Here is a 72,089-nt window from a genome sequence, read left to right on the forward strand (position 1 = left end):
TTAAACACAACATGACATCAAATGTACATAAAAAAATTACTCAGAGCACTAAAAAACACTAAAAGTCTTGTGGAGACCGAATCCGTTGCACTTAGGATTCAAAATTTATCTAGCAGCTCGGCGCCTACTATGTCTATGCACACTAGTAAGCACGTGTTTGAATACCGTTTAGTTTATGTTTTAAGCTCACTGTACGAAGGGTGACCGTGTACGAAGGGTGACCACTTCCCCCTAAGCCCTGATTTTTCAATCATCAGTTAGACTATCAGAAGAATAAATGTCAATATAAAAATAAAACTTTTATTCCTAGGAATAAGCTTTAACTGAGGTTTATCTGACTATTGAAAAATTGAACCTTAGAAAAATGCTACAAATATTCTGAAAAATAGGTGTTTTTGAAAAAAATCATATTTCGAAATCGAGGACCTTACAAAAAAATCTGTGTTAGTAAAATTTAAGAATTATTGTAAGTTTGTGTTTTTTTGAATGCTTTGAAAAATTCTTTAAAACAAACACTAAGAAAAATCCTAAAAAATTGGTGTTTTTGAAAAAATAATATTTCGAAATCTAGAACCTTAGAAAAAATTCCATATCCATACCATGTCTTTTTTTTTTTAAATAGGCGTTTTTAAAAAAATCATATTTCGAAATTTAGGACCTTAGAAAAAAATCACTAAAAGACACTAAAAAAATGCTACAAAAATAGGTGTTTTTGATAAAATCATATATAAAAATCTACTACATTAGAAAAAAATCCATACGAGACGCCTTTTTTATTTTATTAAATTCCGTTTAGTGCAAATTTAAGAATTATTGTAATTTTGAGGTTTTTTGAATGCCTTGAAAAATTCATAAAAAAACACTAAAAAATGCTAAAAAACAGATGTTTTTGAAAAAATCATATCGTTTCCACCACCTTTTTTCGAAAATGACTTTTGAATGCTATTTTTTAGAAAATATGTCAGCGGAGCAACCAAGAAAATTTGAAGTCATTCCGAAAACTCAAAATAGACTTAAATTCAAATTTTGCACACTATGTTACTCGCCAACTACTCTGTTGTCTCTCTACGCTTTCGTTTCTCCTGTAAAATTTTGAGTTTGTGAGTTACGAGGTTTCCTTATGAGGCCGACAATATTTCGAAATCTATAGTTTTTACTTGCTCTATAGGGCAAGTATTGGTTTCGTGTAGAAAAAAAATTTGAGGTTCTAATCAAAACCAACATTACGATCATGGAGAAGATCAAAAAAGTGGTTTTCGTCATGCCGTCCGTCGGTCTGTGCGTGTGTGCGTCTGTGCGTCCATCTGTACATCGAGCTGGGGCCTAAACAGATGGATGGATTTGCTTGAAACTTGGTACAGATGATTTTTACGTTATTCCCTAGACCCGTCTTTTTTTATTTTTTTAATATCTCCTTTTTAACGCATATCTCCCATATACCGTTTTCAAGGTATTGCAATTTTCTCGAAAACGGCTCTAACGATTTTGATTAAATTTGGTATACGTAATAGACTTATTGATTCTAACCAAACTGCGTTTTTAATTTTTCTCAAAAAATGCGGAGAACGGAAATATGGCGTTGCCGTTTTTCAAAAATTGACATATTTTTTAAGTTCATATATTTCATCAAAGCATTAGTTATTTTATTTAAAATTTACAGAGATTATTTAGTATAAAATGTTAAAAAAAAAAATATTTTTAAAAACATTTTTGAAAAAAAAAATTTTTAATTTAATTTTTAAACTTTTGATTTTTTTTTTTTTGTTTTATTTTTTTTCTACAAAATCTTAAATTTCCAATAGATATTTAAAATAAAGATACTGTGAACTACAAGAGCAAGTACGTGCGATCCAGTCGTGCATTTTATTTATTAGATTTTTGTGGGTATAAGCTAAATTTTCGAAAAAAAACTTCAACTACCCTTAATAACCACTCTACGACTTACCGTTTAGAAAATAGCTTCTTTTTTCAATGTCGTTTTACCCCAATTTACCCAACTTAATGATCGAATTTTAAAGAATTCTTTTTTTTTTGTCTTTTATAGTATAATCTTTACGTTCATTTATAAATCTATCATCGCTTTTTTGTTTCATCGAGTTTCAAATCAGAACGATGCTAAAAAGGTTTTCATTTAAAAAATAATTAAAAAGACCGAACAAAGTTCTTTTATCGTAGGTAAGGACTTTTGTGTGTTCTTCCTGGAAATCATTTTTCATTAATTTTTTTATCAGAATAGTACAGCATCCATTCCATATATTATGTACGTTCTTGCAACACACATAAGTCCTTTTTTCATATTTCTTCAGATTACCTCTAAACAATGTTTTAAAAATTGACGATAAAAACTTTTCATTTTGTTTTCGAAAGGACAATACAATACAACAATCTCTCTGTTTGTTTTTCTAAGAAACAAGACAAAATCATCTAAACAATGAAGTGAGCTTTAAGAATTTTAAAGATTCTTATAACCCAAAAGGACTAGCTACTGGATGTTGAGCTTTTATTGGAAAGAATAAGAAAAAAAAAAACAGAAGAGGGAAACATTTTCATCAAAGGACTGGCATTTTTTTTTCTTTTTTTTTTTTGTCCTTTTCATAAAAGATTTTTATTTGGTTTTATGTTTATCTTTTTTTTTTTTCTTGTCATCATCTTTATCATTAAAACAGAAGAATAGATAGTAATTTTGTCCTGTTTTTTTTTTTTTTTTTTTCATTTTTGGATAATTTAATTTTTTTTTTTTTTTCATCTTGGGGGCTCTGATAAATGTTTGTTCTATGTCTGGCGGGATTCTTTTAAGTGGGTCCTATGGATATCAGTCAGTGTAACGTGTGTTATTTTATTAAGTTGCTTCAATAATTGAATTTTGATGTTAGATTTTAAAACGTTTTTGTGTTTTTTTTTTTTTTTATATCTAAAGAATCTTCCCACTTCAAGAAAAAAAAAAAACACACGCAGGTTGGTTTATCTGCGATGGGCAAAAACAGGCAACAATTGCCTAGAGCCACAGAGAGAGCGAGAGTCTTTTAAAAAAGAGTCCTTGTTCGATTTAAGGGGGTTTCTTTCTATTCTTTTATCTAAAGCAAAATAAAATAAAAAAAATTCGTCTCAGCCAGGAGGGATTTTCATGAAAACCCGCACCATTAAATTGTTTTGGTTTTCGAAAGCGTGGGCCATAATACCAAATAGAGTGACTATATCCTGAATCTTTTTATAAGGACATAAAAGTCAATGTTTTTTTGTTTGTTTACAAAACACACCCCCGTAATATATTTTTCTTTTATTTACTTTAAAATTGATTTTTAAATGAGATTCTTTGATTTCTTTCCAGAAGTTTTCAATCGCCATAAGTTAGTAGAGAAGTTAATTGAATACAAATATCTATTTGACATTGTTTTTTAATGAGTTTCAAATTATTTATAAACAAAAAACAACTGTTCTTAAGGCGATAATATAGAATAAGTAATAATACAAAATACTTTTTCGATTCACTGAAATCTAGAAATAAATTCTAGAATCATTCTAATACAAACTTTGTCATTTGAATTGATTTATTATTTTTTCCAATCGTTGACAACTTTGAAGATTATATCCCCATTCCCATATCGAAAAATTAACCACAAATTTCTGGAGAGATATTTGTTTTTTGTTTATTAAGAGAGCCTGTAACGATTGATGGCACATAAAAATACGATGATGTGGCTGTCAATTAAAATAAAATATTTTGTCTACAAAGAAAATAGGTAAAACAATTTTTCTAAGTAAAAACAAATAATGAAGGCGTTTGCAAGGCATATAGATTTAATTGACAAGTATATGACACAATCAGTGTTACCAATCATATTGGATAGAATGATGGCTAGTTGCAATAAAATGATGTCTATCATCCATTTAACTATGAAGAAATTAACGATAGATAATGTAGGTTGGGCAGAGAAATAGGGACGAATTGTGGGAGTAAAGGTGTATTCATATTATATGGAGCCTGGGCCCAGTGAGTTCACTAATGAAATTGGTATCATATATAAAAAAGAGGTTGTCTGTAAAGCCGGTTTACGGACGATGATTTTACGTGATAACGTCGTAAGAAAACAGGTTGTGTGCTTTTGAAATGAGCCATTTGAAGCAATTATTTATTTCAAACAATTATAATTTACAAGAAAAAGCTAAAAAAAATACCCTTTTTCTTTTCTCACAAAAAAAATTATACCATCAAAAAGCCAAATATTTCTTCTAAATAATAAAACCGTTTTTAAATTTTTACAATGACCAAAAAGTATGAAAATAATTTATTGAAAACAATCATTTCTTATGAAAAAAGTGAAAAAATCACTTCACCCAAAAACTCATTTTTTTGATACAACAACCTATAATAAATTTTATACCATGTGAAAGCTTATTGTTTCACCTTTCAAATGACGTATCAATCTCATTTCAAAGTTGCCTACAAGAGCAGTTAGAATTTTTTAAAGTCAACCATGTGGAATTTCCGGACTGAGATTACGGTACTTCCCACACTGATGGCTGTTCATGGCGCAACAAATCTCCACTGGTGGTTTGAAGTTTCTTGATTTAACGTTGTGTGGCTTGTAGTTAGTCTAGCGTTATGTGTGATATACCAAATGAAAGGTAATTGTAACAGGATGCTCATAAATGTTTAATCAAATTTCTATCTGCTCTTTGTAAAAAGTTATAACCTGTTGAATTCTAAAATTTTATTTTATCGTTATCTCAAAATTGTGTTTACGAAGATGAAAACCTGTTTTTTAAAAATTTATTTTTCTCCGTATTCAGTCAAAACTCTTTTTACGATTCCAATTCCTACAATGCGCATGTAGGTATGCGCATTGATCCTACATATCCTTTATAATTTGAGATTTTTTGAACGCTCCAAAAAAAAAGCTAAAAATCAAAAACTACCCAAAAATACCCCTAAAAAAGTAGGTATTTTTCAAAAATTCATATTTCGAAACGCAAAGTGTTGGAAAAAAACCGTATCAGACTCCTGATTTTTTTTCCTTCATCTTTCACATGGCACCTTTAGAATTGTCAAAAAAAAAAAAATTTCCCCTACCCATAAATCAACATTTTGTCATACCCACAACACCTGATCAACGTTCAAACAAAACGTTATAGCGGAGTTCCAAAATTTTTTAAAATTTTTTTCTTAAATGCAGTTATCCTTAAATCAGTCTCCTCTATCTATGGCAAAAAGAATCAACTCTCTACGACCACGCGTTTAGATTTTAGCACAAATTTCATCTATCTGTTTTACCACTGTTTACCCTATTAAATGGCGGAATTTTTAAAAATCCTTCATTTAGATTAAGCTTTAGGTTATTATCTTTCAAGTAAGCTATAGAAGATTTTTGTATCTCTAATAGTTTATTTTTAATTTTGAATTTAAATTTTTTGCCGCACTGCGAAAGTGCGAGAGTGTAACGTTAGAAAATGGCGTCACTTTTTTGTGGTGGCTGCCATGGTTCATCGATTTATAAGACGTTATCACGTCAAAATTCTTCCTTTTTTTGTAGGCATGGTAGAAATATTATTGAAGCTTGATATAAAAGGTGAAATAATTATGATATAAAATTTATCATAGGTTATCTTTTAAAAAATGTATTTAAATGGCGTTAGTAGAGAAAAGAGATTGATTGTTTTGCTTTTTTTATGAAAACTAATTGGGTTAAAAAAATTCTAGCTCTTTTTGTAAATGTTGTATAAACATGGTCGATATAAATATTTTGAGCTGAAACAATAAGCTTTCAGATGCTATAAAATTTATTGTAGGTAGGTTGTCATATAAAAAAAGTGATGGAATAACAAAAAGTTTTTTAAATGATTTTTAAGGTTTCACTTCAACCACGTGTGAATTGCAAACATGACTTTTTTTTTCAAAATCCTTGAACTGCAACTGATAGTCTTTGAAGAACATTCACAGTAATCACACAATTTGCATGACTTAAACTAAGTTCAAAATTTGACATATGTACCTACACTGAAAATAATAAATTTCGTAAAATTACGAAAATCGTTTCATACACTACATTTTCGTTGGCCCAACGAAACTTTCGTTGGCTCAACGAAACTTTCGTTGGCTCAACGAAAATATGTAATTTTTCGTAATATGAAAACCTGCATCAATTAATGAAAACGTTTCATACACTTTTTCTCCCTTTTTAGTGCCAAAAAATCCAATTCAATGAAAAGATTCATCAATTAACGAAAAATTTCATACTCATTTTAAAGAATAAAAATAAGAATTTTTTCCTTACTTTATTAAAGTTTTAATTAAGTAACGAAAAAATTCATTAACTTATGAAATTCAACATTAACTAACGAAAATCTTCATAAGCTTATGAAAATTCTTCATATACTAATGAAATATTACATTGGCTTATGAAAAAATACATCAGTTAACGAAAAAATTCGTTGCCTTACAAAAAAAAACGTAGACTTGGGTGCATTTCTGTTTTAATGATTAAAAATTGAATCTTGCTTTATATAGTTCACATTAGGTTTTTGTTTAAAAATCTATGTAAGTTGAACTGAATATAAAAAATATTTGCGTATTGGACAAGGTGTCTCACGATAAGTCGGACTCATCAGTTGACTTAAGTGAGCTCCACCGGGTCGAAACGCCAATTTTTGGTATGGACTATATTAAATTAATAATTTAACAAGTCCAATAAAAAAATACAATTAATACAACGAAAAGTTTCGTTAGCTAACAAATATTTTTTCGTAATTTAATTAAAATGTTCATTAAATTTACGAAAAAATTCGTTAGCTGACGATAGTTCTTTCATAAATTAATCAAAAAATACATTGACTAACGAAAAACATCACTGTGGTTTATTAAATTTTACGTTAATCGATGAAAAATTTCGTAAAGAGATGTAAAAATTCATTAACTCTCGATCAAAAATTTTTATGAAAAATTTCATTAAAATACTACAGTTTTCGTTGATTGATGAAGTTCTTCATTAACGTATGAAAGCCATTTCGTTGAGCCAATTAAATTTTTCATTGGCTGAAAATTAATTAAATTTTCGTTGGCTCAACGAATTTTTTCGTTGTATTTACGTAAAGATTTGGTTCAGTGTATATCATTCTTTTGCTACTTGAAAAAGTAAACAAACAAACCTTTTCTAAAATGACACCTTCCATTTTTGTTTAATTTTCTATTCTTGACTAAGCAAACAGACAAATAAAATCTTTGTTCTCCACGTTTGTATACCTACGTTAGAAATTTATTCATGAAAATAATTCTGTCAGGTTTATCCATGGAAATAATTTAGAAAATGCAATTTCCTCACAATTTCAATGAGAAAATGCATTCAAATGGAAATTTTCTCGTGTGCACAAGTTAAATCTTTCAAAATCCTACAAGAAGTGTAGGTATGCTTGTACAACACTCACATACAAATTGCTTAGATTTTTCATATCCTATAACAACAAACTTTTCTAATGAAAACAAAGAAGAATGAAAATCCTTTTGACTCAGTCTATCAGGATCATCAGGATATTTCCAACCCGTATAGTATAAGAAAAATAAAATCTAAGCGTTCTTTTTAAATTGTGTTCGAACAAAAGAAAATTCCCTAACTTGTGTTGAGAGATATTACTATAAGGGTGCTTAGTAATCAATTCTTTACTGGATGTATAATTAATGATTTTTTTAATTGAATTTTTAATTACACGTTGATTTAAGACAAAAATCAAAGTTTTTGAATATTTTAAAATGTCCGCAAGATGACCTCTGATTGTATTCTTGATAAGATCTTTTGATAAGTTCTTCAAAACTTTTTCCAACAACCTATGTCAAGAATGTCTATGCCTAGAGAGTTTTCAAAATTTAAATTTTAAAATGTGAAGGTTCCTCTGACAGAGGCTTTTGTTTTATTCCCTGGATATTTATGACATTTATCAAGGATTTTAAAATTTTTATTTGATAAGCAATACAAAAGTTCAAGTTAAAAGTTCACCTGTTTTTCTGAAATTTAATTTCACTGATACCCAAATGACAATCAACGTAATCCATATGAAATTCAACCATCAAACATACTACACTTCCATAGGTTTCAATTCTTTGAAAACTTCGCAGTTGCATTCAATCGAAAAAGTATTGAAATGAAAATATTTTCCCGACATAAATAATTTATTCAGAAATCATAGAGAGTGGTATTTTTCTTTTCAGTTTTTCAGTTTTTTTTTTTTTAATAAACTGTCAATCAAATTGACCTCGACTTGCCACGCCACCACCCGTCAACCTTCAACCTTCAACCTTTTGGTAAACATTGATGTTGGCTTGAAAGTTTTCATTTCTAGAAATGTTAAACAAAAATTAAACAAACATGCACATTTTTGTTTGTCAGTTATATTTTCAAAAGAAATCGAACAGTATGGTTTCTGTCTATGGTTATTCAAATAAATACCAAAAATACAAAAATTTTATTGAATTTATGAGTTAAAAAAATTGTTTCCATCACCCAAAAAAAAAAATATAATGTAAATGCATAACTGAATGATATTTTTGAACAGAGTATGATAGCATAGCGAGTTCATTCTTTTATAATATTTTTGAACTTCATTGCTTTTGAAAGAAATAAAAAATGAAAACCCCCAACAGATTCATTCTTTCACTTGTTCGGCAAAGTTATGAGAGTTGATGCAATTTATTTAAGAACTATATAAAGTGCATGGTAACTATTTCGTATGAAATAAAAAGAGTTTGAAAAAGTTTAAGGTTGGTACCTACTCAACAAACTAAACTTTATTTTAGTTTTTTTTTTTTGTGGTTACCAATTTGTAATGTATTTCCCAAATTTTTAAAAGAAACTTATATTGTAAAAATTGTCCTTAAGTCTCTAATATTTTTGCATCAAAATCATTGCGATAGAAGGTAAATAGTTTAGGACGTGTTAAAAAAAATAAACTCTCGATATTAGGCGATACAGAAAATGCATACTTAGCTATTTGTCTATTTAATAACTGAATTGATTTGGTAAAAAGTTTTTTTTTCCTCAAAGGTAAAACAACTAGAATAGTAGAAATTTTTTAGAACTATGGCTTGTAAGCTTTTAAATTTGGACAAATATAAAAAAAATTAAAAGGGGAATAGAATTGTTTGCCACTTCCATTCAGAGGTTATTATAAAATTCAAAATAAACTCAAAACAATTATAAACAAAAATTGCATTTTTGAAAAAAAAAAACCTTGAAATTGTTACAAACAATTTGTATGGCTATACAAAAAAAGAGGTTGTCTGTAAAGCCGGTTTACGGACGATGATTTTACGTGATAAAGTCGTAAGAAAACAGGCTGTGTGCTTTTAAAATGAGCCATTTGAAGCGTTTATTTATTTCAAACAATCATAATTTAGGTGCAAGAAAAAACTAAAAAAGAATTACCTTTTTTCTTTTCTCATTATATTAATTTTTGAAGTTATACTTCTTATGGGAGGGTGGGTATGAAAATTTACTTTTTGACAAGAATGTCAAAGGGATTATGACGCGATCACCCTGGGTAGCAGGGCTGTCGTTTTACCTTTGGAGTAGGCAGTACTTTAGTATTTTAAAATGCAGTACGCCGCAGTACGGCAAACATAAAACACACAACACGTTGCAAGTAACATGTTTCATGTGGCAAGTTGCATGTGGCAAGTTGTATGTGGCAAGTTGCATGTGGCAAGTTGCGTGTGGCAAGTTGTATGTGGCAAGTTGCCTGTGGCAAGTTGCCTGTGGCAAGTTGCATGTGGCAAGTTGCATGTGGCAAGTTACATGTGGCAAGTTGCATGTGGCAAGTTGCATGTGGTAATTTACATGTGGCAAGTTGCCAGGGTTGCAAAAAGCTCACATTTCAGCTCAGCTCACAGCTCAGCTCAAATTTGAGCTAGGTACCATAGCTTAGCTCATTTGAGCTGAGCTGAAAGTGAGTGCCCCAACTTCCAACGCCTATATCTCGGAATTTTGAAGAAAATGAAAAAAAAATTTTTGATGCCAAAAGGTAGCGGGGACTCTAACCTACATTTGGGTACAACTCTCATCCCTGTAGGTCCACGCGTTCTCAAACCGGGAGAACTTAAAAGTAAAAAAAAAAATAGGCACGATTCTGAAAAAATAGGCATGATGTGGCGGTTTAACATGGAAGGCGATTTTTTAAAAATCTGACAATGTGCAAAGCGTAGGCCCATGACACAAGCTATCATTTGGCATCACTCCCAAAAATTGCTCTCAAGCGGTTTAGCTTCCAGGAGCGTTCAAAGATTCGGGGATTTTTCGAAAAAAAATTTTACCCCAACTTTCAAACGCGATTTTCTCGGAATTTTGAAAAAAATCGAAAAACCGGATTTTACCACTATCGGGTAGCTGAGAATATAACCTTTCATATGGCACCACTCCCCTGTCTCTAGATCAAAGCGTTCCAACGCCTATATCGCGGAATTTTGAAGAAAATGAAAATAAAATTTTTGATGCCAAAACGTAGCGGGGACTCAAACCTACATTTGGGTACAACTCCCATCCCTGTAGGTCCACGCGTTCTCAAACCGGGAGAACTTAAAAGTAAAAAAAAAATAGGCACGATTCTGAAAAAATAGGCATGATGTGGCGGTTTAACATGGAAGGCGATTTTTTAAAAATCTGAAAGTGTGCAAAGCGTATGCCCATGACAAAAGCTATCATTTGGCATCACTCCCGAAAATTGCTCTCAAGCGGTTTAGCTTCCAGGAGCGTTCAAAGATTCGGGGATATTTCGAAAAAAAATTTTACCCCAACTTTCAAACGCGATTTTCTCGGAATTTTGAAAAAAATCGAAAAACCGGATTATACCAGTATCGGGTAGCTGAGAATATAACCTTTCATATGGCACCACTCCCCTGTCTCTAGATCAAAGCGTTCCAACGCCTATATCGCGGAATTTTGAAGAAAATGAAAATAAAATTTTTGATGCCAAAATGTAGCGGGGACTCAAACCTACATTTGGGTATAACTCCCATCCCTGTAGGTCCACGCGTTCTCAAACCGGGAGAACTTAAAAGTAAAAAAAAAATAGGCACGATTCTGAAAAAATAGGCATGATGTGGCGGTTTAACATGGAAGGCGATTTTTTAAAAATCTGACAATGTGCAAAGCGTAGGCCCATGACACAAGCTATCATTTGGCATCACTCCCAAAAATTGCTCTCAAGCGGTTTAGCTTCCAGGAGCGTTCAAAGATTCGGGGATTTTTCGAAAAAAAATTTTACCCCAACTTTCAAACGCGATTTTCTCGGAATTTTGAAAAAAATCGAAAAACCGGATTTTACCACTATCGGGTAGCTGAGAATATAACCTTTCATATGGCACCACTCCCCTGTCTCTAGATCAAAGCGTTCCAACGCCTATATCGCGGAATTTTGAAGAAAATGAAAATAAAATTTTTGATGCCAAAACGTAGCGGGGACTCAAACCTACATTTGGGTACAACTCCCATCCCTGTAGGTCCACGCGTTCTCAAACCGGGAGAACTTAAAAGTAAAAAAAAAAATAGGCACGATTCTGAAAAAATAGGCATGATGTGGCGGTTTAACATGGAAGGCGATTTTTTAAAAATCTGAAAGTGTGCAAAGCGTATGCCCATGACAAAAGCTATCATTTGGCATCACTCCCGAAAATTGCTCTCAAGCGGTTTAGCTTCCAGGAGCGTTCAAAGATTCGGGGATTTTTCGAAAAAAAATTTTACCCCAACTTTCAAACGCGATTTTCTCGGAATTTTGAAAAAAATCGAAAAACCGGATTTTACCACTATCGGGTAGCTGAGAATATAACCTTTCATATGGCACCACTCCCCTGTCTCTAGATCAAAGCGTTCCAACGCCTATATCGCGGAATTTTGAAGAAAATGAAAATAAAATTTTTGATGCCAAAATGTAGCGGGGACTCAAACCTACATTTGGGTATAACTCCCATCCCTGTAGGTCCACGCGTTCTCAAACCGGGAGAACTTAAAAGTAAAAAAAAAATAGGCACGATTCTGAAAAAATAGGCATGATGTGGCGGTTTAACATGGAAGGCGATTTTTTAAAAATCTGACAATGTGCAAAGCGTAGGCCCATGACACAAGCTATCATTTAGCATCACTCCTAAAAATTGCTCTGAAGCAGTTTAGCTTCCAGGAGCGTTCAAAGATTCGGGGATTTTTCGAAAAAAAATTTTACCCCAACTTTCAAACGCGATTTTCTCGGAATTTTGAAAAAAATCGAAAAACCGGATTGTACCGGAATTTTTTTTATGATAAAAAAAGAAATATTTTACTAAAAAAATAGAAATATATTTACCATTAAAAAAACCAAGAGAAAAGATCACGAAAAATTATCTGTCTTATTTATAAAAATATCCATGTGTTAAAATAATTCCATTAATAACTAGAACCAAACATCTTAAGCTATGGTGTTTTATAAAAGTTTAAAATATCTTCATATTTCATTGTACTTTCCAAATAAAAATCAATGTATCCTCTCACCCATCACAGCTCAGCTCAGCTCACTTTACCTTAGCTCACCCAACAGCTCAGCTCAGCTCACCGACAGCTCAGCTCACCCAACGGCTCAGCTCAACCATCAGCTCAGCTCAAATGAGCTGAGCTATGGTACAAAAGTACAAAAGTGAGCTAGCTCAAAATTTGAGCTGAGCTGTGAGCTGAGCTCAGCTAACTTTTGAGCTTTGTGGCAACCCTGCAAGTTCCATATTGCTACTACTAGTGCTGAAGCACACACAATTCTCATAAAATTACCATATCGCACATTTTATGAGCAATTCATTTACTTTCGTTAACCATATACCGTACGTTCTGAACCGCACAACATGAGTAAATTTCAAAGAATAAATTGAAAACTACATGGACGCAAGGAGGATGAAAGAATTAATTTATTGTTCACTTGATAAAAATGTAAAAAAACGAATTGTGGATTAATTAATTTAATAATAGAAGTTAAAAATATCAAATGAAATTCATTTACATATACCGAATGAGAAGTATAACTTCAGTCGCGTGTACATGTGTACACACACTCTTTTTTTTATTTTAAAAGCTTACAAAAAAAAATATATACCATTAAAAAGCAAAATATTTCTTCTAAATAATAAAACCAATCATTTCTTATGAAAAAAGTGAAAAAAACATTTCCAAAACATTTTGAACTCGATCAATTTTCATCAAAAAAAGCTATTGAATCAATTTTTTTAGACAACTTATAAAAAATTTTATATCATGTAAAAGCTTATAATTTCACCTTTCATATGGCGTTTCAATCTTATTTCTGCGATGCCTAGAAAAAAAGTTTGAATTTTTTAAAGATTACCGTACTTCCCACACTGGTGGCTGTTCATGATCGACAGATCTCCACAGGTGTTTTGAGGCATTTCGCAAAATTTTTAATTTAACATTGTGTAGCTTGTAGTGAATAAACAGTTATGTGCGATATACCAAATGAAAGGTAACATCATCAGAATGCTCAATAAAGTCAAATCAAATTTGTATTTGCTTTAGATTAAAAGAACCTGTTGAATAATAAAACTTTATTTTACCGTTATCTCAAAATTGTGACTAAAAAATTGATTGAAAATGATATAGTCCTGTCTTTTATTATCTATGTATCTACAATATAAATTACATTTATTTATCTGTTGGGACAAAACAACTTGTTTTTCCCGTCAAAAACCGGTCAAAAACCATTTCGAAATAGTAATTTTTTGCACATGTATGCGCACAGTCATAGACTACATCTTGAGATTTTTTTAACGCTATGAAAAACTGCGAAAGTGCGAGAGTGGAACGTTAGAAAATGGCGTCACTTTTTTGTTGTGGCTGCCATGGTTCATCGATTTATAAGACGTTATCACGTCAAAAAACTCATTCTTGAGTATTTAAAAAAACAATTTGAAAAAATCGACAACAACCTTTAACAACTTCCAAGTACCAAGACTTAAAAAATAAAGGAGCTAACATCTCCCTCTCAAAAAATCAATTATTTCGAAAAGATTAAGTTATGAGAATTCTATGAATACATTTCAGTTATAATAATTGACAAAAAAATACAGAAAAACACTGCATTTTTATAAAATTTATGAAAGCTTCAACTGAAAACAAATAATATTTTTCTCAAGAACACTGTTCAATTCATCGGACTTATTTTGAAATTAAAACTCGAATCAATAGTGTACACATTCTCCATTTAACTGTTTTAACCAAGAATTTTCATGACCAGAAATAATTTATCTAGAAATTCCACTTATGTTTGAAATTTTTTTGTGAATTGGAACTCATAACCATAACCATATTCTTAGCTTTGTTTTTGCAAGCTAGTCTGTTGTAGTTGTGACGAAACTTGTTAGATCCTTTGTATCGAGTCGGAATTCCTCAAAAAAATTTACCCTGTAAAAATCTGAAAAAAAAAAATATGTACCTAATTTATTCCTAGCAGTTTTACCATCCTTAAACTGCATATAATTGAGGGTTTCAACTGAAAGATAATTTTTTTCTTTTTTAACCTTCTTCTATTTCTTCATAAAAGCTATAGGTATTACCTATCGTTTATGAAATTCTGAGATATCCTTTGATTCTAAATAACTTTTCATTCAAAAATTCCAGGAATTTCTTATTTACCTTACCACTGAGTCTCCTCAGTAATGGTAAAGACTAAGAAGCCATATTTTTAATGGTAAATTCTAATAGTTCTACAGAAAAGTCAAAAACATTAATAGTGATGAAATAAATAAAATAAAATTATCTAGAAAATTGAACGAAACTTACATAAAAATAATTTTTGGATAGAAATATGAGAATTTATTTTTAGTTAAATTTCCCAAACAGAAACCACAACAAGCTAATTTTCATTTTTATTTTATCTCTCTTTCTTTGCAGTCCAATACCAGCAAATTTTTAAACCAAAACAATGTTAACCCAAATCGTCCATAGAACAAGTAAACTTTTATTAGAACAACCATAATAAACCATGAATTTCTAAAAAATTCCCAAGAAAACCCAAAAAAAAAATGAAATTCAAAATGTTTTAAAGCAAAATCGTGCAACTCATATAATAATGTTTCCAAGCGAACCCAAAGTGCATCGCAAATTTTCAATAACAACAACAACAAATTATTTCCATATTCAAAGAGCGCGCGAATTTGTGTAATATATTTTCCACCATCATAAGCAACTTTTACCAAATGATTCCCAACATGGATTCCCGAATGGATGAACTCTCTGAAGATGAGCCATTTGGTACATCGAATGATTCATTGGTATTCGATTCTATACCGGATGTGGATGCCGAAGTGATGACTACAGGGAATGCATCTTTTATGCAATTGCCACCTGATGACTGTATGCAGATGTACAATAATGTGTCTTATATGAATGTTTCCTGTGATACTTTGCTTGCATATAGCATACCGTTATATGGCTATTGTATGCCATTTCTGGTTATGATCACAATAACTTCGAATACATCAATTGTTTTGGTGCTGAGTAAACGTAGCATGGCAACGCCAACAAACTTTGTCCTTATGGGTAAGTTAACTTTTCAATTTTTTGAATGAATTTTTTTGTGTGATTTTTCAGAAAAAAAAAAAACTAGGGAAAAAAAGTTGAAATGGAAAAGTTAGAAATATTACTGATAACAAGTTTAAAGTTTTTATTTCAAAATTTAAAATAATAGTCTAAGTTTAAAAAAGGTTTTTATTGTTCAACAAAACACTATAGCTTGAGGAAAAAAAAAAAACAAGAAAATAACCCATCACCAGCAGAGTACAATATTTCGCGAATTTAAATTGTTTTGACATTTTAATTAACAACCATAAAAGAAAAGCACTATTGTTAGCAGAAACAGTCATGTTATTTTTGTTATTTAAAATAGATAAGATATCATAGAGACGAATGTTTTGCGTCTCTTGAATACCATCGTTATTTTGCACGTTTCTCCCTATATCTCTTTTTTGTTTGTTTGCAGTCAGATTCATTCCTTTCCTAGAAAAAAATTCAATTATAATTTTATCGTTTTTCAAGGAATTCTCAGTACCTATGTATAATCCTGAGCCTATTTAAAAAAAAAACATTTGTAGAAAAAAGGTTATTAGCACGAAGAATTATTGTATAAATATTGGAAAAGATCGATTAAATTACAACAGATATGGGCGTAGGTGGGGTGAAAGATGAGTCAAGGTCAAATGTCAAAAGTTTCGAATTACGTAATAACTTTCAAACAGTGGCAGTATAAATAGACAAATATGTATGCAGAACTTTTACAGTTCTCTACACAAAATGCTTCGACAATTTTCTTTCTCTGGATAATCTCAATGAAGGAATCTTGTTTTCAAAAAAACAAAACGGGTTAGGGTCAAAATTCTGCCGGGGTCAAAATTCTTTTGTCAAAATTCTGCTTTCAAAATTCTGCTTTACAAAATTCTACTTTCAAAATTCTGCTTTTCATAATTCTGTTTTTCAAAATTCTGCAAAAAATTAAAAAAGGGTTTGGAAAATGTTAAAAAACGCGCGCTTTTTAACATTTTCCAAATTAATTTTATTTTAATTTAATAATTTTAATTTTTTGCAGAATTCTGTAAAATCATCTTCTTGAAAAATTATCTGCTTATTTGATTACTTACCTTAGTAATTTGTCATTCTTTGAATGCAAATTAATTTTTGTTTTATAAATGAATGAATTTGAAAATATTAAGAAAAGGTTTTTAATACTAAACATTTCCGAAAAAAATTCAAAATTTTTTAATTTATCAAATAAAGATGAATATTCAAAAATTTGAATAAGAAAAGGAATATTTTGTATCAAACAACATCGGTTCCAATAAGTTATAAAATTTAATTGAAAGAAAGTCAGTCTATGCATTTTAAAAAATATTTGCGATACTTAAACAAAAAAATTTAGGAAAGTACCAATGAATTACATTAATGAGGTGTACCTATTTTTCTTTAGTCAGCGCATATGCTCTAAAAAAAAATACAGAATTGGCAGAATTTTTTTGTTTAAGTACAATACTGGCAGAATTTTGAAAAGCAGAATTTTAAAAAGCAGAATTTTGAAAAGCAGAATAAAAAAAATGCAGAATTTTGAAAAACAGTATTTTCGTTAAAAAAGCAGAATTTTGAAGTCAGAATTTTGACCCGATCCCAAAAAAAACCTTATGTAATTGTTGAAAATATCGTTTTTTTGCATAACTGTAGGTCATAAACAGAATAGAAAAAATGCAGAATTTTGAAAAACAGAATTTTCGTTAAAAAAGCAGAATTTTGAAAAGCAGAATTTTGAAGCCAGAATTTTGACCCGATCCCAAAAAAAAACCTTATTTAATTGTTGAAAATATGGTTTTTTTGCATAACGGTAGGTCATAAACCATGTTGAAAATATCGTTTTTTTGCATAACTGTAGGTCATAAACCATCAATGATACTGAATATATTTTGATGCAAAGCTTTTACATTGGGGAAGTGGGGGCAATACCACCCCCTTAGTGTTTGATTGTCTTAAAAACCAATATAAAACAACTTTTACTTAAAATAAAGTCATTAATCATTAAGTTAATTGTTTAATGTAGGAACTCTCATTATTTATAAAAAAAAATAAAAATATTGAACAAAAGATAATAGTAGAAGAACCCGCCTAGGACGACCTACCCTCATCGTTAAACCAGTTCAGAGTTATATTTTCTTAAAGTTAGTGTCTAAAGGGTTGCCACGCTTTAAAGTTAATTTTTTGAGTTCTTTGAGTGTTTATGGTGTAAAAAAATATCATGGGAAAGGAAACTAAATTTGAATATTCAGGATTTTTAGAAATTTAACATTTTAGGAGGGTAAACTGAGGTGAATCTAGAAAAAGGTCAAAAAGCTATTTCCTTAACAAAAAGTGGTGGAAAAAAAGATTGATACTTTAATCGATAGATATTGTTAATATATATAAGTCACACATACAAACAAGAAATGTAAAAAATTTGCAACTCAAGATATTCAAGTTTTAAAGTCAAACCCGTGAAATTCGATGTTTAAAAAATAATTCATCTAAAATCTTCACGAAAGGTATTTGAAATAATGTTTATGTTATTAGAAAGCAAAAAAAAAAAAATAATTTGACACGTTTCTGCCAAATTTTTGATTTAGATTCGTTTTTGGCTACTGTGTATTTTAGAAGAATTACAGATTTTTTACATTTCAATACTCTGTTTATTTGTCTGGTGACCTAAAATGTTTTGTAGGGCATATTGAATATATTAAAACTGCATACTTTATTTTTCAAAATACCTCCAAAATCTGGATTTAGGGACAAAAAACGTTTTTTTAGACCAAAAAACGGTATTTTACAACTTCAAACAATGCAAATACTCTAGCTTCGTCAATTTTCAACAGATTTTCAAAACAAAATAAGTCATTTGATTAAAATTTAATATTGTTTCAAAAAATTATGTCGAAAAAAAACACTATTTTTAAAATTCTTGAGCTTATGAAGTTTAGGTTTCTAATTTAAACCATATTTATTATATATTGTTGGAAAGGTTGAAATATCTTCTTTTAAAAACAGGTTTGAATTTTACAATCGATTGAAAATTAAAGAAGCATGAGTATTTGCAATGTTTGAAGGTCTGAAAAAACCGTTTTTTTGTAAATCCAGATTTTGGAGATATTTTGAAAAATAAAGCATGCATTTTTAATAACCAACAAATAATAATTTTTTTAAAGAACTAAATAAAGTATAATACATTCTTCTTTATTTCGTGCCCTTTCTTTTTTAAAATAATTTGATCTTCTTCGGGTATAGGTCTGATGTAAATATAAGTTTTAACAGACAAAGAACTAACGAAGAAAAAAATAACAAAAATAATAAAAAATTATTAAAATTATTTTTATTTTAAGTGGAGTGATTGAATATAATTCAATATAAGTTCAAGTGACCTCAACTCCAAAAATTAATAAAGCGTTTCGCCCAGGGCATACATTTTCTAAGTGTCTGAATTTAAACAAATTCCCTTAGAGTATTATAATTCACAGTATATTCATGCTGTGAGTTTTATATAGTGTCGGTAAACATCGACCAAAATAAGGCGTCTTAGTAAGGGTACGACAGATCTAACTGATGAGCCCACTGTCGTACCTGGGCGAAACGCTTTATTAATTTTTGGAGTTGAGGTCACTTGAACTTATATTGAATTAAAGACAAAGAACTAGTTAAAACATATATTCAAATCAGACCTACAGCAGACGAAGATCAAATTATTTTAAATAAAATAATCAAATAATACAAAAAGAAACGTAAACCTCGGAATGAACTAATAAACTTTGGGTTCTTTTTTATTGTTTGGTCATTCAATAATATCTACCGGCACCCAAAAAAAAATAAAACCTCGAATTTTGTTTCTACATGAAACCAATATTTTTTGTCCTATGGAACAAGTAAAAATGTGGTATGTACCTTCTGAGACCGACATGTATTTCGACCCGCTGAGTCCGAATTTAAAGTCCGTTTGTCCAGGTCTCCAGTTTTCTGATGTGACTGCAGTTTTTTCCAATTTGTTGTCTTTTTTGGTTTTTTTTTTTTTTGCATTTTTCTCAAAACTGGAGGGTGACTGGGCCAAACGGGTTTGAAATTCAGCAGATTGAAATATATGTTGGTAACACTTTTTTTCAGTGCTGGTGCAATTTACCTCAAAAGTCTAGAAAAATCTACTGTCCAAAAATCGGGATTTTCAAGACTCATCCTGATGTTAGATGTTCAAAAAAGTATAAACAAAATATTAAGGAGTTATTAAAGCAAGTATGTAACATATGATGACATGACAATGCGATATAGTACATTTAATACTCCCAAAAAAGACAGACAGACAGAATTGTGAGTTAGATGACTTGTTCTTGTCCTTGCTCCAATTTTAACAGAATTTAATAAAAGAGTAAATCATTTTTCAACGCCACCTTCTTAAGCTTATAGTTTTAATCCATGATATTTTTTTTATTATTTTTTTTTTTTTTTCTTTTTGTGCAGACAGAAAAAATAAATCATTTTGACGTTGAGATCTTAAACCCAACCAAAGTTGGATATGAAGTGAACCAACTTGAAAGTATATAGTTATCTTAAATGACTTTTGCTGGGTATGTGTACGTAAGAATGAATCATCATTCCCACTCCACATTTGTTTTTCTTGCCATTTCCTGTTTGGAAAAGCGACCATATTGTCTGAGGTTTTCATTTCAGAAGAAAGATTAACTTTTAACGTCCTGCATGCTTGCTCAAATAAAGTTTTTAAACCCACTATCATATAAGAAATATAGGTTTGTTGAAATAAGACTGAATGTGAGAGAGTAATGGTTTTTTTTTTTTTTTAATAAAAAAAAACAAGACAAAAATCTTAAACGGATTAAATCTCTTTTTTTTTTTGTGAATATCAAGATCAAAATGAAATAAGTTACAACAAAAGTCTCAACTTCCTACGTTTGAAAAAAAATAACTTTAAACTGAAAAATTAACAGAAGTCTTGTGTAAGCCTAAAGCCAAAAGGATACCAGAACATAAAACAAATGTCTAACACAACTTCATGCTTAATTATAAAATAAATTGATTTAAGTCAATATTGAAGCAAAAATAGAATCATTTTTCAGGATCAAAATGTCAATAAAGAAATAGAAAAACGAAAATACCTTATTTTAACAATTTTACATTCAAAAAATCAAAATAATGAAATATCTGATTTCAAATTATTATTGAAAATGTCTGGCATAAAGTTCATGTGTTCAATGTTCATGCCTCTAGAAACAATTTACTCTTTTGTATGGAAAATGCTTTTAAGGCATTTGCATTTGCATAGCTTTGTGCAGGAATATTTCTCTATAAAGGGACACAGAACCGGATATTTAATGCTGTAATACACTTATCTTGTTGATTTCCCCAGGCGACAAAATAGTATTTCTGGATTTCCTTTTTTGAAATGCAGAGATTTTTTGTTCGTTTGGTGTTTTTTTTTTCTTTTTTTGTAATGGGAATTGTTTATGTCAACTTTACCTTATGGAAAACATATAATAAAAGCTGTAGGGGATGAATATTGTAAGTTATGGTTTTACGATGCACACAAGATTTTATGGTAATGGCAGGACTTTTAAAATTTGAATAATATCGACCAACTATTTTAAATATTGAAGAACATAGGAAAAGCATTAAGGGGTAATATTCAAAATAATTGAAAATGAAATAAGTTATGCATTCCTATAGTATCTTTATTGAATGGATTATTCATACCTGGCCAATTAACTATATGGAATTGCAAAAAAAAAAAAAAACTAGATTCATATTTAATGTCGAGATTTAACAATTTAGCAATGCTTGACAGTGCAACATAACCAAAAAATTCTATTAATTAAAAATTAATTGTCTGAAACTGCACTGAATTCATATTCTCTGACAACAATATATTGACAACACTATCAAAAGAAATAAACGACAAAACTTTCTTTTTTTTTTTGGGTAATCTCTTTACTTCTAATAATGTGATAAATAATCAGGATACAACAGTAAGGAAACATTTTGTTTAAAAATCTTGTAGTTATAAAAAGTTTTTTCTCGATATTTTTAAGCTCATGAGTCAATTTATTTCGATCTTTTCAAAAAGGTGTTAAAACATAAAATGCACGACGATAAAAGCCAGCTCTTATATGAAAATGTTCTTATGAAAAAAAATTAGGGAAAATTATAATTTGATTTTACCATTGAATAATTATTCAATGATTTTACTAAAGCATATTTTTCTGATAATGTAAGAAATATATATAAAATCTGTTTTTATGAGTAAAAAAACACGATTTTTAATGGTTTTGATCACAAAGTACATATGCCAACTTATTTCTTATATGAAAAGAACAAATAGAAAAAATAAATTTGAAAATCGTTAGAGCCGTTTTTTTATAATTTTTTACATACATAGATATAAAAATTTTGTAATATTTTTCAAAAAAAAAATTGGTATGTTATTTTAAAGAAATGTTTTTTTTTACACTTAAAAACGAAATTTTGAAATATTTCACAAACACGTTTTCAAAAAATAAATTTTAAATATTTTTTGAAAATCCAAAAATGTGTTTTTTGAGATTTTTTCGTTGAGTTCTGGTTAGTCGTGTACGAGATATTCAAAATCAAAAAAAAGAGGTTGTATTGCAAGTACCGTTTATAATTCTTCAAAAAAATATTTTTTGTTTCAAATGTTGAACCTTATTTGAAAAATCACACACAAAAATTTTAATCCTAATTGTAATATCCGTTCCTGTATACCTGCCATAGAATCGTTTTCTTGATTTCTGATTTTCTCGTAAGCGATTTAACCGATTTCAACTAAAACAACTAAAATTTTTGTACGAAAGCGTTTTAGTGATCATAAATTAATATTACGAAAATTTTTCAAAAATATGAATTTTAGATTTTTTAAAAAATATTAATTATTTCTTTTATTTTTTATTTTTTTGAAAAATCAATGTTTTGAAATCAAGTTTCCGAATTTTATTGAAACTTTGTTTTTATGTGTTAATTTTTTTTTTGAAAAATTTGGAAAATTTTTACTTACCTACACAAAATTATAAAAAAAAAAAAAAACAATCCAAAAAATACTTTGTCATACAAGAAATCTAATGGCATACTTTATTTGGAAATCAAGACCTTTTTAAAAGGTGTTCTCGCAGGTACTTTAAAAAACAACTTTTAATACCTCTTCAAACTTCTATTAAAAATTAATAGTAAAACTAAACTAAAATTTATACTTCTTATTTTATTTTTATTTTTTCAGTTTACCAAATTTGTTTGCATATAAAATGTCTTAAAAATTTCAACCCAGTTGTGAATTTTTTTTTTTTTGTATAAAACGAATACAGTTTCCTTAAACTAGTATTTTTTTTTATTTTCTTTCAATTTTTTTTCAATTATTTTCTACTTCTATTTTCCATTGTGTTTTTTCACAATTTCTACCAATTACCTTGTCCTTAGATTGATTCCCAAAATTTATTTTTAATTACATTTACAAAATCGTATTTCTTATAAACCCTTTTGATAGTATTAAATACTCTTCCAGACTGAACGACTATACTCTTCTTGTTTCCCTCACAAAAGCTTATATAATTTCAATCAACAATTTCGTGGATTTTATATCCCATTATCGTTGGTTTCTTTGGCAGATTAATTCGCATGAACTTTTTTTTAAACCGCATGAACTTTTATTGACTTTGGAGTTGGAGTATTCCAAGAAATATTTTAAAAGCAATCATCGCTTGTTACCACACTGCATTTCTTCAATTTAAAAGGAATGTTCTTGAAAATAAAGAAAAAAAAACAAGGAATCTTCATTTAGCATCTTTACGTTCAAAAATTAAAAGGTTAAAATAATAGTTAAGACCAAATACTGCAAAGTATTTTTTAAAAGGAAGTAAATATTGTCTTTTGCCGAAAAGTTTGTAAAATTTAAACACAGCGTAAAGTCAACTATCTACATAATATTTAAAACTAACTTAGTCGTTCGCTAAAAAAGTTTTTAAACTTCCGAGAGACTTTTTTGATTTTCCAGACCTACCAACAAAAAAATTCGACTAACAATTTCAAAAATTTTGGATTGTTTCAGAATAATCGCTTTTCTCTTTGGCAATGTGGAAAAGTCCTCAAAATTCTACTTATAAAAGCTTCATAGCCACTTCATAAAAAAGTGTTTTCAACCTAGTTCAGCTGCTTCAACATTCAAATAACTTATACTTCAGTTTAATTAATAATAATCATCAACAAAACATACTGTATTAAACCATATGTTTTATTTCTATTTTTCAGCAATGGCTCTTTGCGATATGTTAACAGCAATATTTCCAGCACCTGGACTCTCATACATGTACACATTTGGGAATCATTACAAGCCACTATCTCCGGTCTCGACATGTTATGCGTACTTCATATTTAACGAGGTAAGTGTTATTGCTTCGAGTGGCACTTCTTAAAATTACTTCACATTTCTATACATAAATGCGACCTCCATTTTCTATAAAAAAATATTATCTATATAAAAAAAACCTTGTCAAGTACCGTCAATTCACCTGTCAACAAGCAATGTCCTAGTTAAAAAAAAAAAAGAAAAACACTCTTCTACCAACAACCATCATGAGTTCCGAGTATAAATTTTAACCATACTCACACTCACACTCCTCTGACTCGTCCTGAGCTGCTGGTAATACGAACATAAGCATACTTCATTCCAGGATGTTGTTCTCCAGTGCGCTTGCTATGAATATAAAATTATACTTTAAGCTGCTTTGAGAGCTGTGTTTCTTAGTGTTTTTTATTATTATTATGTGCTTCTTTCATGCAGCTACCCAGGTCGCTTCTGCTTCAATGTGCGGTATCTTCTTTCACCTAATTCACTTTCAAAAACATTTCAAGTATACTTTGGTCGTTTTTTTTCAGTTTCCAGTTTGTCCCTTAAAAGGTTTACGAGTATTTGTTGTAGTCCTTCTTCGAAAAATGTCTTTTTCTCATTTCTAAGAATTTTGGTAAATGGCTAATTTTTTGTTTGAGGGCACATTCTATTATAAACATTACAAAGAAATTGAGTTTTTCTTGTTGAAAATATCCTTTTTAACTGAGATGGCCATCAATATAAATACCACTCTACTTACTTGTTTATACTAGCTGTGAGGTTTCCTCATTTCCAAGACAGTCTTATCGAAAATTTGATCCTTTTTTTGGGGTACATCATAGCAGAGACTCCCTGTTGTTTTTGTGTGTGAATGCACAAGTTAAAGGACAATAAATTGAGAGACGCAGAGCCATTGCCATATCACCATCATCACCCAGACAATCTAATATGACAAAAATGATAAAGGACCATCTTTCATCAACGAAATGGTGATTAAAGGAAATTGATTGCACAGCAATATCATTTTCGCCCTTATAATTTGCCAAACAAAAAATAAATTCCACCTTAATGTTGTTCATCATGACAACGATTCAAGTTTTAGACTTTGTGGAAACACGACCATTTTGTGGAATTAATATTCCTTATTTTGCTTATGGTATCACGTTGGGCTTTTTGAGAGAGAGAGAGAGAGAGAGGGTTGTATTTACAATTTTAAGAGAAGAGCATTGTAAAGTGCAAACAAAGTAAATTACTTATTTTTGCAAATCAAAACAAATGGTAATAATTTCCAAGGAGAACAGAGTTTGAAAAAGTTTAAATTGAAATTGGTGTAGGAACTTTATTTCAAGTGAATAATAAAACTTTTAAATTTCTGTTTTGTATATATGATAGGTATGTTGTACCGAAAGTGCTGGTTGTATTTTGTGAGTAAGTAGGAACACTTGAGCTTACCAAGCTCAATAACAAATAAGGCCAAATATAGACCAAAATGTACAAGTCGCTTATTGTGATTCAATAAATTACGATGATACTTCTGTCTTAATTTTATTCCTTTAATAATTTTAGATTAATCAGAAAGGTTCCTATCTTTTTGTCAATTCATTCGATATTACTTCATTGAAATGTTACATTAACCTAGCATTTTGTATAGGAAAAGATTTTTTTGTTTTGATGTGTAGAGGAGGTTAATGTGAGTATACAATCTAGTTTTCGGGGTTGAAAACCCCCCATTTGGCCGCCATCTTGGAAAAAGTTGTTTAAACTGTTTTTTACTAATATCTTGCGAACCGTTAGTCCCACAAAAAAATTTTTAATATCGTTTTTGTAGATAATTTATTTCTCTACGATTTTGATTAAGTTACTATTTTCTGTAAAATTGAAAATAAGAAAGCTATACTTGAAAATAGATAAACAAAATAAATTCGGATTTTAAATGTAACCGAAGCAGACCGAATCGATTTTCTTAAGCCACATCCGTTATGCCTACTTAATCTTAAGTAGGTAATTGTGACCTTACAAGACAGATTTATAGTACCTAAAAACTAAACATATTATTAGTGAAAAAAAAACACAAAACAAGAATAAAAACTGTAGTAATTGTGTCGCAAATGAAAATTAAAAAAAAAAAAAAAAAAAAAACAATTTATTCAAAATTTGCGTTTAATTCATAAAATATTTTCAAAAAATCTTCAAAATCAGTGAACCTATTTATTTTTTTTTTATATTTAAAAGCAAAATAGTACGCCAATTTATAATTTATATGAACACCGTAAACCAAAATTTCATTGGTTTTTTATTGATTTGATTGAAAAAAAACACTTTTTTTTTAATTCAAAAATAATATTTTGTCTTCGAAAAAAAATCTGTTTCTCAAATCTTGTCAAAACAAGTATATATGTCAAAACCAAGCTCCTCACAAAATTTAAGCCTTTTACGATGAGTAGTTTCTGAGATATAGGGCTTCAAAAATCGCAAAAACCGTAACTGACTGACTCACTCACTCACTGACAGATCATCAAAATTATGGAGAACTTCCCGTTAACGTAGAAACTTGGAATTTTACACGGTGATAGGGCTTGTGGTGTATGTGGTGTATACAAAGGAAAAAATTTGAGATTTTTAATTCAGGGGGCGTGGCATCCGCCCATTTCCGCTGAATTATCATCAAATATTATAGAGCACTTCTGATTATCGTATAATCTTGAAATTTGGTAGAATGGTAGAGATGGTAGTTTATACAAAGGAAAAAATTAAAAATTTGAGAATTTCAGCCAGGGGGCGTGGCAACCGCCCATTTCCGCTGAATTTTCATTAAATATAATAAAGCACTTCTGATTATCGTAGAATCTTGAAATTTGGTAGAATGGTAGAGATGGTAGTTTATACAAAGGAAAAAATTTAAAGTTGGAGAATTTCAGCCAGGGGGCGTGGCAACCGCCCATTTTCACTGAATTTTCATCAAATATAGAGATTTTCAATTCTACAGCCATACCTTGCAAAAAGTAGTGAAATCACAACAAAAACATTACTGTTAAAAAAGGAGCCAAGTTCTCCTCTGTTGAAATTATGCTGGCACAAAAAGTACTGAGATGTAAAAGTGTACCAAGTTCTAAAGTTTGGGTTCAAATTCGTATCAATAAAATTTTGATTGTTTACTTGGCAATTTTTGAAATAACTTTAAAAATCGGTAATTAAAAGAAAAATTGTCAAGAGAACAATCAAAACTTTATTGATACGAATTTGAACCCAAACTTTAGAACTTGCTACACTTTTACATCTCAGTACTTTTTGTGCCAGCATAATTTCAACATAGGAGAACTTGGCTCCTTTTTTAACAGTAATGTTTTTGAAATTGTAGAAATGAGTCAGAAATTTTGTTTCTAACAAAGAAGAGAAGTTTCTGATAGGTATGTACTTTTAACAGCTCTTGAAGGTTGTGTAACGCACATCAATATTGTTGATCAGGGTTGTAAAATTAGAGACTATGGCGTCATTGTTGCTTATTCGAACACTCCGACAGACCATTTTCAACAATATTTGAAATTTCATTGTCATTCTCGAATTTATCTTAGTCATACAAAAAAAAATTTCGGATCTGTCATGTCGTTTAAGAGGCGGAAGAAGGATTATAATGGGTATTCCTAAAAGTAATGACCAAAGATAAAATTGTTGAAAGGCTCCCCTCTACCATCTAAATAATTTTAATTTTGTTACTATTTTTAACCCATAATATCACAAATTTTACTATAGTGAACTATTATTTTCAAAGTTTTTTCTCTATATTTGTTTTATCCACACAAAAAACGATTCTCGGTAATCTTATTGTAAGCTAAGTTCTGATTTCCGAACAAATATTCCTTCTTTTAAAAACCCTCAGGTGTCAAATTAATTTCAATCTTTCAAGCTTAAAACCTACCAACATTTACTTTCATTATAAACCTAAAGCCCACAAAAAGTTTGTAAGAAACCATTCCTATTCCAAATATAGCTATGTTAAAATCCTTATGATGAATAATGTTCCATTTCATTGTAACATTTTGTTTTTTTGTCTAAAGTCTATGATAATTCTTACTTATGTGGTACTTATGTTTTCCAACTTTTTCAATTTCTTCATTCGTAGACCTGAATTACATTTTGTCAACTAAAATTATCAAACAAATTTATCTAACGAGTCACAAGGACCAAATCAAATAAATGCTTTTTCTGAAACAAAAATAACATTAAATTTTGAAAATATATTAATTGATTAAATTTAACAGTTTGGGAATTTTTGAAAGAATGATAAACTAAAATCCATTTTTCCAACATATCGATTGATAACGTGTAGGTACCACTTCTTTTCAAAATATTGAATTTATTTAAAAGTTCAATTACTTGGCAAAATCTATTCTAAACACAAAAGAGTATGGATAAAGCTCCTTTATAACTACAGTCTGTATGTTGACAGCGAGCTACGAGCTTGCCATCATCTTTCATGGTTATGATTATCTTCCTGCTAGCTACTACAACTACCAAGAAGAAAAGAAAACTAACTGTCGACAACAACGCGACGATAAAACTTTGTCACAAAATCCAAATATACATTTATACAGCAAGTAACATAGTAGTCTATACCCTCCAGTTTACATCCCAATAAAAAGATTGCTCAAGGATGTTAGCTCCGTAGCCTTGGAGTTTACATCGTGTCGTTTTGTGTTGTGTGTGAGTGTTGTGGGATTTTCCTGGTTTGTCTTTTGTGCCTTTTGCGTTGCCTGACGATTTTCTTATCGCAATTTGTTTTGCTTGTTTTTTTTTTTTTTTTGTGTTTTGGATTAAAGTCGTATTTTAACAACAACATACAAAATGTCCAAAGGGATCAACAAAGGATATTATATTGCTAAACATAATGGTGGCAATATTAAGTTAATCTCAGACTCTTTACTTAAACCAGATGCTAAATTGACCTCATAGTTAATCCAGATGTTTTGTTTTGTGTTGTGTTGCTCAACGCTCAGCTCATGTATTGAATAAGAAATGTTCTTTAATAAATAACTATGTAATTGAAATTTTTTAAGGACTGGGGAGGAGAACACTATAAAAAGGAGGCTTTAGGACCGAAGGATATGATATTTTTCACAACAATGATTTTAATATGAAATGTTTCTGTAAATAGTTGGGATTTATATAAAAATGGTTGAATTGGGGGTACTTTTCCTTCCAAACCAATGAAACGGTGATTTATTGGTTTAAGGCTTAGCACAGACTTATGCTGCGAGCAGGGAGTCGAGAAAATCTTTAAATTATTATGGGCGTGCTAGGAATTGAATTGAATTGAAAAAAAAAAAAAAAAAAATTAATTTTCAAAGTTTATTTTTTATATAAAAAAAATGTTACGCATACACCACAGTGACCCGATTGGGAATATTTAAAAAAAATTTTAGTTTTTTTTTAATGAAAATCATGTTTAAGATTAAATAAATGTATGTACGTTCAAGTATGATTTTTGTATTTTAATTTAATTTTGTGTCCCATTGTTCAATTTTCAGAAAAAGAAGGATTAAGTTCTTTTACTTGGTTGAATGTTCCATTTTTATTTTGATAAATAATTCTCAAATTGTTTCATTTTTCTTTTTAAAACTTTAAGTACAGATTAAAGACTTTTAAGAAATACATAAACCTTGATTAATTAATTTTTCGACTTACCTTCAAGCAACAATATCAAAATGAAAAGCATGCGATTAATTTGTTTTATTTTCTTTTTTTTTTTTACTTTAACTCTTGTAGCTGGTGTTTTATTTTCTCAATTAAGATAAAATATTTCTTTCTATTTCTGTTTTATGTAGAATATATAATCCGAAAAGAAAGTCGAATGACTTACAAAAGATTTAAAAAAGTTTTTACCTTATATTCCTTCTTTTTATCAATTTGAAAAGAGTAGTGTGCTGTTGTGTTTCTTTTGTTCGAACAAGATGGAAACAAAATAGAAAAGTTTATTCAATTGATTTTATTTTTTAAGATTTCTGTTCGTATCAGATTAAAATTATCACATAATCCTGAAATAAACTTTTTCTTGTTCACTTTTATTTTAGAATTTTATTGAAGGAGAATAAGGTAGTTCTAGAATTCTTATCATTTTTTTTTCAAGTTTGTTCGAAATTTTTAACTTTTTCGATGTAAACAAGAATTTAATTAAATTTTTAGTAGCAATTTATATGAAAAATAGATTAAGATCTTGAATTTACTCAGAACAAAATAGAGAAACAATATTTTTGTAAAACAAATCAATAATTCGTTTTAAAGCTAATCGGTGCTCTTACTTGAGCAGAGAAAAATATACCTGCAGTAGTCGTGAGGTAAAAAATGATGGCATAAATACATATATAGGATTCCTCTAAAAAGTTTTTTTCTTCAATTTTTCCTTTTAAAATATCGTGTGAGTGCCATTGTATAAACAAACAAAAATCAACTAATTCAAGTTAAACATACTTTTAAAAAATCATTGCCAAGTCTTGTTAATAATAATAACACTGGTCAACATAATTTAATTTTTGTTTGCCACAAGAACCAAAATATACTTTTCTAGTACTTTTTGCGGTGCTGAATCCGAATCTAAAGTTAGAAAAATTTCTTTGGTCTCCGTTTTTGAAATATTACTGTTATAAAATATTAAAAAACGTCATTTTTGCTGTTTTCGAGGTTCTGTTTTTATGTGGGGTATTCATTATAAACAAATTTGTAAAGTTGATTATAAGAACAGATACCTATTCTTCTTTCAAAAACTGTTTAAATTTTCCCGATATCTCATTTATTGCTTGAGATATCTTAAGTTTCAGTTAATAAGCCAAATAGAAACTAAACTTAATCTAAAGATTAAGTCACTGGTGACAGAATTTTTGCCACAAAAAACCAAAATATACTTTTCTGGCGGCTTTTGGGGTACTGAACTCGAATCCGCAATTAAAAAAAATCTATTAGTATCGGTTTTTGAAATATAACCGTTATAAATAAAACCTTTTTTTTTGCATTTTATAACGGTAATATTTCAAGAACGAAGACTACTAGAATTTTTCTGATTGCGGATTCGAGTTCAGCAACCCAACAAAAACCTTCAGAAAAGTATATTTTGGTTCTTTTGGCAAAAAAAAGTTTAATTTGGTTGGCCAGTGTTGTTTCTGATTCAAAGACCGCTGGTTAAATTTTAAATATCTTGGGCAGTAAAAGAGACATCGGAAAGATTTATACATTTTTCGAAAGAATAAAACCAGTTCTTATAGGCACCGTTACGATATTATTCATAATGAATTACCCCACATAAAAACATAACCTCGAATACAGCCAAAATGACGTTTTTTGACATTTTCTAACGGTAATAGGTATTTCATAAATGGAGGCCAATAACAATTTTTTGACTTTAGATTCGAGATCAAAACATCAAATACTACTAGAAAAGTAAATTTTGGTTTTTTGTGGCAAAAACCTTGTTGACCAGTGTAATCAGTAATTTTAGATGCATACAAGTAGACAGAAGAATGGATAAAATGTAAGACTAACTGTTAAGTTTATGGCATTATATGTTTTTGATAAAAATTGTGTCTTCGACTTACTTTGAGTATAAATAAAAAACCTGATATTTAGTACAAAAAGATTGAAAGTAAAAAAGAAGCTATCGGTCAATAATGTCCAAAAATGATTATGTTCTGTCAGTTCTTACCAAATTTATTATTTTTATAATTCAAATCATAGGTCTTAATATTTATACTGCTTTTGGATTTGAATATATTTAATTTGGATTGGGTGAAATTTTCAAATTCGGATTATTTTTCGGAGTATTCCGAAAATATTGAAAAACTGAAGATTCTCTCAAAAATGCATTGGGGAAGTTTAGTGAAATCTAGTTTTTACAATAAGTTTACATACATAAAAAGTATACAAGCCCGAGAAATAAAAAGTTCACTTCGTAAATGTTATTTAAAAAAAAAATTGCCAACAATATGTGTTAAAGTTTAGAAAAAATTTTAAAAAATACAAATAAATATGAAAATACCCATCTTTACCAATTTCGTACGTAAAAATAAAAACTTCATTAAAAAGTTTTAAATACATAAATACGTTTCATACTTTTTTAAAGTTTATTTAAATGCGTTCAAACACAAAATTAAAATTTATATAAATGCACTTAACTCGACGTAATCCTCAACAATCAGCAGTTTAAGTGAAACTTTAAATCCCATGGACCCTTAAACAATGTGCCAAAAACTATGCAATAGTTTTTATTCACACTAAATATGCATCCAGTTTAATTTAAAGTTCTTAAGTGCTCTAATGTGTATTTTCAAATTTCAATTTAATATTCTATAAGCTATTTCAAAAATATAATATGAAGCTTTTCCTTTGTTTTGTTTTTCTTTTTTTTATATAGCAATTGCACAGACTTTAGTCTTAACTTGTCAAAAACAGATAACCATGACGAAAATTAGGTTAACCAGGAAACCCAGTGTTGAACAAAAACTTCTCTCTCATGCACATGAAATGTTTTCAACAGAAATTTCATATTCAAGTATCTGTGTACCTATAACTGCAAGTTCATATTTGAATATTATGTTGAAAAGATGCAAAATTGTAACAAGGAAAATTTTAATTGGATTATTTTAATTTAAAAAAAAAAAAGAAAAAAATTTCTTCAAGGAACAAAACAAAAACTATGCACATGTGTCAGTTAAATTAAAATCGTTCGTTACAACTTTATGCTAAACCATGAAGGTAAATGCATTCAAAATGTCATTTCTAATTACCTGTAGCAAAGTTTCTTTGGTTGTTGTAAGATTCGCAAAAATTGAAATTCATGATTTTATTATATTTTCAAAGTTAATTTACTGAATTTTACTTGGAGACGCAGACGTCTTCAAAGGAAATACTAATTAAATGATTCTAGGGAAACGTTGTCAGGCTTAAAAATATTATGTAAAAGTTTTATTTTGATGTATAATTTGAGTAGAATAAGTTGTTCAGCTTAATATTGAAGTGTTGGATTTTTAATAAGTTGCTGTGATTAAGGAGATGGAAGGAGACACTTAGTACTTAGATTTAAACTTTCTGAGTAAACTCTACCTCCCTTCTTTTTGAACCATAAGTAATGTTTGGTACTGCTGTAACAAATTATACCGTCGGTGTAATATGCCATGTATCACGATTCAATCAGCTAAATTGGCGCCCAACGTAGAAAAACATTGGGTTGAATAATATGTCTGTTTGTGATCTTTTTGGACAAAAATATGATATATTTGTCAAATTACCTCGGCATTAGAGCATAAGGGTTACTAACTTTTCAATGAAGTTATTGCAATACACTTACTTACAAAAAATATCAGACAAATGATGTGAAAAATTTCTACAAAAAAAGTTCCACAGGAAAATGTCTGAAAACGTTGATTTTTTTTGGAAGTTTGTCACATTGACCCAGCTTAAATGTTCGACGATAAATTTAACAGTATAACGAAAAGTCCTAATAGTCCTTGTGACCTTCATCATTCTTGTTCTTTTCTACCTTTAATGTAATCTATGAATCTATGAATCAAACACACCTGACCCTATAAGCTCCTTAAAATCGACAATTTTTGTCTTTGTTTTCATCACAAAAAATGTTTACATTTCGTTGAATAACACACAAAAGGGCGAATTCAACGTAGGTACAGAAAGTATAATGATTGATGAAAGAATATTTCTTCTATTTCGCTGTTTTTCTTTTTAATCTAGGTGAACAAAGAACTCGCAATAAAAGCCATTCGTAAAAAAATAACCAAAAAATAGAAAAAAAAAACAATTCCAAATGACGCAAACAATAAAAGACAACCATAAAACACAACAAATCAAAAGAAATCATCTCAAGTCTGGTGAATAGGCTTTGAAGTATCCAATGAAAGTATAACGCACAGAAAAGCCCATTGAACCGGAAAGATTTGGTTCTACCAACAAAAAAAAAAGAAAAACAAAATAATTTACTCATTCGACTCATTATTTATCCGTCGAAAGAAAAATAAAGAAAATTCTCTCGTTAAATCACCGTCGTCGCTCGTCGTCAACACGTTAGAGTTGAAGATAAATCTTCACCTTCAAATGCAATTCCAACTCTCTGACCTGGAAATCCATCCTCTCCTATATCGTCAATGTGTTGGTCGTCATCATCATCATCATGACAATCATCAACCTCGTCACCTTACCTAAAGACGTCCCTTTTACACAACAAACTATACAATCGTACCTAACCTATAAACGACAGCAATGTAATCAGATTCCATACATAGCATTCCTTGTTGTTGCCTCTTCGACAACCGACAGGACGACGAGGACAACCGACTTTGATGACATAAGAATACCTTTTTTTTCTCTCTCTTTTGACTGTCACCTCAAGAGCATGGGTTAATAGGTAGGTTGCTACCAACCTTTTGAGAAAATGTACATCCTTTTTTTTTGGTTGTTGTTGTTAGGGATTAAAGCACCTGAAACAAAAGCTTAAGGATAAGGTTTAATACTGAGGGATTTACATTTAGGTATATCTACAAAACTGATAACCCTATCCTTTTGCTGATTGTTTTATCTCTGATTAATGAAGATTCCTTCTTAGTTTTATCTCAGTCCCTTCAACATTGTCGCCTATATAACTTTAGTTTAATAAAAGGGTTTTCTGGATAGTTTTCCTTATTTAAATTATTTGACTTCTTCGCTTCGAGAATCCTTGTAAATCAATTCCGATATGGAAAATTTGACTTCTAGGTTTGTATATAGGGGAAGTGAGGGCAAGACCGCCTATGGGGGCAAGACGGTTTTAGTACTATGTTGTATGAAAAAATATAAAATTGGCAGGACTTTTAATATAAAATAAATGGCTTCTGGTAAGATCGATTATGTCTGTAAGTATGAGCAAGTTTTGTTAAAATCCCGAAAAGTTATAGTAAATTTTGTGAATTTTCATCAAATCGTCATGTTTTGTGTAAAAATAAATTTGTACTTTTTAAATGAAATATTTAAAAATCTTAACTTTTTCTTTTTTTGTAATAAAAGTTGGGAACCGATGAAAATATAGCATACGTTTGTGATTATTGCAAAAAGATTCCAAATTTTAAGATAGAAACGGTTTTATTATCAACAGAAGTTAATAGGGTGGTTTTTTTTAGATGTTTTTTTCAAAACGTATTATCTTTTGTTCAGTATTTTTAAATTTTTTTTAATGATGAGATTTCCTACAAAAAACATTAAAGTTAATGAATAAACACGTTATTTTAATTAAAAGATGTTTTTTATTGGTTTTTAAGACGGTTAAACACTAAAGGGGCGATCTTGCCCCCACTTCCCCTATAAATGGATAGCAAAATAAGGGAACCATGACTTTTCAACAAGCCCTTTTAGTCACCTTAACACTTTATTCTATACTTACCTTGTTTCCAAAGTAACTTTAAAATTAAAGGCTAGTCTTTAGGTGTAAAGTAAAGTCTGAAAATGTATACCAAGAAATAGTTAAAAGCAGAAGAAAATAAAAAGAAAAACTATTCATCATTTGCTGATTTGGGCACAACAAATCTTTTATGATAGCAAAAGAATTAATTGGTATTCTTTTTTTCAAGGAACCAGCAAAACCAATTGATGTCTTATTGGAAAAGGAAAAATTAAGGGATGCTTCTGCCCTACCTACAATCAACTTATTAACTTATTTTATATATTCTGAAAAAGACCAATTACAATTTCCAGATCTATGCGTCCAACCTTAAAAAAATATTGGAAGAAATTCTGCTGCAATGGCTGAAAGCTTTGAGGTCCCTAAGTGCAAGTTTGTGAATTTTTTCAACTGATAATATATCCTCTTGCCCATCCAACAATTTTGCTTCTTTAAAGTCTTACAGATGCATCTGTGTGGCTTTATAGAAGCAAAATTGTAGGGTAGTCCATTTTGTAAAGAATTTAAATTGGCTATTTAAAAGTTATATCGCGGTTTTTAAGGTGGGTCATTTGCATATTATGACCAATAGCCCAGTCGGAATGTACAAAAATTAAAAGTTGAAATTAAAAAAAATTTAATCGTGAATTTTTTTTCTCATAGAACTGAAGCGAAGTTGAATGGAAGATGAAAACAAGGTTTTCAGGAAATTGAGTTTGAGACAAAGCCGCCATCTTGGAATTAAGAAAAAACCTACCGATTTCAAGATAGTGCCTTTTGTTTATAAAATTTCAAGAATTTGCTAAAACTTAAATCACAGGCAGATTTCTCAACCCCATTTGGCTTAAAAAACCTTTAAATGCACAATGGAAGTCTACTTTTATTGCCATTGATTAACCTTACCTGCTTTATCAATGTTACTAAGACACCGGTGTTCTTATAATTTCATTTCTTCTGATGCAAAAATTCAACAGAAAATTCTAGCATTTAATATCCAATTTTACTATTAACGGTTTCTAAACGAAAAACAATAAATCTCATTCAATTTGTCAATTTGTTTTTCAAGAAGTAGTGAAACAAATTCACGATACTTAATTAATTAATACCCGAACTGGAAAATTTCTACTAGTTAACAACATCTTTTTTCAATGTAAAAGCTTTTCCGATGAAGCTACTATTGAATTCAATTCCTGAAAATCAGCACAACCAAACTTTTCATAAAATCATAAAAGCCTTAAAATTCCTGCTTACTTGTCTTTTAAATTTAATTCATTAACTCGGAACTTGCATTTTCAATTGACTAACTTACCTTGTTAAGTTCATATTTTCTCAATACAAAGTCTTTTTTTTTTGTTTTGAATTCAGTTCGAGATTAATGCAAAAACCAAGTAAAAAGTTCTACACTTCTAGGTACCTACAAGTTTAATATTGGAAATTTTCAAACTCTAATTAACTGAACTTGTTCCTACATCATTGAGATGCAATTTTATTTATCTCTTTTCGTTATATGCCCTTGATTTGGTTTTACAATTTTGCATGGAGACATGCATTGAAGCAAGCCTTGGAAAATGTAATTTGCCATTTCCCAAGGAAAATGCAACAAGTTGTTTCATCATCATATAGCATCCATCCAAGGGTTTTTTTTTTTGCCAAAGGAAGAAAATACATTATGCTCCGATCCATCATCATCATCATCAACCTCACATTCACAGATGATGCTCTAGATGTGATGTACATTTTGTATTTCACTCCTTTCCATCTGTGTACTAGAACTTAATAATCACACACATCACAGCTTTAGAGCTCCAGTACACACACACACACACAAACATGCACAAGCACATACGTGTTTTATTATTCCTTAGAAATGCAGGGTTTGCCGAATGGATTAGATACTTTATTACTGTAGTTTGATTACTCTGGAAAATTGAATGCAATTAATTGTTTTTGGGTTGAAAGTGTGATTAAGCTTAAGCAACAGTGATTTTAATGGATTAGGGGAAGGAGAACCCTTTTCACTCGAAATTTGTCTCAAGACCTTCATTTGCATTGAACTTTTTTCCCCAAATAGAGATTATTTTAATCAAAATTTTAATTTTCAATTACAAGTAAGCTCCCTGTGGGAATTAAATTACAAGTCTGCAACTTATAAAGGATAAAGAGGTACCCGCACTTGTCTTCGTGGCACGTGAAGAGGTTCAAGTTCTTGTGAAAAAGTAGCTGCGTGAAACTTGTTTTAAGTGCAATTTAAAACTAAAAAAAAAACTATTAAGGATTCTTACAGTTTTACCACTGCACTTTGAAGAATTCGGAGAAAAACTTAACTTGAGTTGAAAACTTCGTTTAAGTGAAAGTCTTTATTGTGTAAATATGCTACCTTTTAAGTGCTTTAGGGTACGTAACAGAACATTTTAATGGAAAAATATAAGTTCAAAGAGATGCATTAACTAAAATTTGTCAAAAGAAATTTTCCAAGGGAAAATTAATAAATTTGTGCGGAAGTATCGAAAAAGATGAATTTTCATAGATGGGTAGGTACCTACTTATTCTTGCCATTATGCAACATTTGTGCACACGTATTGATGACATAAAAAAATCCTTGCTTTGAGAAAAACGCAGTTATGTTAGAACTATATACAGCATTACGTATGTTAAATTTAATCAAAATCGTAAGAACCGTTTTCGAGAAAGTTGCAATAACTCGAACATTTTCTATCTGAGCTTTACGTTCTAAGCGAGATATTAAAAAACAAAAAAAACCTTGGAAATAACGAAAAAAACATCCATACCAAATTTCAAGAAAATCCGTCTACCCATTTAGGCTGTAGCTACTTGTACAGATGGACGCACGGACGCACCGACCGACGCACGAAACCAACACTTGCCCCATAGAGCAAGTAAAAATAATAAACCAACAATGACTTTTTTAATTGATTTTTTTTCACAGAAAATGTAGCGCATACACCACAGTGACCCTTTACCTAAGTAAAATAGTAAAAATAGTAAAATCACAAAATCTTCGGTATTTATTGTCTAATTCGGTACTTAGTTGCATATTTCCGATTTCAAAAATTTAAAGGTTCACCAGCATCATTAGAAATGTATTATTTCTGATTTTTCAAAATTTGGTTCCTTAAGATTTGGTTTGGCCATTTGAAGCTCCTCTAATAGTCTATTGAATAGACCCTTTTGGATGGAACAAATTCGTTCAAGAGTTTTTATTGGCGATTAAGATTCCTTGGCATACAAGAATACTCCAGCCAAAAGTGCTACTAAATCCATTGGTGCATTTCTGAGAAAACGGCAACACTGGTCGGTTTTCAGTTTTTTTGATTTAACTCGAAAACCAAGCCTGACTTTGAAATGGTTCAAAGACCTTTTTCATAGCAAATTAAATTTTCTGTCAAGTTAAGATGGTTAAAAAATTTTAAAAATTATTTTTGTCTAAAATTCGAACCTAAAATCAAAGAAAAAAAAGTTAAAAAATTGACAATTTTATTTTTTTTTACTAAATCAAGGGGCATTTTGTGTATGTAGCCGGGACGTCCAAACTTTGTACTAATGAAATAAAGAAGAGGTAAAATCCTTTGATAATATGCAATTTTTAATTTTTTTTGTCAAGAAACAACTTAAATGTACCTATTCAAAAATTAGCACTTTTTCTAAATTTTTGACTTTTTTAGTTAAAAGCAAGTTTTTAAAACTCGATAAAATCGTATTAATTGGTAACTTTTAGACTTTTAAAGTAAACATAGGTACTTCGAGGGATTGATTTAATATAAACTAAATATGACAAACAAAAAAATTTATTTGCATCCTTATGGCCTTTTGTGCAATTTTGTGTATGTGCATTTTTATAAATTCGGGTCGAATGGATGGACGGAGAGCCATTAGCTTTGGTCTATTGCATAGAAGAACATTTAATACCAACTCTTTTACTGTTTTCAATGGCCTGAAAAACAATTCTTGCAAAATCCGCGACCAACGAAAAGTTTCTCTTGAAAAACGAAAAAAATACTCTAATGAGTTTGAAACAAAATAGCTCAGGGAAATTAGTAAATCAAATTGCACTTTTCGCGGGACAAATTTTTTTCATGGAACGTATTTAGGTGAATGTCCTTATCGTAAAAGTGAATTTTTTGGGATGATAAGATATCGGGAACAGCCGCCATCTTGGAAAAGAGGTCGGTGCCGTTTTTATTTTATAACTCCATTTTTACTCATTTAAACCAAAAATGTCCCAGGGTAGACTTATTATCAATTAAATTATCTAAAAAATGATATACAAATGAATTCCGTGAGTTAGTTAAATTCAATTTTATAGTCGGTCAAAGTCCGGGTTCTTCTCGCAAGGTTAAGACAATATGACATTTTTTCAAATATCTGAAGAACTTTTGATTTGTTTGGGATTTTCTTAAAGAATGAATTATAGTACTTTTAATTATCTATGAAATGAGCCCTTTATCGTTACTGTAACCAACATAATGTATAAGCCATCTAACGTCGAAGTTCACATTCTACTATCCAAAAGTGAGAAAATAACAAGTTTTCTTCTATTAGACCGAGCAAATTTTTGAAGTGGAGGTATAACCAAAATATAAGTAAACAGTTTTTTAACTATATTCGTCTAAATATTGAATTCAAAGTTTGAAATCTTTAATGTTAACCTTTATATGGTTTTCGAGGTTTTAAATGAAGTGAATTTTCCAATTAATGTGAATAAGCTCAAGTGACACTATTTAAAATTCTAAATATAAGAACTGATGCCCTGTCATTTTTCCTAAACATGAACACCTCAATCTCAGCATTACGATAAGTATAACTCAAGATATGAGGTGTGTAAGCCGTTATGTTTTCGAGACTATTGTGTTTAATTTTTGATTGTTTATTTGAACTATTGAAATCCCAAATATGTTCAGTTAAAAAATCGTATATCATGACTTCGACGTTTGGTTGCCTCTACAATGTGATGGTTACAAAAACAATAAAGGGTTCATTTCATAGATAATTAAAAGTGCTATAATTCATTCTTTAAGAAAATCCCAAACAAATCAAAAGTTCTTCAGATATTTGAAAAAATGTCATATTGTCTTAACCTTGCGAGAAGAACCCGGACTTTGACCGACTATAAAATTGAATTTAACTAACTCACGGAATTCATTTGTATATCATTTTTTAGATAATTTAATTGATAATAAGTCTACCCTGGGACATTTTTGGTTTAAATGAGTAAAAATGGAGTTATAAAATAAAAACGGCACCGACCTCTTTTCCAAGATGGCGGCTGTTCCCGATATCTTATCATCCCAAAAAATTCACTTTTACGATAAGGACATTCACCTAAATACGTTCCATGAAAAAAATTTGTCCCGCGAAAAGTGCAATTTGATTTACTAATTTCCCTGAGCTATTTTGTTTCAAACTCATTAGAGTATTTTTTTCGTTTTTCAAGAGAAACTTTTCGTTGGTCGCGGATTTTGCAAGAATTGTTTTTCAGGCCATTGAAAACAGTAAAAGAGTTGGTATTAAATGTTCTTCTATGCAATAGACCAAAGCTAATGGCTCTCCGTCCATCCATTCGACCCGAATTTATAAAAATGCACATACACAAAATTGCACAAAAGGCCATAAGGATGCAAATAAATTTTTTTGTTTGTCATATTTAGTTTATATTAAATCAATCCCTCGAAGTATGTTTACTTTAAAAGTCTAAAAGTTACCAATTAATACGATTTTATCGAGTTTTAAAAACTTGCTTTTAACTAAAAAAGTCAAAAATTTAGAAAAAGTGCTAATTTTTGAATAGGTACATTTAAGTTGTTTCTTGACAAAAAAAATTAAAAATTGCATATTATCAAAGGATTTTACCTCTTCTTTATTTCATTAGTACAAAGTTTGGACGTCCCGGCTACATACACAAAATGCCCCTTGATTTAGTAAAAAAAAATAAAATTGTCAATTTTTTAACTTTTTTTTCTTTGATTTTAGGTTCGAATTTTAGACAAAAATAATTTTTAAAATTTTTTAACCATCTTAACTTAACAGAAAATTTAATTTGCTATGAAAAAGGTCTTTGAACCATTTCAAAGTCAGGCTTGGTTTTCGAGTTAAATCAAAAAAACTGAAAACCGACCAGTGTTGCCGTTTTCTCAGAAATGCACCAATGGATTTAGTAGCACTTTTGGGTGGAGTATTCTTGTATGCCAAGGAATCATAATCGCCAATAAAAAGTCTTGAACGAATTTGTTCTATTTTTGCTCTGGAGCTCGGGTCTATTCAATAGACTATAAAGCATTTTAAAAAAATCCAGAATATGAACCACAGACAATAATTCCCTTTCAATTTGGCTGTTTCTTTTCTTTATTAATTTTACGTGCATTAGTAAACACAAGAGATAAAGTGCATAAATAAAATGAAAACGAAACAAATAAATCTTTTATGAAAATAAAAAAAAAAAATATTTAAAAAAATAAATAATCTCTTAAAATTTTGTATGGCTCCTTGCCTTTGATTTTAAAGATTTTAAAGCATTTAAAACCTATTATTTAAAACCTATTTTTAAGGACTTAAAAAAAAATTGGTTCATGATTTTCATATTTTGGTCTGCTAACTTCAGTCTTATTTTAGCGTAATTTTGAATTAAAAGAAAATATTAAGGCTATAAAAACCAAGTTTGTTGAATTAAAAAACATTTAAAAAGCTATATTTATAAAGCTACAGGAGGTCAGCCAAACCTATTGTTTTTAATCATTTCAAATTTTGTCCGCTAACTTCAGACTAATTTCGGCGGAAACCTCTAAGTCAAAATTCGCAACAAATTAGCATTACCTTTACAACAAATGAAATTAATTTTTATTGATTCCGCCACAAAGTGTCCGCGAAAGTAAGGGGCATCGCGTCGTTTGAACACTAGTAGCAATATAATATCTTAGCATAAGAACCAAAGATCTCGATGGGAAGGAATAATTTAATTTTTCATAACTAAAAACAAATGATCCGCTCATTGACCTCACTGTGATTGACTTCAACCTCAATTTTTTTTATGTTTTAATGTTCCATTTTTTGACGCCAATCAAATGCTGGCATTTTTTCATTTCATATAAGAGTATCATTTTTATCAATTTTTTTTTTTTGCGGTAGGTGAATTTCATTTTTTTCAACAACCGAGATATTTTTATGGACTCATTTGATTCTTGAGAAATATTTAATAAAATTACGACTTCATTAAAAAATCTTTTTACATTCTTAGGAGCAAATATTTACAATTAAATGGTGTATTTATGCCAATAGGCCTTTGAAGATATAAATCATTTATTTTTGTAAAAAAGTAAAAAAAAAAGCATAATAAATATTTAAAAATTAATTTTTCATCCGAATATTTTTACCTTAAATTTTTTATTATATTTTTCAGGTTGTACCAGCACTTTTTCACACTGCTTCCATATGGCTTACAGTTGTCTTAGCGGTTCAAAGGTGAGTAAACGTTTAACAACTAACTACTAAAAATAAACTTTCATATACATATGAAGTTTGACAGTTTACCTATTGTACCAGAAAGACAACACAAAAATTATCTCGAAATTTCTTTTTTTTTTGCGTTAGAATTTATAGAATTTATTCCTCTGTGTACAGTATTTAAATTAAAAGTGTTTTTGGTTTTTGAGAACCAATTTCCAATAGTAAAAATTTACTTTCGTTGCTGGTGTTTACCAAGAGAATATTTTAAAAAGTTAATAGAAAATAATTTAACCAAGTTGCAAAACTTGCTAAGATTTAACAACACAAATCCAAAATCTAAGAAGCTATGTCCGCATTGAATTTTTAGTCTCTATGAAATCATACACATTGAATCCTAGCAATTATGAGAGCAATACAAAATATACTGTGTATATTTCATATAATGGAAATAAAATAAAAATGACTTAACTATGCGTTTCATAGTTTTCCATACAAATAAGTTCTGTTCATTTTGTTTATCTTCTTTAAACTTTTCGCAACAGCTCAATTATTAGCACGTTCAATGAAGCAAGGAACTAATACACATACACATTGCAAGCCATTTAAAAGTTGCAACTGACATTAAATCGATTGAACTCTATGGGTGGGAGTTCTTGGAATATTTTTTATCAAAACACAAAGGATTAAGTTAATGTATGTTTAAGACATGTCATTTTTTAGTTAGCAAACTTTACATCATCAACAGCATTGATGAGTATCTACGCATACTGTAAAGTAAGGGAATAATTTAAGGCTTTTTTTTGTTGTTTGTTTGAAAACTTGTAAACAATATGGTGCCCCAATCCATCTAAACGGTTTCATCACTCTAAGTTAAATAAATAGAAATTTGAATACTGCATCAAAGTTAAAAACTTTATTATAAAAATAGATTTAAAACAAAATTCCACAAATAATTTGTATGCCAAGAAAAAACCAGGGCACTTTTTGTAATATTTTACAGAATTGTCTTAATTCATATTTGAATTTATCCAATCAAGATGGTAGCTAACTGTGGTGTATGCATCAGGTCTAGTACCACCACATCCATCTTTACTAAAATTAAAAACACCAACAAGTTTGCCATCGTAGATAGCTGGACCACCAGTATCTCCATCACAAGCTCCCTCCATGTAATTATGACCAAGACACATTAAAGACTCATCCCCAAATCCAATAAGTACTTTGCAAACTGATGAATCCATTTTAAAAACGGTATTGAATTTTAACCATTCTGGATAGGTTCCTTTGTAATATAATTGTCCCCATCCAGAAGTGATTACTTTGGAATTTGTTGGCACTTCACCACTGAATAAATCAATTTTTTGAACATCGGAAGAGAATACAAGTTCATTTTCCAATTCCAATAGTGCAATGTTATTTGACCACTGATTTTTGTAGTTTTCATGGACTTTAACATTTTTGACTGTAACTTTTTCTCCACCGTTCAAACGGTACATACTGCCAACGCGAACACTCAATTCTTTTGGTGAAAAACTAAAAAATTAAGAAAAAGTTCAAATAATAAAGAATTATAACACTTCAAACTAGTTTCTTAAACCTAGTTTTAAGAAACTAGTTTCACAATCTATTAAGTAAGATTCAGAGTTTACATCGAGTTAACTTAAAAAACTTAGCTCTTTAACTCTGGGATTGAGTTGTTTTTTGTATTACTTACATTTCAGATCCATTATCACGAATGACACAACTAGCAGCTGTCAAAATGTAACGTGAGCTTACAATAGATCCGCCACATTTAAAGTCACGATTTGTATAAAGTGCAACTTGATGGGGAAATTGTCCAACTTGTGCATAGGCACCACCAACTATTCTTGCTGAAGGCTTTGCTTGCACCAAGGCACAAAGTACCAAAGCAACTACTACGAGTAATGAAGTTTGGAACACTGCCATTTTCGAAATAATGTTGAAAGCAAATTTGTTTGAGTTTAAATAGCCCAGCATATCATTGAAAAAATTTATTTATATCTTATCGAATTATTATAATTAATTAAATTTTCCTCGATAAAGTGCTAAGAATCTTTTATATTTTGATCTAATTTTTAAAGAAATAGTACTTGAGATATTTTGAAGGAAGTATTTTAAGGGAATACCCAGAGATTAAACTTCGGTCAGAAATCTAATAATAAAATATGTTTCAATATAGTTTTGGAAAGATAATCTTATTATATGAAACAAAGTCATGTTAGTTACAGCATTTATAACACAAGAACGGCTAGGCTATCTTTGATTTGTTTGATATGTTTTTCCCACTTAACAGAATAACCACTATGCCAAAGGAAAAAATAATACACGGACAAGGAAATTCGTTTCCTCAAATATTTACATTTTGTATGGAACGGTTTTTTTGCAGATTTTTTGTCTTGAGAAGACTTCTTAGGCATTAAGAACGTTCAATTTAAATCCGTTTAAAACACCGTCTATGTAACTTAGCAAAGCATTAATGTCATTATTTTTGCTAAATCATGTGTTTTTGATAAATCCGTCACGTAACTGTCGCTTGTAAGAAATAACATCGAAATAGAAAGAATTAGCATTTAGCGTTATTAATGTGTGGATAGGATTATCATGCACTTAAAAACGAAAAATATGAACTTATGCATTTAAAACCTCATAATTTTATAAAATATTAATATATGTATTTTTAAAATTATAAAAACATTTTGCGTTACTTTAATGAACATTTATATACGAAACCATTTCCGAGTTTAAGTATGTAACTTTTGGAATTATTGAGGTTTGCTTTAAAAAAAAATTAAAAATATGCACTAACGATTGAATCCCAATTTAAAGGAAATATCATGATTCCTAAAAAAATATGCATTTGCGTGGAAAACCGATGATTTTATTAATGAATTTTGGTGAACGAATGTCTTGTGCAGAGTTAAATTAATAAAAAATTGTTACCATAATGCTACTTGGCAAAACAAAATTCCTTTCGTACGAATTTCTGTAATTTATTTCATGCCCAAAAAACATCCTGTCATCCAAAATTATTTTATGAAGTCTTTTTACTCTCGCCCTTTATCCCGTTGTTGCCATATTTCATTAGGGTGGCTTGTATGAGAGGTTCCACATCCAATTGGTATCATACTGTAGAATTTTTAGCCTCCTATCTTATTTAGAATAAAATTGTATTTTTTTGCTAGTTAAATAGCTCACATTTATTTAAAAAAAAAAATATTTTGAATGTTTTATAAAGACAAGTAAAACTTAAATTAAATATTTGGTATTCAAAAAAACTGAAAAAAAAATCAATATTAGATACATACAAAATCTAAACATAGAATTGTTATCAGCACCCTCTTTCTTGCACTTAAATTAGCAACTTGAAATATTACAACGTTAATGAAATAGATAAGTGGAGCAAATTTAGTGGGTGGCTTGACCAAATAACGAAAACAAATATTTTTTGGACCTCCCTAGTGGCACATAAATTTTGTTTGTTTTTTTTTTTTTTTTTTTTTTTGTAAAAAATCACCCTTTAAACCATGATATTCTTATTATAGACACTTTAGATTCCGGCTTTCAATTTCAAAAGTAATATAATTGATGAATTTCAATAGCGTACCATTAGGTTTTGAAATAATGTAGACCCACATTTTCTCTACACTTAAAAAAAACACTCTTTTACTGGAACAAAATTTACTGACTTGTTGTATTCGCATATCAAAGGCAACATTTTTAACAAATTTGTAACGGTACCATTTACATATACCATTGATTTTATTCGACTTATTGCGGATTTGCCTTATTTAAAAAAAAAAAAAAACCATTTCACATTAAATATTTTTATAGACTCTTTAAATTTGGTAAATGAAACTTTTTCACCAAAATTCACCGGGGTAAGATTCTTGTCAAAGTTTTCTTGGTTTTAGTTCTAATTGTCTGAATTTCTTTAAAAAAAAAACACCCTTTCCCTCAAAACCCTTTTTTAGACTGTTTAAATTCTTAATTCTTATGATAAACTAAACATTTTCAAACAGTTTATAAACAAAATTTATGTCAGCTGTTATGGAATCTTTCGCATTCATAACTCAATGCCTGAAAAAAAAACACCCTTTGATCAAAAATATTCTAAAGGACTTTAGGGATTCATTGTATCTGCTTCTTTTAAAGCGAATTTCATCATTATCAAAAAAAAAAAAAAAATGGCTCAGGCGTCCTTGAGTAATAAATGTTGTGACTAATACGACTTTGTTTCATATATATATTAAAAGATTTATCTTTCCAAAAAGACATCGAAATATATTTATTTTTTTGTTTTATTAAATTTCTGACCGAAGTTTAATCGTTTGGTTTTCCCTTTGAATATATCCCCGTAATTATCTCAAGTACTATTTTATTATTAGATCGAAATCAAAGATTTTTAGAAGATACTTCACCAAGGAAATATAATTATTTTTAATAAATTGATAAGATATAAATAAATTTTTTCAAATGATATGCTGGGCTATTTAAACTCAAACAAATCGACTTTCAACATCTTTTCGAAAATGGCAGTGTTCAAAACTTCATTCCTCGTAGTAGTTGCTTTAGTACTTTGTGCCTTGGTGCAAGCAAAGCCTTCAGCAAGAATAGTTGGTGGTGCCTATGCACAAGTTGGACAGTTTCCCCATCAAGTTGCACTTTATACAAATCGTGACTTTAAATGTGGCGGATCTATTGTAAGCTCACGTTACATTTTGACAGCTGCTAGTTGTGTCATTCGTGATAATGGATCTGAAATGTAAGTAATACAAAAAACCACTCAATCCCAGAGTTAAAGAGTTAAGTTTGTTTAGGTCCATTTTCTTCACTCGGAGTTGAACAAAACTTGAGAATTTTTATATTAAAAATTCTCAAGTTATGTTCAACTCCGAGTGAAGAAAATGGACCTTAGTTAACTCGATGTAAACTCTGAATCTTACTTAATAGATTGTGAAACTAGTTTCTTAAAACTAGGTTGAAGAAACTAGTTTGAAGTGTTATAATTCTTCATTATTTGAACTTTTCTTTATTTTTTAGATTTTCACCAAAAGAATTGAGTGTTCGCGTTGGCAGTATGTACCGTTTGAACGGTGGAGAAAAAGTTACAGTCAAAAATGTTAAAGTACATGAAAACTACAAAAATCAGTGGTCAAATAACATTGCATTATTGGAATTGGAAAATGAACTTGTATTCTCTTCCGATGTTCAAAAAATTGAATTATTCAGTGGTGAAGTGCCAACAAATTCCAAAGTAATCATTTCTGGATGGGGACAATTATATTACAAAGGAACCTATCCAGAATGGTTGAAATTCAATACCGTTTTTAAAATGGATTCATCAGTTTGCAAAGTACTTATTGGATTTGGGGATGAGTCTTTAATGTGTCTTGGTCATAATTACATGGAGGGAGCTTGTGATGGAGATACTGGTGGTCCAGCTATCTACGATGGCAAACTTGTTGGTGTTTTTAATTTTAGTAAAGATGGATGTGGTGGTACTAGACCTGATGCATACACCACAGTTAGCTACCATCTTGATTGGATAAATTCAAACATGAATTAAGTCAATTCAGTTTTAATGCATATAAATAATGCTGCATAATGCTTAGCATTATAAATGTTTTGTGGAATTTTGTTTTAAATCCATTTTTAAATAATAAAGTTTTTATTTCTGATGCAATAGATTTCAATTTTTTTCAACTCATGGTTGGGGGTACATTTTAGATGGATTTTCGAAAAGATTACGGCATAATATTGTCCAAAGAACTTTAGGATTAAATCAGTTGTGTCATGTTTTTTGATTAATTTTTGTTAAGTTATCAAAACAAAAATAGAAAATAAGAAATGACATTTTATCTAAACTGCGTTACCATGTGAAAAAAACCTCAACTCTTGCTTTTAATTTTATAAGGTAGACAAAAATTAGTAGATTCAAAATCACTGAAAAATTTTCAAGTGTGTATTGCGTGACTACAGACTTACCGATCTTGTAAGATAAGAGTATAGACAAAATTGTGCGTTTTCATTAGGGTGGTGCAATAATTTATTTTTTTTTTTTTTTGATATTTGTGATATTATTAGATTTTTTCTTACAATCTCAAAAGTAACATAATTGAAAAGAGAGTATATACAAAATTTAAATTTTTTTTAATTCTAATATAGAGTTTTAATGCCAACATTTCAGCGAAGCAACCCAGAAAATTTTAAGTTATTCCGAAAACTCTAAATACACTTAAATTCAAATTTTGCACAGCACGTTACTCCGCAACTACTCTGTAGTCTCTCGACTCTTTCGGCTTTCCTGTAATATTTGATTTTGAGAGTTACGTTACGATACGACTTACGAGGTTTCCTTATGTTTGTTAAATTTGCATGTTTCAAGACAAAAAAATGGCTGTACTCCTATTTTGTTCAAAATACTCCCCTATTTTTTCTGCCGTACTACCTTCTAATATTTCTCTCCGGCAACACTGGTTACGATACGACTTACGAGGTTTCCTTATGTTTGTTAAATTTGCATGTTCTTTCACAAAAAAATAACAAGTACCTACTTAGAATTCCTTGTTGTTTTTTATTATTTTATATTTTTTCCGAGAAATGACAAAAAGCAAACATGAATTGAACATGATTTCAGTGCGTTTTTTTTGTCGGTTTTTCTTTTTTTTTTTTCCTTTTTGGAAGAAATGGGTTCATAAGTAATTAAATAAACACTATAGTAACTTAATTATTTGAAGTTTTCGTTAGTTTGTTTCTGTTTTATCCGTCTGTCTCTCTGTTCACCTTAATCTGTCTCACTGATATTATCCCTTGCAAATTGGAAAGGTTTTGATCTTTTCTACATTTAAGTTTAATATGATGCTTTCATTCATTCTATGACTATAACACTTTCTGCAACATCAAGATGCAATGTGTCTTAAAATTTGGTTAGTTGGGTTAAGATAGCTTGGAAACATTCTAAAACATACCAATTTAAAAGAAATGTGTCTCACATTTTCCCTACGTAAAAAGATCAAAAGTGACACTTAAAAATTTACCTTTTCATTGTGAGTTTTTTTTGTGAAGATTAGGATAAGAACACGAAAATGATATCGAGTCACAATTATCTTGAAAAAGAACAGTCACAAGAGTTATAACTCGTGACTAGTCACAAGGGGGCGAGATTAACAATCTCTAAACTTATGAAGCTGCTTATAAAAAAAAGTTTTTTTTTTTCTATATCATTTAATGAATCATAAAACACATACGTTTTAATAACGATAAAATCATAGAATAAATGAATATTGATAGAGGAAGTGTATGTTATTTGAGTGACTTCGGTTGTAATTTGCTATTTTAGTTATCTGAGTGCCTCTAAATAGACAGATTTTAGTTGATGATAGTTTATATATTATTTATTTCATCACATGTGGAATTGAATTTGTAAAGCCACGATTTTTACTTACAATACAGTTGTACTACAGTAGGGGAAAGTGGCCTAAAATGGCAACCCAAGGGAAAATGGCCCCCTGGCTAGAAATTGTAGAATCGAAAATAATTAGAAAGTTTTATGAACGCGATTCTTTAGTTTATCTTACAAAACCAACATATACGAAATTTCAGCAACTTCAAGCCATTATTTGAAATTTGACAGGTCAAACTGTCTCTATCCACCTCAAAAAGTACACTCGTTATAATTTTGTGAAATTTTTTTTGCAAAAAAAAAGTATAAAAACATTGTATGTTGGAAAAAGAAGTTAATGTATGTACGCATGAAGTATTTCTTATTATTTTACTGAAATAAGTTGTTTTAAAACGATTTTAAATTTTTTGGTGTAAAAATTAAATTGAAAAAACTCAAAATGGGCAAAATGGCCTACTTAGTGCTCGGGTAAAATGGCATACCTATTTCACATGCCATTTTAAATTTTTTTCACATTTTCATTTTTTAAAGTGAAAATAGTTGCTATTTATGAAGGATGTAAAGAGAGGAAGTCCTGGACTGAGGAAAGCCCTTGATTCCGTAAAAAAACCTGGAAAAAAGCATCCAAAACATTCAAAGTTGCAAAAACTACAAAAACGAGACGAGCAACCAACATGAACTGGGTTTGAAATGACTAGATGAAAGATCTGGGGGGATTAAGCACCACTTGTTCCAAGAACATGGAAAAGGAGCCCATTGACTCAATTTCGCATTTAAAATAACGTATGTTTGGACAGTGTGCCATTTTACCCTGGTAAATTTGATCTGTTGCTTTAAAAAAAATCATAAAGCTAAAAGTCAATTTATAAGTTGTTGATGTAAAAGAAATTATTGTTTATTATTAAAAATGCATCTAAATAGGAGAAATCAAGTGGCGTACTTTTACAAGATTACAAATTTGTACTTTTTCTTCGACAAAGAATTAAAGATAAAAAGTTCTGCCCCATGTTTTTAAAACAAAATTATCAAGGCTTCCAGCAAAAAATCAATATTAATCAAAATCTTTCTGATATAAACAAAAATTTTCAATCTGAACTTTAAAAATCGATTTTCCAACATTTTGAAAAATGGACGTTGAACAAGATAGCATCCAGCCGACGAAGTGTATCCCACTTTAACCTTAAACACAAGTACGATCGACTATTTTACTACTGTAAATTTTATTGAATTTTTATCTTTAATTTTCTTTTTTTTTTTCTATCTTTAGCTTATCCCCATTTGAATGGTCTTGCAGAAAATCGTTTTCTATCTAGAAATATCCAATAGGTTGTTGTTTTGCCAAATCCAAGTTGCTAGAAAAAAGTGTCCAGCCCAATCCCATTTTGAAGCTCTCATATTCTGAACGATATTTTTAAAACTGGTCTGGTTAGTTATTCTTTCATAATTTACATTTTATGAGAACCAAGACTCGTTTAGACAAAAGGGTCCTTGTAAGTATGCAATGTTTTTTTTTTTTTTATAATTAGAAAACATTGTTTACTTACAAGAAACCTCTTGGAATGGAACAGGTCTTATGTTACTTGAAAATACAAGCTTCCTTATAACGGTTCAAACAGGACTTGCAAAACCTTCTTTAACTGAAACTTAAAATACTTCCTCTCAACACTTCTAAAAAGTCTTTTTCCAAAATGATTGAAATGGTGCACCCAAGGCACCACTGTGCGTTATGTTTGTTTAAGTGTTCAAATCCAAATCAATATGGTTTTCTTAGATAAACCTATTACTTTAATCTTTAACTTATAAAACCAAAACGTAACTAACCACAGAAATATTTTTCGGACTTTTTTAGCTTGGAAAATTACGTTTTGTACTATTTCTGTTTATATGGTACCCAGTCTTATCAACTAGAGCTGTAGCAAATCGTATGTATTCGTTACTAAAATGCGGGTATTCACTTCAGTAACGAGTAACAAAACGTTACTTTCTAAACAGTATCGTTACTCGTATGTTTCGTTACTGGGTACTGAAGTAACGAAACATACGAAACGTATGAGATACGAAACATACGAGTACACAGAGAAAAATAGACCACATAAAATAGAACAAAAACAATAAGATTTCTCTATGGTTTTCATCCAAGAAGGAAACCTTATTAAAACAATCGGGTTTTCCTTATTGTTTTAAAATCTGCAAAAAAATAAAAAAAACGATGACCAGGCTGGGAATCGAACTGGAGACTTCAAATCATTAGTCGCCCACCTTACCACCTGAACCAACCTGCCATGAAAATATTGATCGCGATTTTTGTTTTAGTGCTAAGTTGCAAAAAAAATCAACTTTTCAGTGAAATTTTAATAAGATTTTCTCTATAAAAATAATAAGAAATCTCCTTAAAAAAACCTTATTAATCGTTGATTTTAATAAGATTTCCTTATGAAATGTATGGACGGTAAAACAATATGGCAATCTGTTAGTTTTTAGCGGGTCATATTTTTCTCTGTGTAACGACGCGATTCCAGTTTCAATACTTAATCCGATGAAGAGATACGAAATGAAGTGATACACTCAATTTGTCGCATTTCGCATCTCGTGTCGGTATCGTAACCATAGCCAGAATGCTAACTGCAGATAATTATGTGGAGTTTACTTTTGTCTCGATTAAAACAGTAGTGCCAAGGTTCAATAATAATTGTGTTATCGATAATTTATGCAGAAATATTAAAAGAGACGTTTTTGTATTTTCTCTATTTGGCCGAAATATGTATATCCACGACGCAACCAATCTGTTTATGGCCTTGGTGTTAATATTATTGATATTTAGCTTAAGAATGTACAAAAGTTTTTTGGTTTTTCAAAAAATTATTTTATTTTCGGTGCAAAATTTTCAACACAAAAAAAAAGCAGAGAAAACGAGGTTGGAAAATCACTCTCAATAGAAAAAATAAATGAAAAATTGTTCGACATGGTTGTATTGAAGTGTTAATATTTCGAGATCTGTGCGTTGCACTTTTAAAATAAAGGTCTCTAAAGAATTGTGATAAGATTACTGAAAGAATATAAACAAAAAATTACCAAATTTTTGTCTAAAAATTTGGAAAAAAATCAAAAATGTTTCCACGTTTGATTAAAAAAAAAAAACGAAAAAAATTCAATGTAGTTACCTTTAAACTCTTATTACATGAGAATGCCGCAACTAATTTTAATGTTTATGACCTTAAAATGTAGCTTAGATTATAGAAATTGTTTTTGTTTTTTTTTTCAAAAAAAAAAAATTTAACACCCTTATACCAATTTACGAAACATACTTAAAATACCAAACATACAAAACGTATCAAATACATGAAATATACGAAATGTACGAAATACACGAAGCATGCGAAAGTAACGAAAGTAACGAAACATGCGAAACATGCGAAACACATGAAACATACGAAATATGCGAAAAATGCGAAACATACGAAAGTAACGAGTAACGATATTATTGATGCGGGTACTAGTATCAAAAGTAACGTATACATGCGAGTACTCATTTTGTCGTTACTTTTACAGCCCTATTATCAACAAACATTTTTAAATATTAAAGTTTCTTTATCTTCAATTCAGTGGGGTTCATTATTTTTGTATTTATATTTCAAATCCTGATTTATTGATAGTTAAACTTTTATCTCTCTTTTTTGTTACAAGTTGTTCATAATTCCTTTCTTTTGCGATATAAAAGAAATGATTTTTCTTGAATCTCTTTATCCATTGTTATCCTCATAAGAACACAATAACTCTGGTTGGGTTTACCTAAATTTCATTCAAACCCCATAATAATATTCAATCAATTCACAAAAGTGATTCTATACTGGTTCCTTGACCTTACATACATTTTTTTCAAAATTTAATACCCAAGAAGAAAAATCAAGAAAACTGTAATCGAGAGACAAAAGAATGAAAAACGTTTCCAATAAATAAGTTAAATGACCTCTCTCTCTTTCTGACCAATGACCGACTTCTATAACTCACAGACCCATCAGGCATTAAAAAAGCTACCAAGTGTTTGTTGTCTTTGACTTTTGAACCACACTTTTGTTGTTGTTATTTGTACGGCACGAAGAAAATCGTGAGCAAAGCTAAAGTTTCATCATTTGTCTTAATCGTATTTTACAAAAATAAAGTTTATCCTTCTTTATTTTTTTTTATTTATTTTCAGATACATCTACGTCTGTCACGCTCCAATGGCACGTACTTGGTGCACCATGGCACGTGTTAAACGCTGTACCTTCTTCATCTGCTTAGCTGCATTTACCCACCAAAGTACAAGATTCTTCGAACGAACCTACCATCCATTGAACATCGAATGGAATGGCAATCAAGTCGAAGTATGCCACATGGAAACGTCGAAACTAGTCGAGGACTATGTTGGCGTTGATGTCTACTATTTGGTGTACTTTAGCTTCCGAGTGTTCTTCGTTCATCTGATACCGTGCATAATTTTGGTTACCCTCAATATCCTGCTGTTCAAGGCGATGCGCAAAGCTCAAGAACGTCGAAAGGCTCTATTCCGTGAGAATCGCAAAAAAGAATCGAAGAAATTGCGTGAAGCCAACTGCACCACCCTAATGCTAATAGTTGTTGTCACTGTATTCCTTATGGCCGAGATACCGTTGTGCATTTTAACGGTATTGCATATCATCTCGTCGGCAATTACGGAATTCTTGGATTATCGCATAGCGAATATTTGCATTTTGTTTGCAAACTTCTTCCTCGTTGTGAGTTATCCGATAAATTTTGGCATTTATTGCGGGATGTCACGACAGTTTCGTGAGACATTTAAGGAAATGTTTTTGGATCGAGTGGCTGTGAAAAAGGATACTTCGTCCAAGTATTCGATTGTAAATGGACCGCGTACGTTTACAAATGAAACGGTGCTCTAGTTGTAAGTGAATTGTTTCTCTTTCTCATGCAAGAGAAGGGAAATCTCAAATAATAATATAGAAATGAAGGGAAGGGACATTTATGTGTGATGATTTTGTGTGTGTGTGTGTGTGTAAAGGAGATGGTGAGGATTTTATCTTTAAGTAAGAAAGTTTAAGTGTGTGAATATGAGCATGACTGTTAGAAGTTTTTTTTCTGTGTATTAAAACGTTTAAGACTTATTAGAAAGTTATGAAGAAATATTGTATAAACCATAGTTTAAATAAAAATTAAATAAAAATACTTAAGTTTTTAAATTCTCGATGTTGTAAAAGTGGAAAGTTAATATAAATAGATACAAAATAGTACTGTAGGTTAACAATTTATTAAAAATGTAATTAAAAATGAAAATTTTATTCCAATACCTGATTGTAAAAAAAAATACTTGGTACACAATTTAAATAACAACATTTAAAGGAACAAAATATATAAATTTTGCATTTTGACTATAAAAGTATTGTTGCCACTTTGTTTTTGTTTTTGTCAAATCAAAAAATATAGGTAAAAGAAAATAATATACCAAAAAGCAAATTAAAATTGATAGCCATATACAACGAAATTTGAGAATTTCAACTTAAACATTATGAATTTCTTATGACAATGATAAATACTAGAAATCTTCAAGATCTAAATTTTTTTTTTTTTTAAGGAATAAAAAAACTAAAAAAAACTCACAATGTTAGTTAAGTGCTCACATTGTTTTTTCACTGGTAGGGGAAAGGTGCGAACAGTGAGACACTTTTCTTTAAATTGGTATATCTTAGAATGTTACAAAAAAGCCAACAAAAAAAAAAACGAAAGAAAAAACACCTCCAAATCATATTGAAATCATTTTTTTTAAATCTATGTCTCACTGTTTGCTTTTTGTCATTTTTCGGAAAAATATAAAATTACAAAAAACGAGAAGGAATCCTATGTACATGATTTTTTTTTTTATGTAAGAACCTATAAATATGATACATATGTAAAAAAAAGTTCTGTCCATTAACCTGATTTTTTTGTGTTAACACTCATAACACTCCAAAAACTACTTTCACCTGATTTTGTGTGATATTTTCCGGTGTAGGAAAATGGACAAATTTAATTTAATTGGAACAAAATTAAAAGACGCAGATGGGGAAATAAACGTTTTGACCCAAACTAGCGTTACTGCTTTCAGAAAAGAGAAAAATGAATTGTCTCACTGTTCGCACCTTTCCCCTACATATATTTTCTAAAATAAATGCTTTAGTATTTCTTGCAAATTAAAAATATTTAAACAGATTTGAAAAGATGAAAAAAAAATATTCACTGCAATTGAAAAAATAAAATGCACGAGTTAAAGTTGCTTAAATTTTTAAGACTTTTTATATAGAAATTTGGAAAAAAAATAAATATCGTTTAAAAAAAAAAAAAAATAAAATAAAATCTGAAATCAAATTGCCCTCCAAAGTAAGTATGCAGTTTTGATTGATATATTAAGATGCATTTTTAGAAAAAAAAAATTCAAAATCGTTAGAGCCGTTTTTTAAAAAACTAATTTTTTATAAATAATTTTTTGGAAAAAAAGTTTTAAAATAAAATTGGTATGCCATTTTGTAGAAATTACTAATCAACATCTTACAACAAAATTTAAAAAAAAATTCAATGTCCCGTTTTCGAAAATTTGATTTTTCAATAAAAAATTTTCAAATTTTTTTTTTAAATCCAAAAATTATGTTTTTGGAAATTTAATTCTTGGTTCATATTTAAATTATATAACTGCTTCTTCACAAAAAGTTTCGTTTAAATCGAATAAGCAGTTTCGGAGATAATCGGATTTGAAAAAAACGGTTCTATGGCTGGTACCGTTAATAATGATTTTCAAACAAAATTTTTTTCATAAGAAGATAGACCTTATCTTAAAACTAACATTTGAATTTTTTAAACAAAATCGTTGCAGCCGTTTTTGAGATATTTCAATTTTACTAAAATCGGTATATGATAAGTACAGTTATTTTTGGTCCAAAAAAATTAATTCCAAAAACCCCTCTGGAGAATCGCCAAATAACGCTACATACCAAGTTTGACATCAATCGGTCGATCCGTTTAGGCTGTAGCTCCTTATACAGACAGACAGACTGACGGACTTCCGGGACCCACTTTTGTGTCATTGTTTACCATCGTAATGTCATGGAAAAATGTTATCTCAACTTTTTTTTTGTACGAATGCATAACTTGATATTAATTATATCGCAAGTAAATATTGCAACTGAATAATATTTGCACTAAGAAAAAAATGTTATTGCAAACGAAAAAAAGTTACATTGTTTGTTGCAAATAAATATCTTGTATTAAAAAAAAATTGATTGCAGATACAAAATTTTCTGCATTGAAAAAAAAAATCAAATAAAATGTGTTTTTTTAATTTTTCGTCGAATTTCAATGCAACGTGAGCAAAGTGCCAATAAGCGATTTCTCGTGGTTTTGAACAACACTCAAGTCTTTTACGTTTAACAAATGTTTAGACTATAATTGTCAAAATCTATAATACAGAGGAAATAGGATTGAGTCGTAGATAACGATCCCTTAAAATTCTAAACTCTACATACTGAAAAGGCAAAAAAAGATAGAGTTTGATGAGAAATTCCACATAAGTGTAGTTAAACTAAAAAACGTATGTATGTATCTCTATTCATAACAGTACACCTAAATTATATCGATGGACAATTTTTATTGAGCGAATATTACATGTAATATTTAAGGTTAGGAATGCTTTAAAGTTTTTCATTTGAGAACTGATTAAAAAAAATAGCAGTCTTCAGAAAAACAAAAGAATTAAATAGCTTCAGACAAAAACTAGCTAATGTAAATGTAAAAAAAATCGGAGACAAAGTTTTTCAAAGTCGGATTTAAAATAGTTCAAAACTTTCTTTACTGCTTTAGTTCAGATAAGTAACCGATACCACCAAACTTGGTGCTTTTTTATATTTCAATGCTCTTTGTTAATCTGAAACCATCAAACAAATTCAATACAATTTTCAAATAATAATATTAAGCTAAAGCATCATCGAAATAAATTTTCACCCACTTTTATGAAAAAAAAAAAAACACCTACTCTATACATATCAACTTTGATATATAACGTTTGCGGACTTTTGAAGTTATATTTGAGACTATGAGAACAATATTGGCGTTAGTCATAAAATTCAGTTTTGAGCTACGAGAGATTTAAGAAACAGGGTTTTTTTTTAAACAACACTTTTTTTTAGTGCCAGCTAGTTTTGAGTGTAGCTAGCTGCATAAATCTAGATAATAGATAATATTAAGAGACCCATTTTTATGAGAAAAAAAGTGGGTTACTCCACTATTGTTCTCATTGCCTGATTTTATAGTATATATTTTTTTTAATAATGAAAACTTTGCACCTTTAAAAACGAAAACTTTAACGTGGCAACCCTATTTAAATAAAAAGTTTGCTGTATCACTACATTCATAACATTGTTTTTTGGTTAAGTTGGAAAATTTTATGATATATGATAATCTAAAAATTACCATAATGATCAAATATTAAAAAAAAAATATAATTGAAAAATTTGACACAAAAATTTAAATCAAAAATTCAAAAATCAATTTTTAAACAAAAGGGTATGATTTTTCAACAACTTAAAGTTTGAATTTAAAGATTATATTTTTAGACTATTCAAAAGAATGTAGGTATCTATATCTACAGTAGGAACTCGGCAAACCTTTAAACATACAAAAATAGTCTTTTTTAGAGAAGTTACGAATGTTTTGTGTATGAAAACACAGGATTTTTGAAATAAATCTGCAAGAACATACTCTGTCTTAAAATCACTTCCTTTTTAATGTCCCACCCGTGAACGAAAAAACACGATTACCAATACATAATTCAATTGTTTATTTCATTTTTTGTAGTTTTAAAGAAATTCATATAGTTTCAGTTGAAGTTAGACATTTTTGTCCATAATCCATAACCTGTACGTACAGCATGCTTTTAAATACAAAAAAAAAATTGATTTTCAATAAAATTACAAAAAAAATTGTATAAAAACAAACAGCTAATTGTCTTTAAGAATTGTATAAAATATTTATAAATAAGACTTTTAAACTCATTTAAATTGGTTACTCTTGAGCCCTAGGCAACCAATTTAAATGACTAATTTTTAAGATTCTTGATGTCAGTACATGATAAATTTGAACAAATATATATTTCATGTCAAATAGAAAGTTGTAAAAAAAACTCTTAATGTGGGTAAAGTTTTATTAGAAACAAAATATATGTATAGAAACTAAGATTTATAGTTTTGCTTCTCTTCCAACTGCATTTAAATTGTATAGATCCTGATGTTAATAATAAATTGGAAATAGAACTTGTAAATAAATTGTAAAAAAATATTTAATGTGAAGTTATATATAGTTAAAGGGAAAAAAATAGGTATTTTACTTGTAATTTTGACTTGAATAAATGTAAAGTAGATATAATATAAAAATTAACATTAAAAAGCTTATAGTTTTTAAGATTCGTTAAAAATATCTTTCTTTTTTTATATAAAATTTTATACAATATAGTTTATATGTTTAAATTTATAATTTAATATAAGAATTAATAAAAGAATATAAAAAATAATAATTTATAAGCTTAGTTAGTGTTATAGAAATAGATTAATGTACCTAAACCAAAATGTTTTTGAGGGTGAACTTTTTGAAATAAAAAAAAAACTAAAATTGTACTGTTGATATTTTGAAACAAAAAAAAAATTAAGATGCTAATTTTTATTTTGTTTTTATGTAATTTATTATTATAAGTATGCGCAACATTTCGAAAATAAAGCTATATTTTTCAAAAAAAAAAAAAAAAAGAAAAAGTTTTTCAATTTATTTTTTGGCATTACAGAGTAAGAGCCAGTTTGTTCATAGTCGATTATCTTCTAACCAAGGATTATTCCATACCAAAATCATTGATTAAAAGATAATCGAGTGTGAACAAACCGGCCCTAAGACATTTAATATGGACGCCGCGTAAAATCTTAAGTGAATTGAACATTTTGATGACGGCGGCGCAGGGACATAAGTCCCCGGGACATAAGTCCCTAATTTTTTTTTCGGAACTAATGTCCCACTTTACTGGGTCATAAGTCCCGAATAGAATTCGGGAATTATGTCCCACCTTACTGAGACATTAGTCCCGAAAAAAATTTTCGGGACTTATGTCCCAGGTATTTTTTTTTTTTTTTGCATAAATATATCTATAGAGACTATTAGACACTACAGCGGACGAAATAATAGAACCGATATTGTTTTCACGATTTTTATTTTCGTATATAGGTACATTAGAGTGTCCGCAAGAAATCGATTTTCGAAATTTGGTCGGGGGAACCCCATAAAATGTTCCGCCTTTGCAGATTTTTAGATAGCCAAAATTTAAGCTCGATTGGATTATTGCATAAGTCTAAATGGTGCCGACACTCGCTCAAAGTATCAAAAATCTCTGTTTTTTCACTGTTTTTCGAAGAAAATTAGCTCTAGCTCCCAAACAGATGGGGTTATTTTCACTTTTTATATATTAAATGAAAGGTAGTGTTATTACACATAATTCAGATTCAAAATTTGTTTAGTTTTACAAAAAAAAAAAAAAAAAAATTGTCATCAATTTAAATTTTCAGTACTTACCTCAAAAAGAGCTGAAGTGCAAACTCGATTTAAAATAAAACTTTCTATGTTATAGATTGATTTTACCTATCTAATTGAAATGCTTCTCGTATTATATATAATAATATATAATAATTTTATCAATTATAGAAGCACAGAGTAAAATTGACTGAAAAAAAAAAAAAAAACAAAACAAAAAAGGCACCCAGTGGGGGTTGAACCAGCTATGCCTGGATTGATAGGCGAGCGCTTTAACATCGGGCTAACTCAATGTTGACAATTGTCGTGACAAACTAAAACAAATCTTAAGATATTCAACGAAGTGTTATGGAATTTTCAGGATTTAAGCTTTTAATAGAAAAAAAATTAAATTTTAGAGAAAGAATTTTTCTGTTTATTTACGTTTTTTTATAGAAAAAAATAAAATGCAGTTGTAAAATACATATTTGTTGTTTTTTTTATGAAGTTTAAGCTTCACGAGTCGTTTCGTTGGTAGTTCAATAATTTTATTAAGATAAACTCTCGCTTTTTGCTAATTTTCCTTTGTATATAAAATAAATTAACTTAAAATAAAATGTTAGAGCTGTTAACAATGAAACTTTCTATGTTATTAGATCGATGTAAGGTATTCGTTGGTAGTTCAATAATTTTATTAAGATAAACTCTCGCTTTTTGCTAATTTTCCTTTGTATATAAAATAAATTAACTTAAAATAAAATGTTAGAGCTGTTAACAATGAAACTTTCTATGTTATTAGATCGATGTAAGGTATCTGATAGAAATGCTTCTCGCATAATTATTGCTACGATAGAAGCACTAGGGCAAAATTCAATTGACTTTGTAGTTTCAAAATCAGCCTTACATTCAAGAAGAAAAAACTTTAGGGAGAAATACACTGCGGAAATCCGAAACCGAATACAAATATCAGAAAATGAGACATTGTTGTTCATTGGGATGGGAAATTGTTGCCAGGTGTTCTTAAGAGAGAGCAGAATGAACGCATTGCTATAGCTATATCTTATGGAGAAAAAGAACAACTTCTAGGAGTGCCAGTTATAGAAAATAGTACTGGTGAAGAGCAGGCAGCAGCTGTGTATGAAATGCTGGAACAATGGGGAGTTTCGAATGCTGTAAAAGCAATGTGTTTTGACACCACTGCTTCAAACACTGGAAGACTTAAAGGATCTTGCAAAATTTTGCAGCAAATGTTGGATAAAGAGTTGCTGTACCTGGCCTGTCGTCACCATATTCTCGAAGTTTTGCTAAGAGGTATTTTTGATTGTAAGTTGGGTTCAACCACTGGACCTCAACCAGATATTTTTAAAAGGTTCCAAAATGAATGGTCAAAAATAGATTCAAAAATATATCACACGGGTATCAGTGATAAAAATGTAAATAAATACCTAACCCCTGAAGTTATAACCCAGATATCAGGTGAATTAAAAGAAAAACTACAAGAATGTCAGCCTAGAAATGACTATAAGGAATTTCTTCAGTTGGTTTTGATTTTTGTTGGAGTTCTAGATGGAAGCGTAGTTGGATTCAGAACACCAGGAGCCACTCATCATGCTAGGTGGATGGCCAAAGCTATTTATAGCTTAAAAATATTCATGTTTCGAAGCCAGTTTAAAATGAGTAACGAGGAACGTAACGCTCTCGGTGATATCTGCGTTTTCATCGTAAAAATTTACTGCAAGGCTTGGTTTAATGCCCCAAGAGCTTATCTGGCTCCTAAACAAGATCTTGATCTTTTGCGTGATTTCATTGAATACCGCAAGATAAACAAAGACATTTCAGAGAAGGCTCTTGCTAAATTCTCAAACCATTTATGGTATTTGAGTTCAGAGCTGGTAGGTCTGGCGTTCTTTGACCCAACTTTACCAGATGGCGAAAAATCAGAAATGGCCAACATAATTTTAAAAAACAGCGAAACAGAAACCAACAGAATAGTAAATCCAAAGCTACATCCACATGAAATTGAACAATTTGTCACAGCAGGGTTAAAAAATATTGTGAACAAAGAAACATTGAACTTTTTCGGCCGATTGAAAATAGACACAAGTTTTCTCAAAGAACTTCCAAATCTTTGGCCCGAAAACCCCCATTTTAAAGAAGGCTTTAAGAAAGTGAAAACACTTAAAGTCGTAAATGACATGGCAGAAAGAGGAGTCAAGTTAATAACCGATTTTAATAATCTTTTAACTAAAGATGAGGAACAAAAACAATATGTACTTCAGGTAGTCAGTGAGTGCCGAAAATTATATCCTGATGCTTCCAAAACTACTTTGTAAGTCACTTGATTAAATTTTTTAGTATTTACTTCAATAATTATGTATAAGAAATTTAACACGATGTTAAGTATTTTGTTTTTTAGAAATCTGTTAAATGTTTCGATTTTTTTTTTTAAATAAAACAGTAAAAAAAAAGTTTCATTTAAAATCGAGTTTGCCCTTCAGCTCTTTTTGAGGTAAGTACTGAAAATTTAAATTGATGACAATATTTTTTTTTTTTTTGTAAAACTAAACAAATTTTGAATTTGAATTATGTGTAATAACACTACCTTTCATTTAATATATAAAAAGTGAAAATAACCCCATCTGTTTGGGAGCTAGAGCTAATTTTCTTCGAAAAACAGTGAAAAAACAGAGATTTTTGATACTTTGAGCGAGTGTCGGCACCATTTAGACTTATCCAATCGAGCTGAAATTTTGGCTATCTAAAAATCTGCAAAGGCGGAACATTTTATGGGGTTCCCCCGAAAAAAATTCGACAAAAATTTTTTTCTATGGGAGTTGCGGTCACTCTAAGGTACATACACATATATAGGTAGTAAAAATATGTGTGTAAAATAGTTTTTAGTTTATTCGGGACTTATGTCCCATTTTCGACTAAAAAATTCAGGACTTCTGTCTCAGTAGGGTGGGACATAATTCCCGAATTGGGCTCTGGACTTATGACGTTATGACTTATGACGTTGTGAAAGTACGCATATGCCCCAGTGTACCATAAATAACTTTTAAATACTCAAACATAAAAGTATTATTTTTCTTGTAAAGGGGTATTGGTCACATACTGAACAATTGATTTGTGGGGTTCAAAGAAACAATATATATTTGCTATTGTTTCAAAGGATAATGTGTTGGTTACGTACATTTTTTTTTTTTCCAAATGCATAAATTTCCAATGCTTAACTTGTATTCATAAACACATGTACTTTGAACTTCAAGAGCAGCCACAATCCATAATTCTAGTCTCCCGGATTTGTTTGCAAACCAATTTCTCGATTCACTTAAAACTTGGTATGTAACGTTTATTTGTACCTATTAGAAACTCTACAGAAAGGTTTTGGAAATTGATTTTTTTTTTTTTTTACAATTAAAACCAATTTTGAAAAAAATAAATTTTGATTCATAAATGCCTAAAATGGATAACATTGGATTTTCTTTGAACAAAAGCTGAAACAAGTTGAAAAATGATATAAGCGAATTTCAATGTTGAATTGAAAAAGTCGGTACTCTAAACTAAGTTCAACCACAAAAATCCCGATTTTTTAATCAGCCAACGAGTTTTTGTCCCTCGACAAAAAAATTTCATCAAATTCCTTGAAAAGAATATGAATGGTTTTCAATAAAATTATTTTTTATTTTATTCTATAAAAAAAAACATTGAATAGTTAATATATTATTAGATATAATTTGAATTGTGGGTTTTAACGTTCTGTTTTATAGACATTACATAGTGAAAAGTTTGATTGGCACACATCCTAAATTTCTAACGTATTCTATTCACGTATAGGTACTCGTTATTGATGTAAAAAATATTTTTAATGTTTTTATTTTTTCATTTTGCCAAAAATTAATTCAATTAAGAGAGATGTGATGCAGAACGAAAATTGGTCTTCAATCGATATTAAATTCCTGCAATATTGCAATAACTTTAGATTGTTTCATACATTCAATAATTACTGCAGTGCACCAAGCAATATCAATCGAAATGGAAATTTTAATTATAAAACCAACCAACCAGCAATTACTGCAGTACTTGCTTTCTGGTTGTGTCCTCATCCAAAAATTACATTTAACGTTGTTGTTTGGGAATGAATTAATTGTGAGAGAGGTAGAGGTACTCCTAACAGGACTAAAATTGGATTGGTACCTATGTGACAGACTACGTTAAGTAGAAGTCGTAAAAATTCAGAAGCTGTAAACGAAAATATGATATTTTTTCGCAAAATTATAATAGAAGAATACGAATGAATGACTAATGTGGTATATGTAGGTGCACATATTGGTCATCTGAATGTTGTGTGAAATAATTTTACTACGATAAAATGTTTAACGTAGATGATTTGATGTGATGTAAATATTATCGAACTGCCATAATTTGATGTGATGATAATGTGAAATATTAACAAAATGCATGAACAACCGAACCGAATGATGTAAATAAGGTCATCATTTTGATGAAAATTGGAAGTTTTTGCTAGGAAATGGGTCAGCGTTTTAAAAAAAATTCCATATTAAATCAAAGAAACGAATGTTTTGAAGCACACATAACTTTTCATGTTTGATAAATTGGATGAGTATGAGTATAAAAATGTGCGTACCAGCAGTGCAGTGCCATTTTCCAACCAAATAAACTGGAAACAGATTAGAACTTTATAATTTATGCAGTGACATGGTACACCAAAGAGTTTTAAGAATTATTGAGTCCCAATTATTAAAAAAAAAAAAACGCATAATCAGTATACATAAATAAGCACAGGTAGCTTTGAGTAGTGATTCTAGTACTGTATGGGTAGTAATACTGTATTCAAAATACTTTAAGTCACACAGTACTTCAAAATTGTGTATGTAAAAAATGATGTATGATCAAAATGATGTAATGCAAAATTCTGCATTTCAAAATTCTGGTTGGTCAAAGATACTTTTAAAAATTCTATATTGTAATGTTTTTATTCCAAGTTCGAAATAAAACTTATTTCGTTTATTTAATTTTCACTATATCTTTCCGTTCAAATAAAAACACACTTTATTTCAACTCAATTTACTTTTATTATTCGCCTTTTAAATCACTTTATTCACTACTAACAATTTCCAACACTTTATTTCACCTTGTAGGTACTGTAATCTGTCACTTTCAAAATTAAACTCTATCCGGTCGTGGGTTCAGAAACCTAAATAGGAAATATGTAAAAAAATGTGCTAACCTTAACACAAAATTCCAACAAATAGCATAAAAAGGGTATAAAAGTGTTTTTTACTACTTTGGTACTTCTTGATCTTTGTTTTAAAATTTAAAAAAAAAATTTTTTTATTGAATATGAGCTTATTAGTCTATTTAATAGACCGGAGCTCCAGAGCAAAACTAGAACAAATTCGTTCAAGAGTTTTTATTGCTGATTTTGATTCCTTGGTATAAAAGAATACTCCAGCCAAAAGTGCTTGGTTTTTGAGTTAAATCAAAAAGAATGAAAACCGACCAGTGTTGCCGTTTTCTCAGAAATGCACCAATGGATTTAGTAGCACTTTTGGCTGGAGTATTCTTTTATACCAAGGAATCAAAATCAGCAATAAAAACTCTTGAACGAATTTGTTCCATTCAAAAGGGTCTATTCAATAGACTATATAGCTTATATTCAGTTTTGAAAAAGAAAATTCTATAAACACCTATTCTCTCCTCCATTTTGGAACCACCATTCTGAAATAATAAAAGTTGGAAGATATTTCGTATTTCTCATGTACTTCATATACTTCTATGTACTAGATTTCATTACTTTTCGACAAGAAATGGCCGTGTAAATGATTTTTGACGCCATAAAGTACCAAATGCACCACTGTGCAGCGAGGAGAATAGTAGATAAAACTGGTCTGCAAAATGTATCTTTTTTTTTCTCCTTCAAATAATTTTTTGAAATTATGAAAGATTTGACTTTCTTGAATCTAAATCTGGTTTCAGAAAAATTCTACCACGTGCCACTTCTTTTTTATGATTTTTTAAAAATATGAGTAGATTGTAGAAAAAAACCCTTTTAGATGCGGTTGACCTTGACAAAAATAAAACTATTGTTCATATTAAGCTCAAATTTGGAGGACTTATTTCTCATAACATGATCTGTTATATATGAGACAAAATTTGCATTTATTTAGACAAGTTTTAACACATTTTAAGATAGACAAAAACAGCAACAATATCGTTTGCAGCTTTTAGATATTCGCATTAAAGAATCACAAAATCAAGTTTTTTTTTAGAAAATCTCAAAAAGAAACTACTACGTATATCTCAAAAAAAAAGAGCTGGCCAAAATTTTTTGAGTTCGGATTCAAAACCAGCACACTTAAATCCATTAGAAAAGTATACTTTTGTTCCAGGGAGAAAGAAATAATATGAATTTTTAGAGATCAGTTTCTTTATGCTAAGATATGCCAAACCTACTAAACTTACTTAAATTAAGATATCACGGAGAAGAAAAGAGATATTGAGAGGATTGAAACTGAATTTGAGAGAAAAGAATAAGTTCTTTCATAAACCGTAACAATTTTAATTGAAAAAGATTACATCATGCCAAAATATTTCTTCGAAAATCACAAAAAATGGGTTTTTGAGATTTTCTAACGGAAATATCTAAAAAAAAAACGTGACGTGCTAGGCCAATTCTGTCTTCGGATTCGAAATCAGCATACAAAAATTCTTTATTAAAAGCAGGATTCCCTTGCAGACCAGTGTAATGAAATCCCTCTTGGCCGACACATTTTTAAATCATTAACGAGTTCATAGCATTCACTGATTATGTCAACTTCAGTTTTACTTCAAATTTGGTAAAAATAATATGTAATTTACTATTTAAAAAAATTTTTTAAAATAGGAATTTTGGCATATTTCTTTACCCTACCGAATTTGAAAAAAAAAAAATTTTCTACTTAATATTTACCTCATAATAAGAGTTGTCCGAAGCTATTTTATTTAAAAAAAAGATATTATATGGTAGTTAATTTTTTTTTACACTTTTACGATTGAGCATTTATTTGATTTGTGAGAATTTAAAATTTGCGAGAACTTTTTAAATATCACAAGGACCCAAAGGATAACAATATGTATACAAAATAAGAAATTCGAATGCAAAGTTTTAAAATTTCGTGTGATGTTTTGTTTGTGAAGTTCAATTTGTTTCTACTCACGTGATGAAATTCTTATAAAACTCTTAAAACCTAGGTTTGAATCAACAATAAAGAAAAAAAAATTAATTAAATTCTTGAAAAGTTTTTTAATTTTCAAAAAACTAGGCCTTGAATTTATACCTCATTTCATATCAATTCAATTTTAAATTGAATTAGTTTTTAAATATATTGACCTCACTCTGATGTTTTATGCTTATAAATTGAATAGCGGAAATAAATAATTACTTTACCGAAATATGTCAAAATCAGATTTTAACAAAAAAAAAAAAAAAAAGCTAAATCAATCAATAACTCAATAAGAGAAATTCCATTAAATCCCACGGACACGACCACCGCAATAAAAGAAGGAAACTCCTTCTTCTTGTCCACCAACACGAAAAATATCTTTTTCAATTTTATATAGAAATCACTGATACTATTGACTTCAAATTACTATCACACGCACACTTTTTTTGTTCAATTTTAAAGAAAAAAAAAAAAAATACCGAAAGTATGTTTGGAATAAACGTTTCCTTCTTCCTCGAAAAGTGCTTTTTTGATTTTTCAATACCAAAAACTTCCAATGGGTAACAAAAAATTTCCAAACATCCCAATTTTTACTCCCAAGTACAATAAAAATGAACGTTGTAAAATACACTGCACAATTCCGAAGGCAGGAAAATAAAAGTCCAAGGAAAACCGAAAAATCGAATACAAAAACAACAAATTGGAAAAAAAAATTACTGAATTTCAAACGAAAAACTTTATCTTGGAGAAGTGTAAGATTGTAACTCCCAATGCCCCATTATTTGAGATAGAGATCGAGTCCATTCCAGCAGCACTTAAGATTCTCCAGCGATACGTTAACCTTAATTGAATTTAAACTCAAGTAAACTTATTGGATGTTCATAATAAGTTTTAAAGCTATCTCTATCACGACTCTATCGTCTGTCGTTGAGGACTTTTTCGTTCGGTTTTTTTGGTTTTGCTGATGCTCTCAAGTGGGTTGGGGTTTTGTGGATGGACTCTAGCTCTGGTAATGCTGTGGCCAGACAAGGTTCTTTTTTTTATCCTTCTTTTGTCTGAATATTTTTTGAAAAAAAAAAAGTTTTTTTCATTCTTGATGGATGGGCAATGAACAGAGCAGTTGTGTTCAACAAAGTTGTGTATAGAAGAAACATTTTAAAATAAAATGTTATGAATATTGCTTTCCGGCACAAGCTCACAACAGGGATATTCCATTTCATATAGCCATTTATTGTGTATACACTTATTCATCATACAAAATTGCAGAGGATAATATTTTGGTAGAAAAATAAAAAGATAAAAAAATATTAAGTGTGTTCATGGTCAGTTGTTTTTAGTTTTCAACAGTATGTTTGACAAATTTACTTACTCCAAGGAAAATTATTATTTCACTCCTTAATCATCCTTTTTGATTCAACTTTCTAAGTTTGACACTTTAAGGGTATTGGTAATTCGATATCTGAAGGTAATAAACGGGTTGTCTATAATACATGAACCTGGTTGACAGGTAATTCTGAATTCCACAATATCAAAATTGACTGAGAAGTAGTTAACTTCACTCAATTAATCATTTTAAGAAAGAATGAGTTCTGAGGAAAACTTAAGTTTTTATGTAAATATGTAAAGAATTAGATTCATTTCTCGCGATGTTGGAAAAGTTTTTCTCAACTTCTCGTTTCTAACTTTTTAACAAAATATTATCTTAACAAATTTTCCAAAGTTGTTAATTTGTTTGTTCTGGTATAAATGCACTTTTGTAAGAATTAAGTTTAATTTTGCAGTTCAAAAAATTTACTTTTTAATTTTCAAACTTTTAGAATGAATGAAGGGATGAATGAAATTAAGTAAACCAGTGTATTTTTAGAATTGAAACTCCGGAATAAGAATTATAACGGTCTGAAATTAACTATAAAAAAAAAAGTTAATCTATTAGTAAAATATGTTTTGAGAAAAATAGTATTGATTTTGAAATTTTGACGTGTTGTGGTCTAAATGTTACAGGCTTAGGAACAAATTATATTGGTGACTTAAATAGCATAAAAAAGGAACACAGAAAAATTCCTGTTTCTATAATATTCCGGATGGAATACAAGGTGGCCCAATATCTCACGATGAAAATTTCATGCTTTCACTATTGATTTACGTTAAATTTTTTTTAAAAGAAGTTGTCTGTAAACTGTAAAGTCGGTTTAAGAAAACAAGTTGTGTACTTTTGTTTAAAATTAGTCAATTGAAGCGTTTATTTATTTCAAACAATCATAATTAACAAGTAAAAGCTTAAAAAAATTACCTTTTTTCTTTTCTCATTATATTATTTTTTTTTTTTTTATTTTAAAAGCTTACAAAAAAAATTATGCTATTAAAAAGCCAAATATTTCTTCTAAAGAATAAATTCATTTTTAAATTCTTACAACGTGCAAAAAGTATTAAAATAATTTATTAAAAACAATAATTTCTTATGAAAAAAGTAAAAAATCACTTCCATCACCCAAAAATCCATTTTTTTTTATATAAACAACCTATACAAAATTTTATACCACCTGAAAACTTATTGCTCCAGCTCAAACTATATATATCGATCATGTCTATTAGACATCTAAAAAAACAGCTAGAATTTTTTGAACACTATCAATTTTCATCAAAAAAAAGCAAAAAAAAAACATATAATTTTAACTTCTCACGCTATTGAATCGATTTTTTTCAATGACAACCTATTTATATCATGTGAAAGCTCATTATTTCACCTTTCATATGACGTTTCAATCTTATTTCTGCGATGCCTAGAAAAAAAGTTAGAATCTTTTAAAGCCAACCATGTCGAAATTCCAAACTGAGAAAACGGTACTTCCCACCTTGTGGGCTGTTCATGATCAACAGATCTGCACAGGTGTTTTCAGGTATTTCGCAAGTTTTTTTATTTAACATTGTGTAGCTTGTAGTGAATGTACAGCTATGTGTGATATATCAAATGCAAGGTAATATCATCAGGATGATCAATAAATGTATCTGCTCTAGATCAAAAGATATAATTAGTTGAAAAATAGAACTTTATTTTACCGTTATCTCAAAATTTTGACTACAAAATTGATTGAAATTTTGCACAGACATAGTCTATCATCTGTCTACAAAATATATTTCATTCATTTATCTGTTGAACAAAAAAAGATAAAAATAAAAAAAGGTTAAAAACGGTCAAAAAACTTGGGACAAAAAACTTGTTTTTCCCGTTATTCGGTCAAAAATCTTTTTAAAATACCAATTTCTTGCGCATGCATGCGCACGATTATAAACTATATCTAATATGTTCTATAAGTTTGAGATTTTTTGAACGCTACGAAAAATTTGAAATAATAAAAACTCACCCGAAAATACCCCAAAATAAATAGGTGTTTTTCAACAATTCATATTTCGAAACGCAGAGACTTAAAAAAAATCCGTATTAGACCCTTAACTTTTTTTTGTATTATCTTTCGAATGACGTTTTTAAAATTGTAAGCTTTTTCACCAAATTTTAAAAATTAATAAAATTTAAATCAACTGTTATGATACCTTTCTCACACTCACTCAACTCATCAAAAAAACACCCTTTCACCAAAAAAAATTTTTAAGAACTTTATAAATCCTTTGCCCCTGCTTTATCTAAAACCTTCATCCCGAATGGGTTTCGGTTATATTTTACCTGTTGAAGTTAAAAAACAAGCACCCATGTTTTTAATCGGCTATTACTATTCTTAGAGCAATCGCACACTGAGGGAAAAAATGCAACGTAAAATGTAAAATGTTCAACGTTGATTTAATGTTGAAAAAATTAACATTAACATGAAACTTCTTCAAAATAAAATTGAAACAACGTAAGAAATTTTTTTATTTTCAGCTTTTGTTGCATTTTATCACTCCAATTTTCCACAGTGAGATAGCACGTTGGAAAAGCATTCGCCTAGTAACCCAAGAGTTGTAGGTTCGATCCCCAGCGGCTGTCCATTTTTCCTTTTTTGTTAATAAATTGATGCTTTCTTTTAAAATTGAAACAATTTTGATTTAAAGATGTTTTATAACGGTAAACCACTTTAAACTAAGGATGTTTTACTTTGATTTTAAAATTTTCGTCTTCAACACAAAATCA

The 72,089-nt window shown here is 29.5% G+C and overlaps 2 protein-coding genes across 2 annotated transcripts; one reads left to right on the forward strand and one right to left on the reverse strand.

The window, feature by feature from the left end:
- Positions 1-14,879: 14,879 nt before the first annotated feature.
- LOC129911133 (sex peptide receptor) lies at positions 14,880-55,281 on the forward strand. The gene is made up of 4 exons (XM_055988814.1): positions 14,880-15,548; positions 23,826-23,956; positions 42,723-42,784; positions 54,388-55,281. Exons 1-4 carry the CDS (start codon positions 15,206-15,208, stop codon positions 55,109-55,111), a joined length of 1,260 nt encoding a protein of 419 aa, XP_055844789.1. The 5' UTR covers positions 14,880-15,205; the 3' UTR covers positions 55,112-55,281.
- On the reverse strand, positions 43,686-44,750 carry LOC129911134 (serine protease SP24D-like). The gene is made up of 2 exons (XM_055988815.1): positions 44,484-44,750; positions 43,686-44,302 (listed from the first exon to the last, which is right to left on the reverse strand). The coding sequence occupies exons 1-2, from the start codon at positions 44,714-44,716 to the stop codon at positions 43,777-43,779; spliced, it is 759 nt and encodes a 252-aa protein (XP_055844790.1). The 5' UTR covers positions 44,717-44,750; the 3' UTR covers positions 43,686-43,776.
- Positions 55,282-72,089: the final 16,808 nt, after the last annotated feature.

Source organism: Episyrphus balteatus, chromosome 2, assembly GCF_945859705.1.
Source record: "Episyrphus balteatus chromosome 2, idEpiBalt1.1, whole genome shotgun sequence".
Taxonomy (NCBI): Eukaryota; Metazoa; Arthropoda; class Insecta; order Diptera; family Syrphidae; genus Episyrphus; species Episyrphus balteatus.

What these genes read in the sequence shown, in the direction of transcription:
- LOC129911133 (XM_055988814.1), top strand. Translation starts at nt 15,206, where the DNA reads ATGATTCCCAACATGGATTCCCGAATGGATGAACTCTCTGAAGATGAG. An exon ending in AACAAACTTTGTCCTTATGG is followed by an intron (nt 15,549 to 23,825) that starts GTAAGTTAACTT and finishes TCTATTTTTCAG; the next exon opens with CAATGGCTCTTTGCGATATG. An exon ending in GTTGTCTTAGCGGTTCAAAG is followed by an intron (nt 42,785 to 54,387) that starts GTGAGTAAACGT and finishes ATTTATTTTCAG; the next exon opens with ATACATCTACGTCTGTCACG.
- LOC129911134 (XM_055988815.1), bottom strand. Translation starts at nt 44,716, where the DNA reads ATGGCAGTGTTCCAAACTTCATTACTCGTAGTAGTTGCTTTGGTACTT. An exon ending in CGTGATAATGGATCTGAAAT is followed by an intron (nt 44,303 to 44,483) that starts GTAAGTAATACA and finishes TTAATTTTTTAG; the next exon opens with TTTTTCACCAAAAGAATTGA.